This window comes from Neoarius graeffei, chromosome 3, assembly GCF_027579695.1.
Source record: "Neoarius graeffei isolate fNeoGra1 chromosome 3, fNeoGra1.pri, whole genome shotgun sequence".
Taxonomy (NCBI): Eukaryota; Metazoa; Chordata; class Actinopteri; order Siluriformes; family Ariidae; genus Neoarius; species Neoarius graeffei.
In genome coordinates this window covers 75,943,579-76,015,667 of record NC_083571.1, presented here as the reverse complement: position 1 = coordinate 76,015,667, position 72,089 = coordinate 75,943,579, and the positions used below count along the sequence as shown (strand labels likewise).

Below are 72,089 nucleotides of genomic sequence, written 5' to 3'. Positions count from 1 at the left end.
AACCGCTGCAATGCCCTTCTAAAACGCTGGCTATCCAGGCGAGACCAGAGGAACGCGTGTGTGTGTGTGTGTGTGTCAGTGTAAGTGTGGGTTCGCGTTACTCACAATCCACGGTCAAACCAGACGGATCAGGTTACAGATGTCGGTACAGTCACGCAGCAGATGCTCCTGAGCAGAGGGCTAGCTATTGCTGTGGGTTAGCTCGCTCGAATAAGATGCTGCTCACCCCAAACCCCTCGGTAGCGGGCTGGGTCCCAGACCCGACACAGTGAGTCCCCGGGACTGACGAAAGCGCTCCGGTGGGCACAGCACGGAGGGCAGATGTGTCCGCAGAAAAAAAAACAGCAAGATCACTCACTGGAGTGACACCGGAGTTTATGGCCACAAGCAGACCAAACTATAAAAAAAAAACTGTCTGCAAAATAAGTGCTGAAATAGAGCTCACAAACAACGCGATCTCTCTCTGCTCGGCAGCAGGCGGGAACTCTGTGAGCTTCTCCCTCGCGAAGTGATGAAACATCTCAAAAAGCCCGCGAACTCGCAGGCATTAAACATATACCAATTACCATTGGCTGACATCAAAATTCAAATAAAACTACAACGAGCAAATAAGTCTGATTGGTCCGAATGCACAGAACGTCACAACACATCAGAACAGTGAAAATATTCCAAACCACAAGGCATTATGGTAAATGGAGTTAATTACACAGAAAATAGGGCAATCCAATATAGAGTATAAAATACAGTGTTATTTTAGAGGACCTTACACTCTCCCCCCACCAACAAACAGCATGCCCCCATGCTGGGTTACATATATTATAAGGTGAACAGGAAAAATAGGTAAGAAAACAAATAAGCAAAACAAAACAAAGACCCAAAACAAACATGGCCTATTGCTTAAAAACTAGCTATGGGTGTAAAGGCAGGTGAAGTGCATGGCATAAGGAATGGCCGGTCTGTGCATGTACTGCAAAGAGCCTGCGGATTACACCACCAGGCATGAGAAACTTTATATCGTGCAGGGAATGGCTCGGCAAGTGCAAAGTGTGATGCTACAACATTCCTGCTCTGCACTCCTAGCTTGCCATAAGTCAAGCGGTCAGTAGGCTTCCTATCCCTATGTGACCTACGTACTAAGGGAAGAACGGAGTCTGTGGGAGCTGCAGAATAAACTACAGAGTGAACATCAGGACAACTAACATCCTGGTCTGTGGCTACTAAATCCTTCACTACCTCAGGAGACCTATGTGGAGAGGTAAGGAGTGCAGGGTTGAGTGGAGTTATCACATCTCTAGGTGTGGGCACTAACCTAGGGCTTCTAACTGTGGTGGAGACACACGGCGCAGTAGAATCTGGTACAGGCTGGGCATTATGCGTGCCAGCAGTCAGAGGAGCATGTTGCACTGCATCCTCAGCATAACAACCATATTCCGAATCAGAATCAGAAGTGCTAGACTGTGCATGTACCACAGGAGGCAACACCTCAGAGACACCAGTCCTACGATTTTCCCTAGCCCTTCTGTGTTTCACAGCTCTTGGGCCCACGGCTGGAGTGGTGGCGACCCCTGGACCTAGTCTTACCTCCTGTCCTAAAGGCAAGATATGGTTACGGTGCATCACCTTGACTGGTCCATTACCATCAACAGGCGTCAACCTGTACACAGGGAGGTCAGAAAGCTGACCATCAACACTGTAAAGACATGAGCTCCATCTATCCGCTAGCTTCTGCTTCCCTTTCAGACCCAAGTTTCTAATCAAAACCCGATCCCCAGGACTCAGGCTATGATAGCGAACTTTCTGGTCATACCTCTCCTTGTTGCTCTGATTCATCCTATCCGCAGAGGCACATGCCAGCTGGTAAGCAGCTTGCAACTCCTCTTTCATCTTTGCCACATACTTTAAATGTGATGCAAATGACGTGTCATCAGATGAAACACCAAAGCAAACATCAACAGGGAGGCGAGCCTCCCGACCAAACATCAAGAAATAGGGTGAGTACCCGGTAGCCTCATTAGGAGTGCAATTATACGCATGCACCAAATGTGCTATATGCTGACTCCACTTTGACTTTTGATGTGACTCTAGGGTGCCCAACATGTCTAACAAAGTCCTATTGAACCTCTCAGGTTGTGGGTCACCCTGGGGGTGGTAAGGAGACGTCCTCGACTTTTTCACACCCAACATTGTCAACATCTCAGTCACCAGTCTACTCTCGAAGTCCCTACCCTGGTCGGAGTGGATACGGGTGGGCAAGCCATAATGAATAAAATATCTCTCCCAGAGAGTCCTTGCCACTGTGACAGCTGTCTGGTCCTTAGTAGGAAAGGCTTGTGCATAACGCGTGAAATGGTCAGTGACGACCAACACATTGCAAACATTTCGAGAGTCAGGCTCAATCGAAAGAAAATCTATGCACACCAAATCCATGGGTCCAGAACTCTGTATGTGGGAAAGAGGAGCAGCCCTCTGAGGCAACGTTTTCCGCTTGATGCAGCGCTCACATGTCTTACAGTATTTCTCTGCATCAAGCTTCATACGAGGCCAGTAAAACCTGTCCCGAACCAGACTATATGACTTGTCAAACCCCAAGTGGCCACTATCGTCGTGCAGCAGCTTAAAAACCAGACCATGGAATTGCTTAGGGAGCACCAGTTGTCTCACACACTGACCACCCTGCTTAACAGTCCTGTATAGCAGTCCCTTGTCAATAGACAGCTTTGCCCACTCCTTTTTCAGGATCTTAAAGTCAGGATGCCGCGTCAGGATACTACTAGCAGGCTTCTTCAGACTTATAGCTTGCCAGACATCTCCTATAACAGGGTCGCTTTTCTGAGCTTCTTGAAGCTCACTAGAACTAAAAGTAGGCAACTGATCAGGTGCTACAGCAGCAACATGACAGAATGCTGTTGGAACAGCTGACTCATGGCTGCAAATCTGATCAGCAACCCGGGGGAATGGAGAACAACCAGCTCTCTGTGTGGCCACCACCTGACAAATAGCTCGCACTCCAGGGGCGGGAATCTCTTGCCACTCATCGTCAAGGGACAGACTGACGTGAGGGCGTCGCGACAGTGCGTCAGCATCCATGTTCTTCCGCCCAGGCCTGTACTTCAGGCTGAAGTCGTAAGTGGACAATGCCGACAACCAGCGATGACCAGTGGCATCCAATGTGGCAGACTTGGTTATATAAGTCAGGGGGTTGTTGTCCGTCCTGACTTCAAAACTGGCTCCATAAAGGTAGTCATGCAGCCGATCCACAATAGCCCACTTCAAAGCTAAAAACTCCAGTTTGTGAGCTGGATAATTCCTCTCTGAAGGGGAAAGACTACGACTGATGAACGCCACAGGACGCAATCCTTCAACGTACTCTTGATAAAGGATACCACCTAGACCATCCAGGCTTGCATCCACATGCAAAACATATGGCTTTTGGGGGTCTGCAAAAGCTAGCACCGGGGCCTGAGTTAACCTTGACTTCAACTCCTGAAAAGCGGATTCGCACTGATCGCTCCATCTAGGGCCAAAAGGTTCAGAGGGCCGGAAAGAAGGTTTCGAGTCAGCAGCCTGTGAACTCGAGCTCTTCTTCCGAGGCAGACAGCCCTGAAGCAACTCGTTCAGCGGTCGGCATAATGTGGAAAAACCCTTCACAAAACGACGGTAATATCCACAAAAACCCAAAAATGACCGTAGCTCAGTGACAGTCTGTGGTCGAGGCCATGAAACAACAGCCTCTATTTTGGAGGGGTCAGTGGCTATGCCATCCTGTGAAACTATGTGCCCCACATAGTTCACAGACGTCCTGCCAAACTGACACTTATCCAACGAAAGTTTGAGACCTTCATCTCTCAACCTGTCCAGAACCTTTAAGAGTCTCTCCTCATGCTCCTCCAAGGTGCTACCAAAGACAATCAGGTCATCTAAATACACCAGAACCTCCAGAAAATTCATGTCTCCGACTGTCCGCTCCATGACTCTCTGGAATGTGGCAGGGGCACCACAGATTCCCTGAGGCATACGCTCAAACTGATAGAAACCTAAAGGACAGATGAACGCTGTCTTTTCTTTATCAGCCTCGCTCATGGGAATCTGGTAGTAGCCACTTCTCAAGTCCAACACCGAGAACCACTTACTACCAGAGAGACAATGGAGGGCGTCTTCGATCCTGGGAACTGTGTACTGGTCAGGGATGGTCCGCTGGTTAAGCGTTCTATAATCAATACACATCCTGACTTTACCTGACTTCTTGCGCACTACAACAATGGGCGAAGCATACGGACTCCGAGACTCCGAAATGATGCCATGATTCTGGAGTTCCAGCAAATGCTGACGCACATCCTCTAGATCAGCAGGAGCTAAACGTCGAGATCGCTCCCGAAAAGGCCGCGAGTCATTTAACCTGATTTCATGCTGAGTGCTTTTTGAGCAGCCTACATCCCACTCGCTACAAGAAAACACTTCCTTCCTCTGCAACATCTTCTCGCAGAGGCGATGTTTTGCCTCCTCTGGCATAGAAGAAGTGCCAAAATCAAAAGAAGCAGAAGTAAGCTCACCAGCAGCTATGGGACTGCAAGTGGACGGAAACTGTGGCACCATCTCTACAGGGTATATGTGAGCGAGGGGACTACCTCTCTTCACAAGAACATCCCTGGAAGAAACATTCCTCACATTTACCGTAATACGACGGCAGGACACCGCAGAGACTGGATGGACTTCAGGCCGAACCTCAAGCTCAGGGACAGATGTATCATCAGCACTAAAAGGCTGGTCTACCAGGACTAAAGAGTCATTGAGTTCACCAGGAAACTTGGGCAGTCCTGAAAGCTGCAGCTCCTGCCCAGGCTTTAAAACAACAGGCTTAGGTTTCGTGAACCACACAGTACCGTGTTTATTCACATCCTCTGGTGATACACCTGTGTGCTTAATGGACTCAAAAACCTCTTTTATCACCGGGTGTATGGTCAGCGTGTTAAGAAACCCGTCACCTGCCTGTTCACGACAAGAGTGGAACAACTTCTTCACTAAGTGAGTGTTTGTGCCTACCAAAATGGCTATACCCTCTTTTGTCTGAGGGTCAGGACACACAAGAGCTAAAGTGTCCACCACCTGAGGCACACCAGTGACCGCTTCAGTGAACTCAAGCCTAAGAGGTAAATATCCATCATATGGGTATTTGTGAGAGCTCAAACCCCATATTTCCAGATTTTCCACTGGCTGCAGTGGCAAATGCTTCAAATATGCATTATAAAAGCTATGATACAAGATGGTCACCTGAGAACCACTATCAAGCAGAGCTTTAGCATAAATACCTTCTATCTGCACGGGCACCTCAGCCGAGGGCCCCACTAACCCAGACGGCAGTTGTGATTGGCTGACTTTGATTGGAGGTGAACAATGAGCGGAACGTGTTTTGTGTGATGGAGCTCTGTGCCGTTCCTTCACTGAGCTCCGGGGAAGTTTCCCTGCTGCGTGACCCTCTTAAGCAGCTTCTGATTCACTACCCTCAAGTTCTCAGGGCGTGTGCACTCTCGCTTGGTGTGGCCGTCTTCTCCACACTTGTAACAAAAAATGGCAGGAACAGAAGAGGATGTCGTAGACTTCGGCAGGTTCGAAGAAACAGCCCTTGTGGGAACAGCTGGGGCTGTGGTTTCTGTGCTGTGGCTTACACCAAACTGTGAGACTTGAGGATTTTCAGGAGCCACGGTAGTAGCAGTCAAAAGTTTAGTTACTAAAGACGTCAGCTCCTTGACCTCTTTCCTCAGACTGTCAACCTCAGACGCCAGGGGAGTAACAGGCACATGAGGAAGAGCGACAGCAGCAGTCACAGGAACCTGGCAAAATGTAGATGAGGCCACAGAAACCTTTGCACTCTCCCTTGCACTTACCCAGTGCTCTTCCTCTCTCACATTTCGCATTAACTGGGAAAAAGAAGGCGGAGCTTGCAAAGTGTGCAGAAGTCGCACACGTAAAGCCACAATGTCAGTGGTGAGAGCACCCTTGAACAACTGCTCCAGACGTGCACGATTCAGGCCTGCAGCTTCAATCCCTCCTCTCAAAAGAGCACGGTGGAGAAGCTTGTCCAAGCGATACAAGAAAGCAGAAAGTTTCTCACCATCTTCTTGAAAAGTATGGCGAAACGATGCCATAAGGTCTGCCCCACTCTCAGTTGATCCATAAGTAGTGTCAAGAGCGGTTAAGTAATCAGTAGCAGTAGCAGATGGGCTACTGACTTTCAAAAACCTTACTATATCCGCAGCAGGCCCACGCAAACTCTCAACAATGCGCTGTCGCTTAGCAGCATCACTGCACTGCCACTCAGTAATCATCTGAGTAGCCTGCTCCATCCAGGCCTCATATTCTTCCTCGCCTGGGGGAACGGGCCGTAAACCGGAAAACAGCCTCAGTTTTCTATAGCCAGGCACATCAACAGATGCCTGGTTACAGCGATCAACGAGCTGGCCTATGGCATTCACAAGATCCATGCTGACATCAGGTTTAGGAGGCTGCGTGCCCAAAACAGCCTTCACATCACCCATAGACTTGCCTTCCTGCTGTAATAATGAAAATAGCTTGGCTTCGAATCCATCACTTTCAAGAACAGGACTAGCAGGCAGCAAACTACTCACTACATGAACAGCCCATGGACCTGCCTCACCTACAATTCCCACTTCAGGAGGGACAGAGCTCTGATCCAACTCAGCAGAAGTCTCGACTAAAATGTACAGGTGCCTACCAGTCTTGTCACCACGGCGACCGCGTATCCGGGTCCTACCCAGAACCTTAACTGTGCTGAGCACACGGCTAACCACATCATCAGTGGCCTCCAATGGCACTCTGCTAAGTAAAATGGCATGACACAACTCCACATTCTCCTCACGGCTCCACTCAACAGCCTGACTAAGGTCCATGTTTAAAAAAAAAAAACTGCCCAGCAAACAGCAATAACTAACACAACACAAACACTAAGCAAAACACAGCGATCTACTTGTTCTGGTAAACAGGAAAATCCCAGCGGTGCCTCCAAAATGTAACCCCCTTTTTTTTTTTTTTTTGGACAGGTGCTGATTACCCAGCACAGTAGGCTATAGGCTACTAAAGAGTTACCCTAAATCCCAATAAATAATGGCGCAACAGGGTCCTAAGTTCTCAGCGGTGGAGTGGTGAGCTGGCTGAGATTCCTGATACCATAAGGGTACAAGTATGAGTAGAGAGAGAGAATAATAAGCATAAATCTAATAAATGATAAATTTAACAGCGCGGTGCCTCCACTGCGAAAATACTACACTTACCTTTGAAGCTAGTGTATGGTGTATTTCCTCAGACTTTAAAATAACAGTAGCATGAGTGAAAGAACTAATAGCTAGTCTGCAGTGTGCATGTCAGAATGTTCAAATATAAACAACCAAATGAGCAGCCAATACACCCAAGATATAATTAAATAATAATGATTATATTTATTAATAAGCAATAATAATAATAATAATAATAATAATAATAGTATTTGACAATAAATGCTCCCAAAGAAGCATGCAATGTAATCACCAAGAAAATAGTAACACCGGCACAAGAAGAGCGGAAACAATTAGCCTACATAATAGAGATGTTACAGATAGCACATCAACAGTGTGTATACCAGCAGTACATAGTAAGAAAATAAAACTGGGTAAAGTATCAAAAGAAAAGAAGTGGACAAGAAAGAAAAACGCGCGCGCAGTTGGGGCCCGTTGGTGCACAGGTGGCAGCTCTCTGAACTGCAGACAGAACAGCAACCGCTGCAATGCCCTTCTAAAACGCTGGCTATCCAGGCGAGACCAGAGGAACGCGTGTGTGTGTGTGTGTGTCAGTGTAAGTGTGGGTTCGCGTTACTCACAATCCACGGTCAAACCAGACGGATCAGGTTACAGATGTCGGTACAGTCACGCAGCAGATGCTCCTGAGCAGAGGGCTAGCTATTGCTGTGGGTTAGCTCGCTCGAATAAGATGCTGCTCACCCCAAACCCCTCGGTAGCGGGCTGGGTCCCAGACCCGACACAGTGAGTCCCCGGGACTGACGAAAGCGCTCCGGTGGGCACAGCACGGAGGGCAGATGTGTCCGCAGAAAAAAAAACAGCAAGATCACTCACTGGAGTGACACCGGAGTTTATGGCCACAAGCAGACCAAACTATAAAAAAAAAACTGTCTGCAAAATAAGTGCTGAAATAGAGCTCACAAACAACGCGATCTCTCTCTGCTCGGCAGCAGGCGGGAACTCTGTGAGCTTCTCCCTCGCGAAGTGATGAAACATCTCAAAAAGCCCGCGAACTCGCAGGCATTAAACATATACCAATTACCATTGGCTGACATCAAAATTCAAATAAAACTACAACGAGCAAATAAGTCTGATTGGTCCGAATGCACAGAACGTCACAACACATCAGAACAGTGAAAATATTCCAAACCACAAGGCATTATGGTAAATGGAGTTAATTACACAGAAAATAGGGCAATCCAATATAGAGTATAAAATACAGTGTTATTTTAGAGGACCTTACAATTATATCACTGAAAAGTGTAGATAAAATAAAAAGCTCACCTTGAATTACAATGCCTGTCTCCAGTTCCTCATTGCCACGCTTCTAAAATTGTTACAACCACATTTAGCTATGATGATTTAGTGTCTTCTTTTAAGCACTTACATCTACACGCCAAAGGGTTTTCAATTGTTTGACAAAATGGTTTATTCCAATGTTCCAATAAACTAAAGATTCTTCCAGGTTCCAAATTCCATAATTAAACATAAAGTCCAAAGTTTCCAAAAGCAAACCCGTCAAGTAAACAACATAAATAAATATGCGATATTGAAAATCATTTGCCTGCTGGCGTGTCTTTGTTCCTTTCCAAAAGCCCCAAAGCTGAATGCTCAAGGAGAGCTCTTTGTTTTAAAAATGCTGTAGCCTGATTATTCACCTGAGCCAATTAAGCCAGGTGAACCACCAGACAGGTTAACCAATTCCAAGGTACAGGTACAAATTTCCGCCAGCAGGTGTCACAATTCCAAAAAAACAAATCTCAACCCAAAATGCCAAGACAAAATAAAAATGGCTCCTACACATCACCCCCCCCTTATTGCTACTGGCTAAGGACAGGTACAATAACAAACCAAATAAAATATGGAGCCATATACAATTCAATTCAATCATTCACAATAAACATCAAAGTTGTACAAAGTTGTTGTTTTTTTTTTTACAATCATTGATTTCAAGATTCAGTCTGTAAAGTTCATTTGCCATTGCAGGTATTGCTCATGTAAGAGTCCATAAAGCCCATTTGCCATTACAGGCATTGCTCATGCAAGAGTCCATTTTGTTTGTGTGTGCGTAGTATGTTGTGTGTGCGCTTGTGTGTGCATGTTGTAGATTGCCAGGTCCTTATTTGTGTACGCTTGTGTGTGCACGTTGCAGGATCTGTGTTTGTGTAAGCATGTGCGCACGCAAGCTCCTTGTTTGAGGCATAGTCCATTATGAGGTAATGTACCTGTGAACTCACACACACGACACAAGCATATCCATTAAAGTATGTACAAATCACCATTCCCCATCACACATCTATTTACATCATGGGTGTCCAAACTGATCCATAAAGGGCCGTGTGGCTGCAGGTTTTCATTCCAGCCATGCAGCAGCACACCTGATTTGGCTTATTCAATCAACTGACACACCCACCCTTTAATCAAGGGTGTGTGGCGCTGCAAGTATTTGACTGTGTGAAGACAGTTCAGTTGATTGAATGAGCCATGTCAGGTGTGCTGCTGCATGGCTGGAATGAAAACCTGCAGCCACACGGCCTTTTATGGATCAGTTTGGACACCCCTGATTTACATATTTACATGTCACTCTCCAACAATAAACAAATCTTTGAGATGGGACGATCAATGACACTTGTTCTAGTTTTTAAGGTTACACTACGAACAATACCTTTTGAATCCTTATGAGCATCAATGACCTTACCCAACATCCAGGATCCCCTTGGTGCATTGGGATCTGCAATCAAAACAATATCTCCACATACATAATTTCTCTTTGTTGTAAACCATTTTTGTTATTCTTGTAAAGTGGGGAGGTACTCTCTAACCCATCTTTTCCAAAATAAATCTGCCAAATATTGCACTTGTTTCCGTCTTTTCTTACTGTACACATCTGTCTTGTCAAATAAACCTGGGGGTAGCAAAGGTTGACCTTTAAGCAGCAAAAGGTGGTTAGGTGTAAGAGGTTCGAGATCAGTGGGGCTATCAGACACTGTGGTAAGTGGGCGGCTATTGAGAATGGCTTCTACCTCACAGATGAAAGTATGTAATAATTCATCATCTAATGTTTGTTTGGTTATGGCCAAGAGTATGAGTTTGATCTGTTTTATGAGGCGTTCCCACACACCCCCAAAGTGTGAAGCAGCAGGAGGGTTGTAAGTCCACTCTATTCCCTTTTGTTGCAAGGCAACTTGCAGTTTGTTGCTTTGGTTCCATTCTTTAATGGCATTCTTTAGTTCTTTGTCAGCTGATGTCAAGTTTGTGCCATTGTCGGATCCAATTTGTTTCACTTGTCCACGTTGGCTTATGAATCGTCGTATTGCATTAATGCATGAATCTGTGTCCAGGGAATTGGAAATTTCTAGATGTACTGCTCTAGTAGTCAGACGTGTAAAGATTACGCCATATCTTTTAACATCACTGCGACCCTTCTTTACAATTATTGGGCCAAAGAAGTCTGCTCCAACAAAGGTGAATGGGGGCAAGTTTAGCGTGACTCTTTCTTTGGGAAGATCTGCCATTTTTTGCTGTCACAAGTTGGAATGATTGCGCTGGCACAGGAAACATTCTGAGCATATTTTTCACACATGAGCATTTGCTGCTGGAATCCAGTATTTTTGTCGCAGTTTGGACAACATGTGGTTTCTTCCACTGTGGCCTAGCTGTTCATGTATATGGCTAAGCACAAGTTTAGACACATGGTGGTGTTTGGGAAGAATCACAGGGTGTTTTTGATCTTCAGGAATAGCCATTCTGTTCAGTCTTCCTCCAGTATGGAGAAGTCCATCCTGTATGAAAGGGTCCAGCTTGCGAATTGTGCTATGATGGCTAACATGCGTGATGCCCTTCTTCAAGGTTTCCATTTCCTCTGGGTAACTTTCACTCTGAGCAAATTGAATGATGGCATGTTCTGCAGCCTTTAGCTCATCCAAGGTAAGTTGTGTGTTTGTACATTTTGTTTCAAGTGTCATTTTTTCCTTCATTTTTCATGGTTTCTTGTCATCAGAATCAACATTCAGCATCTCTCTTCTTTTTCGACTTAGGTTCAAGAGCACTGTTTTCAGTCTGAGCATCCACGCCACTGCTCTAATGAGCTTACTCCAGTTTGAATGGTACTGTATGAAGTTGTGGGTTGGGTTCTGGTCTGTTGTGGTTGCCATGACAACAACATCTCTCTTCACTTCAGCATCACCATCATCACATGTTTGTGGGTCAATGTCAGACTTTGGCCATTCAGACTCTTGTTGTCTGAGAAAGTGTGGGCCACTTAGCCATGTGGTGGACTGGGTAAATGCACTGGCTTTACACCCACGAGATGCACAGTCTGCTGGGTTAAGTTTTGTCTCAATGTATCTCCACTGTTTGACTTCTGTCATTTCTCTTATTGTGTGCACCCTATTGGCCACAAATGTTTTGAATCGTTTGTTTTCATTTCTTATGCATTTTAGCACTGCTGTGCTATCGGTCCAAAAGACTGAACTTTCTAGTGTGAGCTGTAACTCTGTTCTGATGAGCTTGTCTATTCGAACTGCGAGCACTGCTGCAGTAAGCTCCAGTCTTGGCATGGTCATTTGCTTCAGGGGTGCTACACGTGACTTGCCCATTACAAAGGAGATGTGCACTTCCTGTTTTGCATTCTCAAGACGCAGGTAGGAAACACAACCATATCCACTCTCTGAAGCATCACTGAAGTGGTGTAATTGTGCAGATGTTACCTGACCGAAGTGCTCGGGCTTCATACACCTGGCAACCGCAAGCTCTCCAATGTGCCTCAGTCCAGTCAGCCATTCCTGCCACATCTGCACATGGTGCGCTGGTAGGTCTTTATCCCAGGCATGGTTTTGTTTGCATAGGTCCTGCAGGATGTTTTTAGCTGTAAGGACAAATGGGCAGATGAAACCAAGAGGATCATAGACAGATGCTATCACAGACAGTATACCTCTTCTTGTGCGTGGCTGATTCTTTAGGCTCACATCAAAGGTAAGTTTATCCTTTTCCACATGCCACTGAATTCCAAGAGTTCTCTCCACAGGCAATTCACTACTTTCCAAGTCAAGATCTTTCACTTGTTTTGCTCTGTCGGCCTGTGGGATGGACATAAGAACATTTCTGTTATTGCATAGCCATTTGTGTAAGCGAAAGCCTCCCATTGCACATGCAGTTTCAAGTTCCTTGTACAATGACATTGCCTCATTCTCAGTTGCCAATGATTTTAAGCAGTCATTGACATAAAAATTAGACTTTATCGTTTCCATTGCTTCAACAGAGAAGAGATCTTTGAAGTCCTCTGCTGTTTGTCTAAGTGCGAAACTGGCACAGCTTGATGAAGATGTTGCACCAAATATGTGCACGGTCATTCTGTACTGTCTGAGTGGCTGACTTGTGTCACCATTTGGCCACCAGAGAAAGCGCAAGAGGTTGACATGTTTCTCAGCTACCCTCACCTGGTGGAACATGTTCTCTATGTCCGCCATTAATGCTACTGGCTCTTGGCGGAAACGCAGGAGAACACCCACCAGATTGCTGGTGAGGTTTGGGCCTTGAATGAGTGCACTATTCAAAGATGTTCCTTGAAAGGATGCTGAGCAGTCGAAAACTACTCGCAGAGTGCCCTTTTTAGGATGGTGTACAGCATGGTGTGGAATAAACCAGACCGTTCCATTTTCCATGTTTAACTCATCATCTGGTACCATTTCTGCATAGCCACTTTCAATCACTCCCTGTAGGAAGGCTGTGTATTCGGAATGATATTCTGCATTTCTTTCTAATTTTCTTTTTAGGGAAAGAACGCGTTGCTGTGCCTGCTGGTAATTATTTGGCATGTTTACATTCTCCTCCTTCAAGGGTAAAGGTAAGTAGTAGTGACCATTTTTCCATTCTTTTGAATTTTCCATAACTGACATGAATTGTTTGTCCGCTATTGACATTTTTGTTTTCTCTTCAGATTGTTTCTCTGGGAAATCGTGATGGTATTGTTTTATCAACAACTCGTTCAGATTGGCCACTGAAATGCGATTTACTACCGCTGTGCATGCATGGCTGCCTTTGAGGTCACATGTGCTTTCTTGCATGAGTCCATTGAGGACCCAGCCTAGGGGGGTCTTAACAGCGTACGGCCCACTACCTCTACTGTTAATGACTTTCCAGGGTTCCATAAGTTTGGCAGCATTTGTTCCAATTAACAATTCTATTTGCGCATCCAGTTGTGGCAGTTTGACCTCCTTTAGGTATTTCCATTTCTGTATTGACTCCTGTTTGGGTATGTGTTGTTTTAATACTGGCAATTTTGGTTGTGTGTAAACATCTGGGAGTCTGTGAAACTTGTTGCCCTCCATGCTACTGACCTCCAGGCCAGTGACTACACTACTGCTGACAGGCTTCTCCTGTCCCATTGTTCGCAGTAAAATTGTGCAGTTTTTTCCACTAGTGTTTAACTTTTCTTTCAGGGACTTGGTACAGAACGTGGAGGAGCTACCGGGATCTAAAAAGGCGTAAGTATGTACGAATTGGTCTGAATTGACAACTTTCACCTTTACAGGGACAACAGCTAGGGTGCATTGTGACTCACTGTCCTGCAGGTGGTCTTCTCTCACAGACACCAGAGCACTTGTTGCAGGTAAGGCATGATCAGCTTGTCCGTCATCCTTTGGCTTTCCTGTGTGAATATGCAAGACAGTTGGGTGAGATAATGAACATTTGTCACAAGTCATTCTGTTGGTGCACATCTTGCTCATGTGTCCCTTTTCCAGGCATCCGAAGCACATTCCATTCGTTTTTAAGAATTGAATTCTTTCATTGTTTTGTTTTCTTGTAAACAGCTGACAGTTTTCAAATGTATGGTTCCTTCCACAGAATAAACATGGTTTATCAAATGCACTCGTTTGTTTTTTGTTTATGTCCAGATGTGTCATTGTCAGGTACCAGTGGCGGCTGCTGGTTTTTAAAACAGGGGAAGCCCATTTTACGTATTCATCGTAAAACCTGTAGGCCGGATATCAAAGCATAGAAAGGTTTGCCCCATTAGCATAGTGAACTAGACAACCCTACCTAGTGGCAGAAAGTATTTTTGCTTGTACATTTCATGTTATAGTCTGGCTTGCCAGGCTAGTGCCTCATATCCTTAATCAAAAATATCAAACATCCAAAAATCACTGGCTATTCAACGAAGAGCCTTGAACATCATACCCTGATATGCAACACAGAGTCTTTAACACAACACCCAGCTGTGCAACACCTCCTTGAACATCTTCTGCAACACAGTCTGGAAATTCATAACCAGGTAGGCTATGCAACACACAGAACCTTGAATATTATACCCAGCTATAACCTATAACACAGAGCCCACCATTCTCTTAACATTACTGAACAATATACACACTTCAGATTCATGAACATTATATGATGCACACTATTTATACACAAATTCTGCCCTCCGCTCCTTTTCCAGAAAATGGTCTGTGACCCTGACATACTAGCTGGTTGTGCTTTCCAGAGACTTCACCAATTTCTGTTAGCAGCTAGCACTGCAGATCCCAATAAGGCTCAAGCTAGCCTACAACCAGATTGAACTACAAATGAAATAAACGAGTGAATTCGTGAATGATCAAACTGATAGAATGGATGAAAGTTAATGGAGCACAATGAGTAATATTTACATTTATTTACAGAGTAATGTACAGAGACATCAATGAGAAGAAACGTTTATATGAAAAGAAATTCGGACAGCACTTTGGCACATGACTACACTTTCTCGACATCCGCTAGGGACTGACTGATCATACTTCCGTGTTTCTCGCTGACAGAGCCCGCCCTCCTCATGTCTTTCAAACACTACCTCCAATAATCCTTCATCAGCCCGGCTTCTTGCCCCTCCCACTGTCTCGTTTAGTCCCAGAGAAGCCCGGCTTCCCTGGAAGTGACGATTTTGTCGATTTTAACCAATAACAACTAGCTGAAATCGGCTGTTCAGAGCCAGTGTTGTCAGATTGGGCGGGTTTAGGTGCTTTTTGGCTGGTTTTGAACATATTTTGGGGTGGAAAACGTTAGCAATATCTGGCAACACTGTTCAGAGCCCTCTCATAGACTGCAACGGATACCCGGCTGCCAGCCATAGAGCCCATTGAAATAAGAAAGGTTACAGCGTGTTGCCAGGAGGTTTTAAGTGCATTTTGGTGGGTTTTGAACATATTTTGGCTGGAAAACGTCAGCAGTATCTGGCAATCCTGGTTACAGCCTGGCAGCAAAGGTGATTCTCATAGCGAACTGCAAGTTTGTCAGACATCACTCAAATAAGTTACAGGATAGTTATGAACGTAAATACAATCTTGGGCATATATTATGTTATGCAAGTTATTGTTTTAATGAGAATTCAACGTCATAGATGCCGCAGTTTGGGGAGAGAATTTTAGGGGAAGCTCGGCTTCCCTTGTTGTCTCTGAGAAATCGCCCCTGGCAGGTACATGATCGACTGTGGTTGCAAAGCTGGATCTGGCATTGGATTTACTGGCCAGAGTTTGTTTTGTTTTAAGGGCCCTTTTAGCATCCACGGTGCTACTGATGTCTCCAAAAACCGGGTCATGCATTGCCCTGCACTGTTTGTCAATGAAGTCCACCAAGTCTTTGTATGCTACTTGTTGATCTTTGTCATGCAATGCACATACATGCCCACGCCACTTGTCTCTCAGTCTGTAGGGAAGTTTAGACACTAATTGTCTGAGGTTGGTGGAGTTCTGCAGTTCCTTTAGGCTGTCAATGTCCTTCATGGTGTGGTAGCAGCTATTTAAAAACAGAGCATACGACCTCAGCCCATTGCCATCTTCAGGTTTTATGACTGGCCAATTTAATGCTTTAGAGATGAAAGCAGATGCTATTTTGTAGCAGTTTCCAAACTGTATCTCAAGTTGCCTTTTTGCTTCTCTGAAGCCTACATTTGGGTCCATGTGCAAAAAACTGCTCACAAGGTCTTTTGGTTGGCCCTTGGTATATTGCTGGAGGTAATAAAGACAATCAGACAAACTAGTTGTGCGCCTTTCTACACACTGTTCAAATGCCTTGATGAACGTCTTATATTCAAGTGGATCACCATCAAAAATTGGCACATCCCTATCTGGCAACATAGACAGTGTTTGTTGTTTGACTAGTAATTCAGTTATTTCCGTTTGTTTTTTCAAAACGTCAGTAATTTGTTTGTTGCCCTCAGCAGCAGGAACAGGCTGTTGTACTTGAGGTGTTTGTCTTTGCGGAGACATTGGAGTCTGCACTGGTGGTTTCACCAGCCTCTGCACTGTCATGGGGATTTTATATTCGGTCGGTGTGTTGTATTGATAGGCACCAATCAGTGAGCGTCTTTCCTCCGCCTCACGCAACACCTTTGCTTTTGCTTGTGCAGCAGCTAGCTCGGAGTCCATGGCAAGTCTTTCTTTACATGCCTTTAACCTGGCCTCCTCAATATCCAGTTCCAATTTTTCATTCAACGTTTTGCGTTTTGCTTCCAATGCTGCGCAGTCTGCTTCAGCCATCACATGCGCGTTAGACTGTCTGAATGCAGCGCTATGCATACTACTTGAGCCATGCTTGCTAGGGGCTTTGCTCTTTGCATTTTGGCCAGTTTGAGATGTGCTGTCTCCTGGGTCTACCAGATCTTCTTCCTCCTGCACTTCATCACTGCTCATTACCCATTTAGTAACATCATCCAGAAATGTACTGAAATTAGTTAACTTCGGGTTAAACCAATCAGCTTGATCAGCGGCTCTTTCATATTCTTCCTTCATCAAACTCTGTACATTGGCTTGCAATTCTTTAAACTCATTAAAGGATCTTTCAAAAAAATCAATTTGCTTTAGAACAGTTGCCTTGTTTTCTCCGGCCGTAATTAAAGTGTCAATCTTGTTTCTTTTCCTTGTCAAGTATCCAAGTTTTCCCCTACGGCTGGCAATTAACTGTAAAAGTTTCTTTTCATCTTCCATGTTCTGTTGCTCTTGTAAGTTCTGTTCTTCCTCTATGTTTTGTTCCTCTTCTACATTCTCTTCCATTTTCAATACAAACTCAAAAAAGGTATCCACGTTATGATCAACTCCAAAGAGGTTCTAAATCAGTTCATTGTTTCTGTAAAGTAGGCTATGTAAATCCTGAAACAAAAATGGCAAAGTTCCAAACTTAAAGCGCAAATTGTCTTTGCGAGTGCGGCGGCCTGCTGTAATGTGCAGTGCCTTTTTTATTTTATACTCACTCCACCAGTGCAAGCGATGATTGCAGTCTTATTCTTTGTGGGGAATATCCAAACGATAGTGAAATGTTTGCAGTCCAATTCTGCTGAGGTCAATTAATAAATCCAAACAAGGTCTTCCACGAGTTCCAAATGCAAATGAATCCAAGTTCCAGTCCAAACGCAAGCTGATTTTCAAACTATTTAGTGTCTTCTTTTAAGCACTTACACCTACATGCCAAAGGGTTTTCAATTGTTTGACAAAACGGTTTATTCCAATGTTCCAATAAACTAAAGATTCTTCCAGGTTCCAAATTCCATAATTAAACATAAAGTCCAAAGTTTCCAAAAGCAAACCCGTCAAGTAAACAACATAAATAAATATGTGATATTGAAAATCATTTGCCTGCTGGCGTGTCTTTGTTCCTTTCCAAAAGCCCCAAAGCTGAATGCTCAAGGAGAGCTCTTTGTTTTAAAAATGCTGTAGCCTGATTATTCACCTGAGCCAATTAAGCCAGGTGAACTACCAGACAGGTTAACCAATTCCAAGGTACAGGTACAAATTTCCGCCAGCAGGTGTCACAATTCCAAAAAACCAAATCTCAACCCAAAATGCCAAGATAAAATAAAAATGGCTCCTACACCTGTGTCTAATTACTGGCTGTCTATTAACATGTGTCTCCTGTGAGTCTTTCAGATAGCCTGTACTGAGAGAGAGAGAGAGAGAGAGAGCTGTATCTTCCCACGTGCGTATCTGTGTGTGAACATTATATCACTGAAAAGTGTAGATAAAATAAAAAGCTCACCTTGAATTACAGTGCCTGTCTTCAGTTCCTCATTGCCATGCTCCTAAAACTGTTACAACCACATTTAGCTACGATGATCAGGTGTATGCACATTTGGCCATATAGTGTATTTGTATAATTTTTACATCACAAATGTAATTTGCAATTTTAATAGGGGTATGTGGACTTTTTATATCTACGTGGTATAGTATTAGACTTTGCAGCCTTAACCATTACTTTGCATGCCTGTTCCTTTTCTAACTGTTTCGTGAATGGGAAAAGACAGATGAGCACCAATATTATGATAACTCTCACTGACTGTTCATAAAACAGGTGTGCATACTTTCCACAAGGGATTATCTTCTTTCCTTAGACTTTCAGTTGTTTAATTTGACATTGGTTACAAATGAATATTATTTTATTTGTTTATTTTTATCTGTTGTTATTATCTGTTTAAATACAGACAAAGTGTATTGCAAATGCAAGTATATAATGTAGTGGCAAGAAGCATGTCATGTAAGGCAGCAAGTGCAGGTGAAACAGGTTTATTTACAAAATATACTTCCTCAAACACCTCCAGCACATCATGGTATTTAGGCAGAGTTCACATAATCAACAAACATCTGGAACAGGGCAAAAATCCAAGATGGTACTAGACTCAAAAGACAAAACAAGGAACATCAGCCTGAACAGCAATCTGGAAAGCTCAGCACTTAGAACAAAGGAGAATTCATGATCGCCCCATAGATCTTTGGTCTAGACTTTGGTATGGGCATGGGCTCAGGCATGGGTTCGGGTACAGGCATGGGCATGGACATGGACCCGGGCTCAGGCATGGGCAGAGATTCAGGCATGTCCTTTCAGCTGTCCTGTTGACCACTGGGGGGAACTCTGGAGTGGAGAGTTCAGGGATGGAGACTACTCTTCCAGCTTCTTGAAGAAGCTCTGGAGTGGAAACCTTCCTGTCGGTCATCTTACTTGACCAATGGAAGGGGCTATGGAGCACGAACTGCCCTGTCAGCCTCTGCAGGGAGCTCTGAAGTAAAAGCCATTTCTGTCAGCTGTTGTGCCAGCCACTGGAGGGGGCTCTGGAGTGGAGAGTTCAGGGATGGAGGCTGCTCTGTCAGCTTCTGGAGGGAACTCGGGAGCAGAAGCCTCCCAGTCATTTGCTTTTTTGACCACTAGAGGGGGCTATGGAGCAAAGGTCACTCTGTTGGCCTCTGGTAAACATTGAAATTGCTCCTCTCATGACTACTACAAGCAGACAGGTTATTGGCAAGCTCAAACACGTTTGTGAGATGGGGAATTCCATTAGAATTGGTCAGTGACAACGCCACACAGTTCACCTCGGCTGAGTTCCAGGACTTTAAACAGAAGTATGGTTTCACCCACATAACCTCCAGTCTCTATTACCCACAGGGTAATGGGGCTGCAGAGAGAGCTGTCCAAACAGCTAAACACATCCTAAAACAGCTTGACCCCTGCCTAGCCTTAAGGTGTTATTGCTCTACACTGATTGCCGCAACTGGAGCGACTCCCGCTCAGCTGATGACAGGATGACAAATCTGCACCACTGTCCCAGCACTAGAGAAGTGTGGGTGCAATTGGTCTTAAGTGATCAATCTCATTAAATCAGTCTCATTAAATCAGTCTCATTAATAATACCATTAATTTTGGTGCTTAATAATAAATTACCAAACAGCTAAACTATGGTATATTCCAAATTATTATGATCACTTCCAATGCAGCAATAATGTATCACTTACCAAGCTACAGCCAATAGCACTCATACACCTTGCAATTCTTTGAGATTGTGTGACTTCCAAGATATATCAGCAAAACAGACAATCACAGGTTCAGAATAATTGAATTTATTATAACAATGATAAAAATGAGTAATAGCAGTTGAAATATTCAAATATGATCAGCAATCTATATGTGTGTGTGTGTGTGTGTGTGTGTGTGTGCGTGTGTCTCTGTGTGTGTGTGCGAGGGGAGAGAGAGAGCAAAGGGGTGTGTGTGTGTCTGTGTGTGTGTGTGAGGGGAGAGAGAGAGAGCAAAGGGGGTGTGTCCTGTGCGCGACTGCGCAGTATGGGAAGGAGGAGACAAAGAGGGTTTGAATATGAGCGCGGGAGAATGTGCTGTAAGTTTGAAATGAATCAGGCCTTGGAATGTTATCTAAGGTGTGTTTGTGTTGGGGGAGGTGATCACCTAGTGGTCGAGACAAAGGAATCCCACCTCGTGGTATTCTAACCCACTACTTATAACATTACCAAATTCACTGAAATCTTGATGAGGTCAAAATATGTGTAATAATGAAATTAAAGGTGTTAGGAAGGATAGAGAAAAGAGTATGCAACACTTATCTTTTAAACAACTGAGATAGCAAAAATAGAACAATGATCAATTCAACACCCTGAGTGTCTACAGTGTGCACAATTAAACCGTTCCTGAGTTTAAATTCACATTACTTCATAAAGCTAATTCCTAAGACTAATTTGCCCAAAATGCCAGTCTTACTTCCAGTATTTTGCCTCTGTGTAGGATGCAAGGATGTCCTGGAGAGTTTGGAGTTCACAGAAACTCGTGGAGGTTTCTGTAAAAAGCGCAGAGAATTTCTTGGTCCGAACTTCAGCGTTCGTGAGGAAAAGTCTCTGATCAAACAATGTGCACAGCGATTAAGTCAGAAAGAATCCGGTCGCTTCTAACTTTTAATTAACTGCTTGGGCGGCAGTCGTAACATTACTTATAATGAACAAATAAAAAAAAGGCTATAACTCAATCTGAGTGAGATAGCACGATTTAAGTACTTTTACCGTGGCCAGTGGTAAACAAAAACGCACTGAGTTTCTTTCCTGCCAGGCAGAAGGCGTGATTTCGGACGGTCCGGAGAGAGTGCCTCTTTATGTCTGTAGACAAAGTTCACAGAACCAAAGAGATAGAACGGAAGTTTACTGAGTCACTTATAGGGTCATGGAGGATGTGACGTAGGTGATCCCGCCCAGGCGTGACGTAGGTCATCGCGGAAGTTGGTTGATGGGATCTGTAGTTCTTAGACGGGACGTGACTGTCCCTACATTCCCCCTTTTGGTCTCAGGGGTATGACGGAGACGTAGCACTGACAGCACAGTACCATACAGTCCACATGTCTGTAGTCCTTAAGGTAACATCCTCTGTACAGTCTATGGTGTCCTGTGAAAACTGTGTAAACTCATGAGTCCCAGTAAAACAGTTGGAGGCAGAGGCATTTGGGCATATAATCAGGCTATAGGCATTTGGGCATATAATCACTCTATCTAACTAGGTCAAAATCACATCTATAAAGAAACATTAAACATTAAACATGAAGTAACTATGTAGTGTTTAATTTCCTATGCATAAAAACAAGAGAAGAGAAGGAATGAAGGAAAGAAAAGAAGTATTAATGTTTGGGTTGGTAAATATGACTGGGAATGTTGGTGTATGCTTATGGGTGAGTGAGGCATACAAGCTAGGTGGACAGGATGGGCCTAACTATCGTCCACCCCCCTTTTTGGAGTGAGGACTGTTCAAAAGGCTTGATTTGATGGCTATGGACCCATCGATATGAGGGTGTTTGATTAGGCCTGGATGTCCTAATGCGATACGCGACGGGGGACAGTTTTCCCACGATCGAAAGGTCCCGACCAGTGTGGTAGGAACTTTTTTTTTTTGAGACTCCTACCGGCTTGGTAAAGTTGAATTATAGGGCTTTGTCGCCTATTTGATATTCGTGATGGGAGGCTTTTTGGTCGTAGTAGGCCTTTTGTCCTTTTATGCTCGCTTCGATTTATCTGTTGAAGGGTCTGACCTCTTCTGTAACAGTTCTTTAATCTCAGCCAACTGGGCTTTCAAAAAATCCAGCTCTGAGCGGAACTTACCAGGTTGGTCTGGGTCACTGTGTCGGTCATCTCTACCCCTACGTTTAGAGCTACGGTCAGAGCGCTCCTGCCGTCTCTGGCCAGAGCGGGGATGACGACCTTGCTGCCAACCGCCTTGTTCCTTATGACCCTTCTCATATGGTGAGTGGTTGCCATGGTCACTGTGACCTTGCCCTCAGTCCCTCCTAGCCTTACCTTGCGGATTCTTCCACTCACCCTGGTGATGGCTCGGCAAGGGGCGGTTCGGACCGGGATTTCTCCAGGGGGGTCCCCATTTTGGAGCTTCACCTCCTTCTAAGGCTAGCGGGGGCCTGTCTGCATCCTGGAGCCTAAGGACTCTGGGTTCATCATCGTTTCTGCCTGTGGTTTTGACAATGGTCTCCCAGGTCATTTGGGCTAGTTGTCTAATTTCCCTCATCGAGTAGAAACCTTGTCAACACGCCAGTGTGACTTGAGTCTGCACACTTGGGTGGAGGTTATGTAAAAAGAGGGATTTGAAGCCTCTATCTTCTTCCAAGCCTGGTGCGCTACTACCCTGGAAATAGGCAGTACGTAGCCGTCTATAATATTCATGAGGTGCTTCAGACCATTTCTGTTTAATTTGTAATGCACACAATGTCGCGGAGGTTTCATCCGTGTACGGCGCATATTCTTCCCTCATGTAATTGTGAAGTTTCAAGCAGCTATCGCGAACGTTTGGGGATAGCGTCTCTAAAAAGGCAAGAACGCTGCTACTGGAGGTCTTCCAGATCAGTTTAAGTTTCTCTCGCGTTGTGGCTTTTGGCAGGTCCATCAGGCATCGGTTAATTTCTTGCAAATAATCATTTACATTTGTTCTTTTATTGTCAGGATCGAATTGCTCAACATCTTTAGCAAGTAGGTCAATTTGCTGTAAGCGAAGGGCTTGGTGCACGTCCTTGTGCGGCCTCCTTGGCTCTCCTGAGTACTCACTATCTGAGCTACTCTGGTATCACTCCTGTTTCGCACTAGATTCATAGCCTGATTCATCCGAAGATGGATCAGGGATACTGTAGCACACTGACCTGGGTGTGCTATGGTTCTGGGCTTGGGATGAGCGCAGTATGGCTCCACCCTGGCGAAACAACAAAGGAGTCGTGTAGCGAGTTGATGGAGTTTGGCGGGGTGTCTGGTCCTCGACCAGGTAATCCACGGTGTCTGGTTCGGACGCCTCTTCCCACTCTGAGCTTCAGCACATTGCTGGGGGTCTTTCATGCCCCTTGCGCCCTTCTTGGGGGGTCTGCTCCTTGGCAGCCCTTTTGGCAGCCTTTTCGGCTTTCTCTAGCCTTTCGGCGCAATCATCAAGGGAGTTTTTCAAGAGCTCATGCTCCCTATATAAATCATTGTTATCGGCTGCCAGCTCAGCATTGCTGGTGGTCAGCCTTTTAACCTCTCCACGGAGGTATCTGATTTCTAGATCAGTATCTCGGAAGTGTAACAGGAATAGCCTACCTAGTGCCTCTTGGACACTAATAGTTGTTCCTTTTGGATCTCTCATATGTTTATTTGAGTTATCTATGTTAATTTGGCATTCAACCTTACTCGTGCTCCTAATGTTTGCTTTTTCAGCGGCAGAGCGGTGAATGAGGTCTGCAATGACATCAAAGAGAGACACGTCCTGAGCGTTGTCTTCAACTTCTGAGACACGAGGGGATGCCATTTTGCTTAGGTTGGATATTAGGTAATTAATTAATCAATCAATTAGTTAACTAATTAATTAATCAATTAATTAATATTATTAATTAATATTAACTACATAATTAATTAAGTTTGTTTTGTTTGGAAATGCTATCTCTTATCCTAAGTTATCAATAGGTTATTAGTATTTTGTGATATGGTTATCACGCTACTGTTAACCGTTTAACACACCTGGGGATATACCTTGGCAGCTGCTCAAACTGATAATTTATCTGTTGTTGCAACAATATTCAAGAAGTCAACAAACCAATCTCCTCACATGGGGCACCAATAAATATGTGGGTGCAATTGGTCTTAAGTGATCAATCTCATTAAATCAGTATCATTAAATCAGTCTCAAATCAGTCTCATTAAATCAGTCTCATTAATAATACTATTAATTTTGGTGCTTAATAATAAATTACCAAACAGCTAAATTATGGTATATTCCAAATTATTATGATCACTTCCAATGCAGCAATAATGTATCACTTACCAAGCTACAGCCAATAGCACTCATACACCTTGGAATTCTTTGAGATTGTGTGACTTCCAGGATATATCAGCAAAACAGACAATCACAAGTTCAGAATAATTGAATTTATTATAACAATGATAAAAATGAGTAATAGCAGTTAGAATATTCAAATATGATCAGCAATCTATATATGTGTGTGTGTGTGTGTGTGTGTGTGTGTGTGTGTGTGTGTGTGTGTGTGTGCGTGTCTCTGTGTGTGTGTGCGAGGGGAGAGAGAGAGCAAAGGGGTGTGTGTGTGTGTGTGTGAGGGGAGAGAGAGAGAGCAAAGGGGGTGTGTCCTGTGCGCGACTGCGCAGTATGGGAAGGAGGAGACAAAGAGGGTTTGAATAGAGATCTTGCAGTCACGTGACCGGAAAGTACACAACCCCCATCTTGTCGGTCAAAAACACCGCTGAATACTGCTGCACTCGTGTACAGAATGGATCAATTTCAACCGACAGACTACACGGCTCATTTTTCTAATGAACAGATAACTAGATATATGTCTAAAATAAACGATCTACAGATTTGTGACCCTTATGGCTTACCGGACGGAGTTTTCACGACCGGATTTTGAACTGCCAGCGGAATACCCAGACGTGTATGATTACCTCATCAACTTTCCCTCGCTGTTCAGTGGTGAAGCACTGCGTGCTTATAAATCTCTGGACAGTTTTCTTTACAGAAATTCAGGATTTGTCAGCGACTCAGATGTGGCATCTTGTAAACAAGAAAATAACAATCCTCATTGGACGGGTAAGTCACTTAAGTATTGAGTATAGCACTGACCAGCCGATTATAGAATAGAATAAGGTAATTCCAAATCGTCCATCTTGTTTACATGGATCTGGCATTGGAGAGGTAGGAGAGGTAGAGGCTTGGCAGTGGAGGTTTGAGTAGCTGTTTTCTGAGCTTAGTCAACAGGCCGGCTCTGCCTGTAGCCTCGCTTTTGCTTCTGCTCCCAGCGCCGCCTCCTTCGCTTTGCTTCCGATAACAATCCATGGAGACCCCGCTGGTCTCGCCCGGAATGTTATTATTATTATTTTTTTCTCGTCCGGAATGTTGTGCATGCAATGGAAATCGCTACAAACCATCATTTTCTGCTGGAAACCAATGTCCAGTAAGTCCATACGGTTGTAGTAGATATTGAAGTCCAGTACAGACGAACAACACGCAAAAATACACACAAAAAACATAAAAAACGTGCACAGGTAGGGAGAGCTTGTAGCCGCAGCCGTTGTAGTAGAATTGTATATAGTAGGGTTTTCCAGAAGAAAAGGTAGAAGTAAAAGCAGAAGTAGAAGGCGGAATATGGCGTTTGACCGACACGATGGCATCTGTCACAATCTGGATCAGCTGTGACGTCACATGCAAGTGCTCCATATGAGCGCGGGAGAATGTGCTGTAAGTTCTGTAGTTCTTAGACGGGACGGGACTGTCCCAACAGAAGTCATTACTGCCACAGCCAGCCAACTGGGACCTCGTCTACTGGAAAGACGCTGGGGCTAAGGAAGCTTAAAGGTTCTTCTGTGACTGCAGATATTCAGCTCGTCCTCTCCCTGAGCTGCACCCAGGTCAAAATGTCAGGGTGAAGCTCAATGGGGACAAAGGTTGAAAGACACCTGCTACAGTCATCAGCAAGTCTAAGGAGCCGAGATCCTATGTGGTGGAAATGGACAAAAGTACAGTGACTCATTGTAACAGGTGACATCTTCAGGCTGTCCCTGAGACGGCCAATCCAGTGGAGCAACAGCAGTGTGATGCTCCTGTCCCACCACAGCAGGACTGTAGTTCCCCAGCTACGATGGTGGCGACTCTACAAGAGCCATCACAGGGCCAACCATCGTCAGGTCCCACCCCGCGGTCTCCTCTCCAGGGTACCACTCCCCAGAGACTGACCTCCAGGGGCCGTGAGGTTAAACTGCCTCTCAGATTTAGAGACTGATAGAGACATTGACTTTAAAGTTCTCTTTACTAGATCTGTGTTGGTGTTTGTTCTTACAGGAACCACAGGTGTGAAGAGGACTGAATTTGTGGGGGGGGGGGGTTCATCCTCCTCTCTCTCATAAGGGCAGAATAATTCCTTCTCAGGACTGAGGGTACTCTACCCCGATGATGTCCAGTGTTCAGTTAAGGAGAAAGAATGGGAGGGTATTATTATGGAAAAAAAAGTTATGTTTTATACTGCCAAATGGAAACTGATACTGTTTATGCACGTTACGGTTTATTTATGGTATTTACAGTGGAATAGTTACAAATGTTGTCTGCCTTGCAGGTATTAGGTTCAGATGTGTGAGAACATTGGTTGCTGTTCAGTGGCAAGTAGTAATTTCACCGATTACTTATAATGTTTATTTTTCTTCTAAAAAGGGGAGATGTTGTGAGATAACCTATTGTTCATATGAGGCTACAGTAGCCAGCGGGGGGGCTGGGTGTGACGACGTGACCGGAAGCCGGAAGTTAGGAGGGAAATAGGTGACTGTTAGCCGTGTGTTGTGTGCTAGTGAAATAAACTGAGTTATGAGGAACCTATGCCTCCCTCTTTTCATGACATTAACCATTCTTTGGTAGAATGACTTGTGTGCTTAGGGTCATTGTCTTGCTGCATGACCCACCTTCTCTTGAGATTCAGTTCATGGACAGATGTCCTGACATTTCCCTTTAGAATTCGCTGGCATAATTCAGAATTCATTGTTCCATCCATGATGGCAAGCCATCCTGGCCCAGATGCAGCAAAACAGGCCCAAACCATGATACTACCACCACCATGTTTCACAGATGGGATAAGGTTCTTATGCTGGAATGCAGTGTTTTCCTTTCTCCAAACATAACACTTCTCATTCAAACCAAAAAGTTCTATTTTGGTCTCATCTGTCCACAAAACATTTTTTCAATATCCTTCTGGCTTGTCCACATTATCTTTAGCAAACTGCAGATGAGCAGCAATGTTCTTTTTGGAGAGCAGTGGCTTTCTCCTTGCAACCCTGCCATGCACACCATTGTTGTTCAGTGTTCTCCTGATGGGGGACTCATGAACATTAACATTAGCCAATGGGAGAGAGGCCTTCAATTAATTAGACATTACCCTGGGGTCCTTTGTGACCTTGCTGACTATTACGTGCCTTGCTCTTGGAGTGATCTTTGTTGGTTGACCACTCCTGGGAAGGGTAACAATGGTCTTGAATTTCCACCATTTGTACACATCTGTCTGACTGTGGATTGGTGAAGTCCAAACTCTTTAGAGATGGTTTTGTAACCTTTTCCAGCCTGATGAGCATCAACAACACTTTCTCTGAGGTCCTCAGAAATCTCCTTTGTTCGTGCCATGATACACTTCCACAAAGATGTGTTGTGAAGATTAGACTTTGATAGATCCCTGTTCTTTAAATAAAACAGGGTACCCACTCACACCTGATTGTCACCCCACTGATTGAAAACACCTGACTCTAATTTCACCTTCAAATTAACTGCTAATCCTAGAGGTTCACATACTTTTGCCACTCACAGATATATAATATTGGATCATTTTCCTCAATAAATAAACAACTAAATATAATATTTTGTCTCATTTGTTTAACTGGGTTCTCTTTATCTACTTTTAAGACTTGTGTGAAAATCTGATGATGTTTTAGGTCATATTTATGCAGAAATATAGAAAATTCTAAAGGGTTCACAGACTTTCAAGCAACACTGTTTTCCTCATTTAAAGATGTAGGAATTTGTCTGTATGGTATGGTTCTATTAAATAGAACTACACTTCATTCACACATGCAACACATTTTTTTTCATTGCAGTCATTAGAATGAAACCCTAAGGCAATTTTCTCATCCAAAGTAATCAAATGCTACACAAAACAGAAATAATGTTCATTCCTTGTTAGGGCCAGACACCGGTGTTTGGAGACTTTAAAACATGTAGTTGTAGCGAGACTCTGATGTGGGTGGAGCACAGAAATACGGCAGGCGGTTGTTAGAGACTTAATTATTTGCTTTATTGCTGCTTTTCAGCACACAACTCAGACTCTCTTCTTACAAACACACACATACACACACAGGCTACTAGCAAGCCCTCGGCGCCAACCTCCCCTTCTCACTCTCCTTTTATAGGGCGCAGTCACTGGAGGATACACACAAACACACGCTAATTGACAACAGGTGTAGTGACATGACCACTCACCTTCCCTGACTCTGCCCTCCATTCACAGACCGACGCTTGGCCACGCCCCTGGTGCCACATACCCCCACCGCCCGACTCAGCCCGGGGAGCTGTCTGAACTGAAGCCAACTCCCCCCCCCCCTTGATGGGAGAGGAAGTCCGCCACCACCATCTGTGCCCCCAGACTGTGGACCACCTCGAATTTAAATGGCTGGAGTGCAAGATACTAACGGGTAATCCGCATGTTGGCATCCTTCATGCAGTGGAGCCACTGGAGGGGCGCGTGGTCTGAACAGAGGGTGAAAGGGTGCCCCAGCAGGTAGTTCCAGAGGGTGAGGACTGCCCACTTGATGGCTATGCACTCTTTTTCAATCGTGCTGTACCTGCCTTCCCGCATCAACAGCTTCTGGCCAATGTACAGCACGGGATGCTCCTCCACCTCCTGGGACAGAACAGCCCCCAGCCCTCTGTCCAATGCATCTGTCTGCAAAATAAAGGGGAGAGAAAAGTCAGGGGAGTGTAACAGTGGCCCCCCCACACAGTGCAGCCTTTACCTTAGAGAAAGCCTGTTGGCATTGCTCCGTCCCCTGGACTGGATCTGGTGCTCCCTTTTTATTGAGATCAGTCAGCAGGCTGGTGACATCCGAATAATTAGGTATGAACCTCCGATAGTAGCCAGCCATCTCCAGGAACTTTCTCACCCCCTTTTTGGTCTTGGGCCTCGGGCAGGCCGCAATCGCTGCTGTCTTATTAATTTGGGGACGCACCTGCCCATGGGCCAAGTGGAAACCCAGATACCGTACTTCCATCTGCCCAATTGCACATTTCTTTGGGTTGGCTGTGAGACCCGCCCGCCTCAGCGACTTAAGGATGGCCCTAAGGTGTTCAAGGTGTCGCGGCCAATCATTACTGTAGATGATGATGTCATCCAGATACGTGGCTGCATAGGTGGCGTGGGGGCAGAGGACCCTGTCCATAAGCTGCTGGAATGTAGCGGGCGCCCCAAACAGCCCAGAAGGAAGTGTGATGAATTGGTGTAAGCCAAACGGTGTGGAAAAGGCCATTTTCTCTTGGGACAGAGGAGTCAAGGGGATCTGCCAATATCCCTTCGTTAAATCCAGCGTTGAATAAAAACGAGCAGCACCTAATTGATTGAGCAACTTGTCAATGCAAGGAATTGGGTACGTGTCAAATTTAGACACCGCATTGACTTTCCTATAGTCCACACAGAACCGGACTGACCCATCCGTCTTGGGGACCAGGACCACTGGGCTGCTCCAGTCGCTGTGGGACTCCTCGATTATGCCCATTTCGAGCATGGCTTCAAGTTCATCCTGGACCACCTTTTTTTTTGTGCTTGGGCAGACGGTAAGGGTGGTTGCACACTACCACCCCCGGGGGCGTCTCAATGTGGTGTTCTATGAGGTGGGTGCGGCTGGGCAGGGGCGAAAACATGTTGGAAAATTCTTTCTGCAACTGGGCCACCTCCGTGAGCTGGGTCGGGGAGAGGTGGTCTCCACAGGGGACCGGAGTGGTGGGCGATGTCAATTTTTCTTTTTTGAACCTCCGGCCCCAGCTCTGCCTTCTCTGGAATTACTGACACCCTTTGTCAAATCCAGTGTGGAATAAAAACGAGCCGTGCCTAGTCGATCAAGCAACTCATCAATACGAGGCATTGGGTACGCATCGAATTTAGACACCGCATTGACTTTTCTATGTAGTCCACACAGAACCGGACCGACCCGTTGGCCTTGGGAACCAAGACCACCGGGCTGCTCCAGTCACTGTGGGACTCCTCGATGATGCCCATGTCGAGCATGGCCTCGAGTTCTTCCCGAACCACCTTTCTCTTGTGTTCGGGCAGCCTGTAAGGGCGGCTGCACACTACCACCCCCGGGGGCGTCTCAATATGGTGTTCTATGAGTCGGGTGCAGCTGGGCAGGGGTGAGAACACGTCAGAAAATTCTGTCTGCAACTGTGCAACCTCCGTGAGTTGGATCGGGGAGAGGTGGTCTCCACATGGGACCGGGGTGGTAGTCAATGTTCCCTTTTGAACCTCCAGCCCCAGCTCCGCCTTCTCTGGAACCAACGACACCAATGCCATGGGGACCTCCTCGTTCCAAAGTTTTAGCAGATTGAGGTGGTAAATCTGTAACGCCCCACCCCTGTCCATTTGCCTCACCTCATAGTCGACGTCCCCGACTCGCCATGTGACCTCAAAGGGCCCTTGCCACTTGGCGATCAATTTGGAGCTCGACATGGGCAACAGCACGAGTACTTTATCTCCCGGTGCGAACTCCCTAAGGCGCATGCCCCTGTCGTACAGGCGGATTTGCCGTTCTTGGGCCTGCCGCAAATTCTCCTGGGTTAGGTATGTGAGTGTGTGGAGTTTTGCGCGCAGGTCGATAACGTATTGAATTTCGTTTTTGCTCATTGAAGGTCCCTCCTCCCAATTTTCCCGCAGTACATCTACAACCCCGATTCCAAAAAAGTTGGGACAAAGTACAAATTGTAAATAAAAATGGAATGCAATGATGTGGAAGTTTCAAAAATCCATATTTTATTCAGAATAGAACATAGATGACATATCAAATGTTTAAACTGAGAAAATGCATCATTTAAGAGAAAAATTAGGTGATTTTAAATTTCATGACAACAACACATCTCAAAAAAGTTGGGACAAGGCCATGTTTACCACTGTGAGACATCCCCTTTTCTCTTTACAACAGTCTGTAAATGTCTGGGGACTGAGGAGACAAGTTGCTCAAGTTTAGGGATAGGAATGTTAACCCATTCTTGTCTAATGTAGGATTCTAGTTGCTCAACTGTCTTAGGTCTTTTTTGTCGTATCTTCCGTTTTATGATGCGCCAAATGTCTTCTATGGGTGAAAGATCTGGACTGCAGGCTGGCCAGTTCAGTAACCGGACCCTTCTTCTACGCAGCCATGATGCTGTAATTGATGCAGTATGTGGTTTGGCATTGTCATGTTGGAAAATGCAAGGTCTTCCCTGAAAGAGACGTCGTCTGAATGGGAGCATATGTTGCTCTAGAACCTGGATATACCTTTCAGCATTGATGGTGTCTTTCCAGATGTGTAAGCTGCCCATGCCACACGCACTAATGCAACCCCATACCATCAGAGATGCAGGCTTCTGAACTGAGCGCTGATAACAACTTGGGTCGTCCTTCTCCTCTTTAGTCCGAATGACACGGCGTCCCTGATTTCCATAAAGAACTTCAAATTTTGATTCGTCTGACCACAGAACAGTTTTACACTTTGCCACAGTCCATTTTAAATGAGCCTTGGCCCAGAGAAGATGTCTGTGCTTCTGGATCATTTTTAGATACGGCTTCTTCTTTGAACTATAGAGTTTTAGCTGGCAACAGCGGATGGCACGGTGAATTGTGTTCACAGATAATGTTCTCTGGAAATATTCCTGAGCGCATTTTGTGATTTCCAATACAGAAGCATGCCTGTATGTGATGCAGTGCCGTCTAAGGGCCCGAAGATCACAGGCACCCAGTATGGTTTTCCGGCCTTGACCCTTATGCACAGAGATTCTTCCAGATTCTCTGAATCTTTTGATGATATTATGCACTGTAGATGATGATATGTTCAAACTCTTTGCAATTTTACACTGTCGAACTCCTTTCAGATATTGCTCCACTATTTGTCGGTGCAGAATTAGGGGGATTGGTGATCCTCTTCCCATCTTTACTTCTGAGAGCCGCTGCCACTCCAAGATGCTCTTTTTATACCCAGTCATGTTAATGACCTATTGCCAATTGACCTAATGAGTTGCAATTTGGTCCTCCAGCTGTTCCTTTTTTGTACCTTTAACTTTTCCAGCCTCTTATTGCCCCTGTCCCAACTTTTTTGAGATGTGTTACTGTCATGAAATTTCAAATGAGCCAATATTTGGCATGAAATTTCAAAATGTCTCACTTTTGACATTTGATATGTTGTCTATGTTCTATTGTGAATACAATATCAGTTTTTGAGATTTGTAAATTATTGCATTCCGTTTTTATTTACAATTTGTACTTTGTCCCAACTTTTTTGGAATCAGGGTTGTAGAATGCCCCGCGGCTTACACCCATATAATAATTCGAACGGGGAGAACCCCATGGAGGCTTGTGGGACCTCTCGCACTGCGAATAACAGGGGCTTGAGCCATTTATCCCAGTTGTGTGCGTCCTCGCTTCCATATTTAATTATGTTTTTGAGGGTGTGATTAAACCGTTCGACTAAGCCATCCGTTTGTGGGTGATAAACGCTGGTGTGGATCGGCTTAATTCCCAGTAACCCATACAGTTCACGCAGTGTGCATGACATAAACTTAGTGCCTTGATCAGTCAGAATCTCTTTGGGGATTCCAACTCGGGAGATGACGCAGAAGAGTGCTTCCGCAATACTATGTGCTGAGATATTGCGAAGAGGCACTGCTTCCGGATATCGCATTGCATAGTCCACCAGAACTAAAATAAAGCGATATCCTCATGTTGACCGATCTAATGGCCCGACGAGATCCATCCCAATTCTTTCGAATGGGGTCTCGATTAATGGCAGAGGCTGGATTTACTAACTGGCATTTACGGCATGCTGTACACCACCTATGGACATCAGCGTGAATCCCTGGCCAATAGAACCGGGCCATTATTTGGGCTAGTGTCTTATCCTGCCCCAAGTGTCCAGCCATGGGATTAAAGTGAGCCGCCTGGAATATAAATTCCCGGTGGCTCTTTGGGATCAAAAGCTGTGTGATTGGCTCCTTAGTCTGAGTGTCCTGTGTCACTCAGTATAATCTATCCTTAATAATGGAAAAATAGGGGAAGGACAGGGCGGCATTTGGCTGGAGTGTTTGACCATTGATTTCTCTCACTTGGTCAAACGCATGCCGCAGAGTCTTGTCTCGCGACTGTTCTAATGGGAAATCCACAAGGGATTTCCCAAGAGAGGGAGGAGGAGCCTGCTGCTCCTCACTCTGACATTGTGATGATGTAGACGGCTCTGTGACAGCTGCTCCCGCCAATGCCACACCGGGACCTCCCCCTGCTGAACTATGGCAGGCCCCACTCTTCACTAAATGAGTCATTAATTCCCGAAATCCCAGCCAATCAGTCCCCAAAATTATCGAGTGGGTAAGGCAAGGATTAACCACCGCCTTTACTCCAAATTTCTCCCCTCGAAATAGAATGTGGACCGACACTAAAGGGTAGTTGTGAACATCCCCATGCACCAGTGAACCTTCACCAATTGTGCTCTCCCTAATGCCTCATCTTGCACCAGGCTTTGGTGGATTGAGGTCTGATTACAGCTGGAGTCCACCAAAGCCTGATATGTATCCCCTTGGATACTCACCGATATGCTATACGCTCCGGCCCAATCGAGGGTGGTCTCTAGCGCATCAGGGATCCAGACCACCGCACCCACCTCCATCGCCGAGCACTGATGCTGGAGGTGCCCCGGCTCCCTGCAGCGCCAGCAAACCGGCCCAGGCTCTCTCTCTCTGCACCGGTGTTCCGGAGCTCACTCACCTGAGGGGGGGGGAGAGATAGACACGGAAGTGGGAAACGGTAGAGCACCGCGGGTGCGGTGGGCCGGCTGGGGTGGAGCCAGCCCCTGCCTGCATGGTGGGGGAACGGGGCGAGGATGAGGAACAGAAGGGGAGGGGGAGAGAGAGAGAGAGAGAGAGAGAGAGGGGGGGAGAAGAGGAGACATGCTGTACTGCCGTCAGAACAGCCGCCAAATGGTCCTCCGCCAGCTCGATGGCCTGATCCAGCGACGCTGGGCGATGGCACTGGACCCACTCCGCTGTTCTTTTGGAAAGTCGGGCGATGAATTGTTCCAGTGCCACCAGATCGACGATTCCCTCGGCGTCACAGTTGTCGGCCCTCAGCCACCACCAACAGGCATCCCGGAGTTGCTGGCCAAATGTGAACAGCCGGCCGACCTCCTCCAGGCGCAGAGCGTGGAAGCACTGCCATTGTTGTTCCGGGATGTGCCCCATACGCTGGAGGACAGCATAGATCAGCCAGCTGTCAGCGGAGAGCTGTAGCGCAGCCAGCTGTGCCTCGCCCATTAGCAGGGGGAGGAGGCGCGCCACGCGCTGTTCCACCGGCCAGCCCCAGGCCTCTACTATCTGCTCAAAGAGCGCGAGGAAGGCCTCGGGGTCGTCGTGTGGGCCCATCTTCTTTAGAGTGAGGTGGGGAGGGCCCGCAGCAGTGGAGGTGGTGGACCCCACCGACGCGAGTAGGTGCCGGAACGCCTGACGATCTTCCTGCTGGGCCAGCACCAGGGCCTCGAACCTTTGCTCCTGCTCCTTCTGGAGGGCGACCAGTGCCTGGTGCTGGCTCTTTTGGGCCGTGGCGAGGGCATGGATCAGGTCGTTGAAGGGGGAGGACTCCATGGGGCTGTTCTCCTCTGTGCTCCGGTCCCAGGTTTCGGCACCACTGTAAGAATCAGAGCGGGTGGGTGGAGCACAGAAGCACGGCATGCCAGGACTGAGTTCTCAAATCTCTTTTTATTTGTAGCTTTTCAGCTTTTCTTCTTCTTTTGGTTGTTCCCATTAGGGGTCACCACAGCAGATAATATCCCTCCATCTCCTCTTGTCCTCTGTATCTTTTTCTTTCACACCAACCATCCTCATTTCCTCCTTCACCACTTCCATAAATCTCACCTTTGGTCCTCCTCTTTTCCTACCACCTGGCAACCCCATCTCCAGCATTCTTTTCCCAATATACCTTGGATCTCTCCTCTGTACATGTCCAAACCATCTCAAGCTTGCCTCTTTCACTTTGTTTCCAAGCCATCCTATGTGTGCTGTCCCTCTAATATTCTCATTTCTTATCCTGTTCAACTTTATCAAACCAAAGGGGAGTCCCATATACGATTCGTACATTGGGGGAGTGCCTGTTAGAGAGCGCACTTGTCCTGGGCCATCGGCATAGTGAGGTAGGGTGGCCAGTTCCTTTCCTCGCCGCCTTTAACTTCCCCAGTGTTTCCACCAGGTCCCCATTCACTGCTGGGTGGACAGGGAGCGAGCCCCAGATCCCCGTCGAGCTGAGGCTAGAACCAGGGACCATTCGCTTAGCGGTCAAGCGCTCTAACCACTTGGCCACCTGCACTCCTCAACTTTATCACTCCCAATGAGAATCTCAACATTTTCAACTCTGCTACCTCCAGTTCAGCTTCGTGTCTTTTTGTCAGTGCTGCTGTCTCCAAACCATACAACTTAGCTGGTCTTACTACTGTCTTGTACATGTTCCCTTTTACACTTAACCTTCTATCACAAATCACGCCTGACACTATCCTCCATCCATTCCAATCCGCTTCTTCATTTCTCTTCCGCACTCATCATTACTTTGTACCGTACAGTTGATCCCAGATATTTGAACTCCTCTGCTTTGACCACCTCTATTCCTTGCAGCTGTACCATTCCACTGTCCTCACCCTGGTTCATGCACATGTGCTCCATCTTGTTCCTACTAACTTTTATCCCCCTTCTCTCTAGTGCATACCTCCATGTCTCTAAGTTTTCTTCCACTTGCTCCATGTTCTCATGACAGATCACAATATCACCTGCAAGCATCATTGTCCATGGGGCCTCTTGCCTGATGTCATCTGTCAACCTGTCCATTATCACTGCAAACAAGAAAGGGCTTAGGACCAAGCCCTGGTGCAATCCAACATCCACCTTAAATGCATCCTTCATTCCCACTGCACATCTCACTGCTGTCACACTGTCTTCATACATATCCTGCACCAATCTCACATACTTCTCTGACACTTCTGATTTCCTCAGGCACTACCACAACTCCTCCCTCAGCACCCTGTCATATGCCTTCTCTAAATCCACAAACACACAATGCAGCTCCTTCTGGCCTTCTCTATACTTTTCTATCAACATTCTCAAAGCAAATATTGGATCTGTAGTACTTTTTTCTGACATGAAACCACATTGCTGCTCACATATCTCTACCTCTCCTCTTAGCCTAGCTTCCACTACTTTTTCTCATAACTTCATGCTGTAGTTGGTCAACTTTATGTCTCTGTAGCTACTGCAGCACTGGACATTGCCCTTGTTCTTGAATATTGGTACAAGTATACTTCTCTACTCCTCAGCCATCCTCTCACTTTCCAAGATCTTGGTAAACAATCTAGTCAACTAGTCAATTGCCATCTCTCCTAAGCATCTCCATGCCTCCACTGGTATATCATCTGGGCCAATTGCCTTACCACTTTTCATTCTCTTCATAGTTCTCCTTACTTCCTCCTTGCTAACTTCTTGTACTTCCTGATTCACCATCTCCACCTCAGCCAACCTTCTCTCTCTTTCATTTTCTTCATTCATCAGCGTCTCAATGTACTCCATCCACCTTCTCAACACACACTCTTCATTTGTCAGCATATTTCCATCTGCATCCTTTATCAGCCTAACCTGCTGCACATCCTTAACCAGCTTGATCTCTTTGTCTTGATAATTGTCTCCTTTTCTCCAACCTTAGTGTCTGACTTTTCATATAGTTCATCATATGCCTTTCCTTTGCTTTTGCCACTGCTCTCTTTGCTTTCTTACATCTCCTTGTATTCTTGTCTGCTCTCTTGATCTCTCTTTTTATCCCAGTTTTGCTTTGCCAACTTCTTCCTCCTTATACTCTCCTGGACTTCCTCACTCCACCACCAAGTTTCCTTGTCTTCCTTCCTTTGTCCTGGTGTCAGTTCCAGAACCTTTCTAGCTGTCTCTGTCACCACTTCTGCCATAGTTGTCCAATCATCTAATACCTCTTCACTCAATGTCCATCTCACCATATCCCTTAAAATTCTGACTTACAATCTTCCTCCTTCAACTTCCATAATCTGATTTCTGGTTTAGCTTTCTCTCTTTTTTTTTTTACCTCTCAAGTCATCCTCCCAACTACCATCCAATGCTGCTTAGCTACACTCTCCTCTACTATCACTTTGCAGTCTGCAGTCTCCTTCAGATTACATCTCATCTCATCTCATTATCTCTAGCCGCTTTATCCTTCTACAGGGTCGCAGGCAAGCTGGAGCCTATCCCAGCTGACTACGGGCGAAAGGCGGGGTACACCCTGGACAAGTCGCCAGGTCATCACAGGGCTGACACATAGACACAGACAACCATTCACACTCACATTCACACCTACGGTCAATTTAGAGTCACCAGTTAACCTAACCTGCATGTCTTTGGACTGTGGGGGAAACTGGAGCACCCAGAGGAAACCCACGCGGACACGGGGAGAACATGCAAACTCCGCACAGAAAGGCCCTCGCCGGCCCCGGGGCTCGAACCCAGGACCTTCTTGCTGTGAGGCGACAGCGCTAACCACTACACCACTGTGCCGCCCCCCTTCAGATTACATCTCTGACATAAAATAAAGTCCACCTGAGAACATTTTCCTCCTCTCTTATATGTTACTATATGCTCTTCTTTCTTCTTAAAGTATGTATTCACCATACTCAGCCATTTCCATCATCTTTGCGAAATTCACCATTTTATATACAACTACAAATCAGGAAAAGTTGTGACGGTATGCTGAAATTGGAATTAAAACTGAAAACAATAACTTGTAAATAATCTTTGACCTGTGTATTGTATTCAAAATAACACAGCAGCACATTATTTGATGTTTTACTTCATAAATTTTGTTTGTTCAAAATAAACGCATTTTAATTTTGACTCTTGCAACACATTTTTAAAAATGTTGGGACAGTAAAGCATTTTTCCAGTTTATAATGTTGCTATTCCTTCTTACAACACTTAAAAGATATTTAGGGATGGAAGAAATTAAGTAATGAAGCCTTTCAAGTGTTATTTTGCCCCATTCTTCCTGCAAACAGATTGTAAGGTGTGCAACAGTACAGGGTTGTCGTTGTCATATTTTTCATTTCAAAATTCACCACACATTCTTGATTGGGCACAGAGGAGACAGGCACCCTCTTCTTCTACAGCCATGGCTTTGTAATGTGTACAGAATGTGGTTTTGCATTATCTTATTGAAATATCCCTGGAAAAGAAGTCATATTGAAGGCAGCATACATTGCTCCAAAATCTCAGTGTACTTTTCTGCATTAATACTGCAATAACAGAAGTGAAAGTTACCTTTGCCAAGGTCACTGACACAACCCCATACCATGACTGTTCTGTTGGGGTGTTATCTTACTACAGTATATACAAGACAAATCATGAGCCATAGTCAGCATTGAGGTTCGTGTGGCTTTTTTTTTTTACTGGAACACTTAATGTTGATTTTTACATACAATGTTGTGCACACAGAATCTGCAAATACAATGTGGCAACCAACTATGGGTGTCAGTAATGAACAAAATACTAAACTACAATACACAACAATGACCAACCCTGGCTTTTGCACTTGTTGCTGGTAACAGTCCGGATCGTCCTTTTCGTCTTTGGTCTGGAGCACATGGCATCCATTTCTTCCAAAAAAAGACCTGGAATACTGATTTTTCTGACTACAATCCACATTTCCACTGTGTGATGGTCCATCTCAGATGCCTTGGAGCCCAGAAAAGATGACAGCACTTCTGGACACAGTTAACATAAGGCTTACCTCTGCTGCAGATGATATGTTAAAGGATATGGGACATGGATTTTTACCTGGGCATAATTATGTATAAAGGACATAAGAAATGCCATCTAAATCACTGCAGGGCATCAAAAATGTGAAAATCATCACATTATTCAAGTTTTTTTATACATCAGCGTAAAACAAGGATTCGTTAATGAGCTAGGTGGTCACGTGACCCGTGACGTCACAAAAACTTTCCAAGGAGCCAGCGCTTGGGAATCTAATGTAAACAGGTTACCGAAATGGACACCATCGACAGTGACATTCCCGATGTTTCACAGAGATGTGAAGTTAGACCCTATCAATTCGAACCGATAGCTGGAAATTCACATGAACATGGATCTTGTCTTTACTCTGACGGGTCAGATGATTCTGAGAGTGAGAGTTCATTCAGCCCTCATGAAACTGAAAGTGGTCGGCTCGATAACACTTCCTGGTAAGTTAAAAACAATTCTGCTCAAAGGCTAATGATCTGTTGAAAGAAGTATTATTTTTGTATCGTACATTGAAAGTTCGTCATAGAGCTAGCTAAAGTCCGTTGCAAGCTAGTTTTTTTTTTGCTGATATTTTTCGAGATTGATTGAGATACAATGCTTCCAGAGTCCGAGATGAAAACATTCAAAATGGCGAAACGAGTCAGAATTATGATAATCAATAATTGATACACCCAAAATTATAATACTAATCCTTACCTCGGCTTTCAGTCGCTTAGCGCAGAGGTCTTCAACAGGGGGGTCGCGAAATTGCACCGGATCACTCATATCAACAAAAATATTCCTGCCCTGTCCCCTGGCCTCCGTGCAGGGATGCAAACAGCGCGCCTTTCGGCGGATGCCGCCTTTTTCACGGCTGAATCGCGCAGATCCAATTTAAAAATAAAAATAAAAAATAGCGATATTAATTCATGAAACATGAAACATGAAGTATAAGGATGAGAAAAAAACAGTTTAAATTGGGAAGCTGCGCACATTTGTGCAGCCTGGCGCAAATGTGCGCAGCTTCCTGATTTAAACTGTTTTTTTTTTCTCATCCTTATACTTCCTGTTTCATGAATTAATATCGCTCAGTACCTGAGTATTAATGTTGAAAGAATCCTCAGTGAAATGGTCCGAACACAGTTTGTGGGAAACAGTAGGTGCAAAGTTTTTTCAACAGGTGTTCTGTAAAGTTATCCTACCAAGCCTACTGCGTATGCGCGAAGCCTACTGCGCATGCGCAGGTGAGCCCACACTTTCCTCAGCTTCGGGTCCTTGGGGAATGCAAAAAAACTTACTCCAGGGCATTTCCCATTGGAATTATTGCAACCATAAGCAGCACAATACCCCATGATGTCCAATGTACTTTAAAGACTATAAAAACAATTTTCTTGTCATCCACTTCTCCATTCATCTACCCGCTTGTGCTGTGCCTGAAAGTTTTTGTGACGTATGATCACGTGACAGCGGCTCTTCCGGTTGCAAAAAATGCATATCAGAAGTCGAGCAGAAATGCCATATAATCATCACGAATATAACGATTTTGCTGAATTTAATAGATGATTTTGTATTTGTTGATGCAATTAATTCATATTTTTAATGGAAAGAAACTGATATAGCGTGCTTTTATGTTTCATGTCCCATATCCTTTAAAGTTACCAGCCTCAGAAATAGCCAGTGAACAGCATCTCAGATTACAGCCTACATGAATGCTTCACAGAGTTCAAATAGCAGACACATCAACATCAACTGTTCAGAGGAGACTGCATGAATCAGGCCTTCACAGTGGAATTACTGTCAAGAAATACAGTGGTGCTTGAAAGTTTGTGAACCCTTTAGAATTTTCTATATTTCTGCATAAATATGACCTAAAACATCATCAGATTTTCACACAAGTCCTAAAAGTAGATGAAGAGAACCCAGTTAAACAAATGAGACAAAAATATTATACTTGGTCATTTATTTATTGAGGAAAATGATCCAATATTACATATCTGTGAGTGGCAAAAGTATGTGAACCTTTGCTTTCAATATCTGGTGTGACCCCCTTGTACAGCAATAATTGCAACTACACATTTCTGGTAACTGTTGATCAGTCCTGCACACCGGCTTGGAGGAATTTTAGCCCATTCCTCCGTACAGAACAGCTTCAACTCTGGGATGTTGGTGGGTTTCCTCACATGAACTGCTCGCTTCAGGTCCTTCCGCAACATTTCCATTGGATTAAGGTCAGGACTTTGACTTGGCCATTCCAGAACATTACCTTTATTCTTCTTTAACCATTTTTGGTAGAATGACTTGTGTGCTTAGGGTCGTTGTCTTGCTGCATGACCCACCTTCTCTTGAGATTCAGTTCATGGACAGGTGTCCTGACAGTTTCCTTTAGAATTTGCTGGTATAATTCAGAATTCATTGTTCCATCAATGATGGCAAGCCGTCCTGGCCCAGATGCAGCAAAACAGGCCCAAACCATGATACTGCCACCACCATGTTTCACAGATGGGATAAGGTTCTTATGCTGGAATGCAGTGTTTTGCTGTCTCCAAACATAACACTCCTCATTTAAACCAAAAAGTTCTAGTTTGGTCTCATCCATCCACAAAACATTTTTCCAATAGCCTTCTGGCTTGTCCATGTAATCTTTAGCAAACCAGATGAGCAGCAATGTTCTTTTTGGAGAGCACTGGATTTCTCCTTGCAACCCTGCCATGCACACCATTGTTGTTCAGTGTTTTCCTGATGGTGGACTCATGAACATTAACATTAGCCAATGTGAGAGAGGCCTTCAGTTGCTTAGAAGTTACCGTGCGGTCCTTTGTGACCTTGCCAACTATTACACGCCTTGCTCTTGGAGTGATCTTTGTTGGTCAACCACTCCTGGGGAGGGTAACAATGGTCTTGAATTTCCTCCATTTGTACACAATCTGTCTGATTGTGGATTGGTGGAGTCCAAACTCTTTAGAGATGGTTTTGTAACCTTTTCCAGCCTGATGAGCATCAGCAACGCTTTTTCTGAGGTCCTCAGAAATCTCTTTTGTTCATGCCATGATACACTTCCCCTAACATGTGTTGTGAAGATCAGACTTTGATAGATCTCTGTTCTTTAAATAAAACAAGGATGCCCACTCACACCTGATTGTCATCCCATTGATTGAAAACACCTGACTCGAATTTCACCTTCAAATTAACTGCTAATCCTAGACGTTCACATACTTTTGCCACTCACAGATATGTAATATTGGATCATTTTTCTCAATAAATAAATGACCAAGTATAATATTTTTATCTCATTTGTTTAACTGGGTTCTCTTTATCTACTTTTAGGACTTGTGTGAAAATCTGATGATGTTTTAGGTCATATTTATGCAGAAATATAGAAAATTCTAAAGGGTTCACAAACTTTCAAGCGCCACTGTAACTACTGAGGATGGCCAATAAGAAGAAGAGAATTGCTTGGGCCAATTCCAATGGGAAATAAGGAATAGACATTAGACCAGAGGAAATCTGTACTTTGGTCTGATTAGTCCAAATACTGTATGAGATTTTTGGTTCCAACCACTGTGTTTTTGTGAGATGCAGAAAAGGGGAACAGATGTTATCTGCATGTGTGGTTCCTACCATGAAGCATGGAGGAGGAGGTGTGATGGTGTGGGGGTGCTTTGTTGGTGACACATTCGGCAATTTATTCAAAACTGGAGGCACACTTAACCAGCATCACTACTACAGAATTCTGCAGCAACATGCCATCCCATCTGGTTTGTGCTCAGTTGGATCATCATTTGTCTTTCAACAGGACAATGGTACAAAACACCCCTCAAGGTTAGTGGGGCAAAAAAAAGTATTTAGTCAGTCACCAATTGTGCAAGTTCTCCCACTTAAAAAGATAAGAGAGGCCTGTAATTTTCATCATAGGTATACCTCAACTATGAGAGACAAAATGAGAAAAAAAATCCAGAAAATCACATTGTGTGATTTTTAAAGAATTTATTTGCAAATTATGGTGGAAAATAAGTATTTGGTCAATAAAAAAAGTTCATCTCAATACTTTGTTATATACCCTTTGTTGGCAATGACAGAGGTCAAACGTTTTCTGTAAGTCTTCACAAGGTTTTCACACACTGTTGCTGGTATTTTGGCCCATTCCTCCATGCAGATCTCCTCTAGAGCAGTGATGTTTTGGGGCTGTCGCTGGGCAACACGGACTTTCAACTCCCTCCAAAGATTTTCTATGGGGTTGAGATCTGGAGACTGGCTAGGCCACTCCAGGACCTTGAAATGCTTCTTACAAAGCCACTCCTTTGTTGCCCGGGCGGTGTGTTTGGGATCATTGTCATGCTGAAAGACCCAGCCAAGTTTCATCTTCAATGCCCTTGCTGATGGAAGGAGGTTTTCACTCAAAATCTCACAATACATGGCCCCATTCATTCTTTCCTTTACACGGATCAGTCGTCCTGGTCCCTTTGCAGAAAAACAGCCCCAAAGCATGATGTTTCCACCCCCATGCTTCACAGTAGGTATGGTGTTCTTTGGATGCAACTCAGCATTCTTTCTCCTCCAAACACGACAAGTTGAGTTTTTACCAAAAAGTTCTATTTTGGTTTCATCTGACCATATGACATTCTCCCAGTCCTCTTCTGGATCATCCAAATGCTCTCTAGCAAACTTCAGACGGGCTTAGACATGTACTGGCTTAAGCAGGGGGACACGTCTGGCACTGCAGGATTTGAGTCCCTGGCGGCATAGTGTGTTACTGATGGTAGCCTTTGTTACTTTGGTCCCAGCTCTCTGCAGGTCATTCACTAGGTCCCCTCGTGTGGTTCTGGGATTTTTGCTCACCGTTCTTGTGATCATTTTGACCCCACGGGGTGAGCTCTTGCGTGGAGCCCCAGATCGAGGGAGATTATCAGTGGTCTTGTATGTCTTCCATTTTCTAATAATTGCTCCCACAGTTGATTTCTTCACATCAAGCTGCTTACCTATTGCAGATTCAGTCTTCCCAGCCTGGTGCAGGTCTATAATTTTGTTTCTGATGTCCTTTGACAGCTCTTTGGTCTTGGCCATAGTGGAGTTTGGAGTGTGACTGTTTGAGGTTGTGGACAGGTGTCTTTTATACTGATAATGAGTTCAAACAGGTGCCATTAATACAGGTAATGAGTGGAGGACAGAGGAGCCTCTTAAAGAAGTTGTTACAGGTCTGTGAGAGCCAGAAATCTTGCTTGTTTGTAGGTGACCAAATACTTATTTTACCGAGGAATTTACCAATTAATTCATTAAAAATCCTACAATGTGATTTCCTGGATCCTCCCCCCCCCCCCCCCCCATTCCGTCTCTCATAGTTGAAGTGTACCTATGATGAAAATTACAGGCCTCTCTCATCTTTTTAAGTGGGAGAACTTGCACAATTGGTGGCTGACTAAATACTTTTTTGCCTCACTGTATGTGAGAGGTATTTAACCAATTAGGAGAGTGAAGAAGAACTGCTTCAGATGACCTGGGTTCCATAATCACCCACCCTAATCCCAACTGAGATTGTTTAAGATGAATTGGACTGCAGAGTGAAAGAAAAGCAGCCACCAAGTACTCACCATACAGTGGTGCTTGAAAGTTTGTGAACCCTTTAGAATTTTCTACAACCCCAATTCCAAAATAGTTGGGACAAAGTACAAATTGTAAATAAAAACGGAATGCAATAATTTACAAATCTCAAAAAGTGGTATTTTATTCACAATAGAACATAGACAACATATCAAATGTCGAAAGTGAGACATTTTGAAATTTCATGCCAAATATTGGCTCATTTGAAATTTCATGACAGCAACACATCTCAAAAAAGTTGGGACAGGGGCAATAAGAGGATTGAAAAAATTGTCTTCAATCAATTAACTGCCTTCTTGATATCAAACAGCTGTTTTGATAACTTTCAGTCAGGATTTCATGCCAATCACAGCACTGAAACAGCACTGATTAAAGTTATAAATGACATACGTCTTAATACTGATGCAGGCAAAACATCGGTCCTGGTGTTACTGGACCTCAGTGCAGCTTTTGATACTGTTGATCACAACATACTGCTATATCGACTTGAACACTGGGTTGGGTTGACTGGTAAAGTTATCAATTGGTTAAAATCATACTTAAAAGATAGAAGCTTCTTTGTTACCATGGGAAATTGTACCTCAACATCAATGTCCTTGACCTGTGGTGTCCCCCAGGGGTCGATCCTTGGACCATTACTATTCAACCTTTATATGCTCCCACTTGGACAAATTATCAAGAACAACTCAATTTTGTATCACTGCTATGCAGATGACACCCAAATTTATTTTGCTGTATCACCTAATGATTATGCCCCCCTTGAATGTCTCTACCAGTGTATCGACCAAATCAACAACTGGATGTCACAAAATTTTCTTCAGCTGAACACAGATAAAACAGAAGTAATTCTATTTGGGAAAAAAGATTAAAGACTCAGGATTACCACTATTCTTGACACAAAGGGGATTAAAACAAAAGATATAAAAATCTTGGTGTTTTCATTGACAGTGAGCTAAACTTTGACAGTCATATGAAAGCAATCACTAAATCGGCATTTTATCACCTAAAAAACATTTCCAAACTAAGAGGACTTATGTCAAAAAATGATCTGGAAAAACTTATACATGCCTTCATCTCTAGTAGGGTTGACTACTGCAATGGCCTTTTCACAGGCCTGCCAAAAAAGACCATCAAACGACTTCAGCTGATTCAAAATGCAGCAGCTAGGGTTCTCACATGAACAAAAAGAACAGAGCACATTACTCCAATTCTAAGTAATATGCTTCCAGTAAGCTACAGAATTGACTTTAAAGCATTGCTGCTGGTGTACAAATCTCTAAATGGTACAGGGCCCAATTACCTCTCTGATTTGTTGCAGCGGCTTAACCCAATCAGATCTACCAGATCGCAGCAGCAAAATTTACTGGTAAAACCTGTTGTTAAAACAAAGTGTGGTGAAGCAGCTTTTAGCTACTATGCAGTACAGCTATGAAACCAACTCCCAGAGGACATCAAAAATGCTCCTGCTGTTGGCAGCTTCAAATCTAGACTAAAGACCAAGCTGTTTTCAGATGCTTTCTGCTAACTGATAAATATCATCATCTTTACGTTTTAAATTTTACTTAACTTTTACAGTCTTTGCATGTTTTAAACTTTACTTAACTTTTATTCCATTTTATTCTGCTGTTTTTTACTGAACTTTTATTCCATTTTATTCTGCTGTTTTTTACTGAACTTTTACTTCATTTTATTACTTTATTTCTAGAATTGTTTAATTCTTATATTATTTTTATTTTTCTCTCTTCTTCCCCTTTTATTTTATGTAATTTTATTTTCTATTGCTTACTGTTTTGCCTTTACCTCTGGAAAGCACATTGAACTGTCACTGTGTATGAAATGTGCTATATAAATAAACTTGCCTTGCCTTGGAAAAGTTAAAGGTACAAAAAAGGAACAGCTGGAGGACCAAATTGCAACTCATTAGGTCAATTGGCAATAGGTCATTAACATGACGGGGTATAAAAAGAGAATCTTGGAGTGGCAGCGGCTCTCAGAAGTAAAGATGGGAAGAGGCTCACCAATCCCCCTAATTCTGCGCTGACAAATAGTAGAGCAATATCAGAAAGAAGTTCGACAGTGTAAAATTGCAAAGAGTTTGAGCATATCATCATCTACAGTACATAATATCATCAAAAGATTCAGAGAATCTGGAAGAATCTCTGTGCATAAGGGTCAAGGCCGGAAAACCATACTGGGTGCCTGTGATCTTCGGGCCCTTAGACGGCACTGCATCACATACAGGCATGCTTCTGTATTGGAAATCACAAAATGGGCTCAGGAATATTTCCAGAGAACATTATCTGTGAACACAATTCACCGTGCCATCCGCTGTTGCCAGCTAAAACTATAGTTCAAAGAAGAAGCCGTATCTAAACATGATCCAGAAGCACAGACGTCTTCTCTGGGCCAAGGCTCATTTAAAATGGACTGTGGCAAAGTGGAAAACTGTTCTGTGGTCAGACGAATCAAAATTTGAAGTTCTTTATGGAAATCAGGGATGCCGTGTCATTCGGACTAAAGAGGAGAAGGACGACCCAAGTTGTTATCAGCGCTCAGTTCAGAAGCCTGCTTCTCTGATGGGATGGAGTTGCATTAGTGCATGTGGCATGGGCAGCTTACACATCTGGAAAGACACCATCAATGCTGAAAGGTATATCCAGGTTCTAGAGCAACATGTGCTCCCATCCAGACGACGTCTCTTTCAGGGAAGACCTTGAATTTTCCAACATGACAATGCCAAACCACATACTGCATCAATTACAGCATCATGGCTGCGTAGAAGAAGGGTCCGGGTACTGAACTGGCCAGCCTGCAGTCCAGATCTTTCACCCATAGAAAACATTTGGCGCATCATAAAACGGAAGATACGACAAAAAAGACCTAAGACAGTTGAACAACTAGAATCCTACATTAGACAAGAATGGGTTAACATTCCTATCCCTAAACTTGAGCAACTTGTCTCCTCAGTCCCCAGACGTTTACAGACTGTTGTAAAGAGAAAAGGGGATGTCTCACAGTGGTAAACATGGCCTTGTCCCAACTTTTTTGAGATGTGGTGTTGTCATGAAATTTAAAATCACCTAATTTTTCTCTTTAAATGATACATTTTCTCAGTTTAAACATTTGATATGTCATCTATGTTCTATTCTGAATAAAATATGGAATTTTGAAACTTCCACATCATTGCGTTCCGTTTTTAATTTACAATTTGTACTTTGTCCCAACTTTTTTGGAATCGGGGTTGTATATTTCTGCATAAATCTGACCTAAAACATCAGATTTTCACACAAGTCCTAAAAATAGATAAAGAGAACCCAGATAAACAAATGAGACAAAAATATTATGCTTGGTCATTTATTTATTGAGGAAAAGGATCCAATATTACATATCGGTGAGTGGCAAAAGTATGCGAACCTTTGTTTTCAGTATCTGGTGTAACCCCCTTGTGCAGCAATAACTGCAATTAAACGTTTCTGGTAACTGTTGATCAGTCCTGCACACTGGCTTGGAGGAATTTTAGCCCATTCCTCTGTACAGAACAGCTGCAGCTCTGGGATGTTGGTGGGTTTCCTCACATGAACTGTTCGCTTCAGGTCCTTCCACGACATTTCAATTGGATTAAGGTCAGGACTTTGACTTGGCCATTCCAAAACATTAACTTTATTCTTCTTTAACCATTCTTTTGTAGAACAACTTGTGTGCTTAGGGTCGTTGTCTTGCTGCATGACCCACCTTCTCTTGAGATTCACTTCATGGACAAACATCCTGACATCTTCCTTGAGAATTCACTGGCATAATTCAGAATTCATTGTTCCATCCATGATGGCAAGCCGTCCTGGCCCAGATGCAGCAAAACAGGCCCAAACCATGATACTACCACCACCATGTTTCACAGATGGGATAAGGTTCTTATGCTGGAATGCAGTGTTTTCCTTTCTCCAAACATAATGCTTCTCATTTAAACTAAAAAGTTCTATTTTGGTCTCATCCATCCACAAAACATTTTTCCAATAGCCTTCTGGCTTGTCCACGTGATCTTTAGCAAACTGCAGATGAGCAGCAATGTTCTTTTTGGAAAGCAGTGGCTTTCTCCTTGCAACCCTGCCATGCACACCATTGTAGTTCATTGTTCTCCTGATGGTGGACTCATGAACATTAACATTAGCCAATGTGAGAGAGGCCTTCACTTCCTTAGAAGTTACCCTGGGGTCCTTTGTGACCTCACCGACTTACATGCCTTGATCTTGGAGTGATCTTTGTTGGTCGACCACTCCTGGGGAAGGTAACAATGGTCTTGAATTTCCTCCATTTGTACACAATCTGTCTGACTGTGGATTGGTGGACTCCAAACTCTTTAGAGATGGTTTTGTAACCTTTTCCAGCCTGATGAGCATCAACAACGCTTTCTCTGAGGTCCTCAGAAATCTCCTTTGTTCATGCCATGATACACTTCCACAAAAATGTGTTGTGAAGATCAGACTTTGATAGATCCCTGTTCTTTAAATAAAAAACAGGGTGCCCACTCACACCTGATTGTCATCCCATTGATTGAAAAGACCTGACTCTAATTTCACCTTCAAATTAACTGCTAATCCTAGAGGTTCACATACGTTTGCCACTCACAGATCAGAATCAGAATCAGAATTACTTTATTCATCCCCAGAGGGAAATTCAAATTTGCTACCAAGCTCCTGAATCAAAGAAGAAGTAAACATGTCTAAAAATAGAAGATAAAATTGTCTGAAAAAAGAATAAATAAAAATAAAATAAATTTAAATACGTTCAGTAACTTAAGTAAAAGCAAAATGAAGTGATTTTATAAATAATGATTCCTATATACATATATTGCACCTGAGTTAAGGATACAGTATACATGGTAAGACAGTGTACCACAGCTATACAGTGGCATTGTACAGCTTGACTGCAACAGGTAGGAATGATTTCTTGTGTCTCTCAGTTGTGCAGCGTGGAAGAATCAGCTGTTTACTGAATGTGCTCCTGTAGCTTATCAGCTCCTCATGTAGAGGGTGGGAAGGACAGTCTAAGATTGTTTTTATTTTGGACAGTGTCCTCTTCTCCAACACCACTGTCAGAGAGTCCAGTTCCACGCCTACAACATGGCCGGCCTTCCTGATGATCTTATTGAGTCTGTTAGTGTCCTTCACCTTTAAGCCGCTGCTCCAGCAGACGACAGCGTACAGAACGGCACTGGCCACCACAGACTCATAGACCATCTGCAGCATCATTCGGCAGATGCTGAAGGACCTCAGCCATCTCAGAAAATAGAGACGGCTCTGGCTCTTTTTGTATGCAGTGTCCACATTTTTGGACCAGTCCAATTTATTATCCAAGTACACCCCCAGGTACTTATATTCCTCCACCACATCCCCACTGACCCCTTGGATGTTAACAGGGTTCACCGGAGCCCTGATTCTCTTCAGATCGACCACCAGTTCTTTTGTCTTCATCACGTTGAGCTGTAGGTGGTTCTTCCTGCTCCACGTGACAAAGTTGTCAACCACCATCCTGGACTCACTCTCATCACCACTGGTAATACGTCCAACCACTGCAGAGTCATCAGAAAATTTCTGGAGGTGGCAGGTCTCCGTGAAGTAGTTGAAATCAGTGGTGTACAGAGTGAAAAGGAAAGGAGAAAGGACAGTCCCTTGTGGAGCCCCGGTGTTGCTGATCACTCTGTCCAACACACAGCACTGCAAGTGCACGCATTGTGGTCTGCCAGTCAAATAATCCACAATCCAGGACATCAGTGGGGCATCCACCTGCATCGCTGTCAACTTCTCACCCAGCAGAGCCAGCCGGATGGTGTCAAAAGCACTGGAGAAATTAAAAAACATGATCCTCACAGTGCTGGCTGGCTTGTCCAGGTGGCCGTAGACTTTGTTGAGCAGGTAGATGATTGCGTCCTCTACTCCAAGATGGGGCTGGTAGGCAAACTGAAGGGGGTCAAGAAGTGGTTGGACCATAGGCCAGATCTGTTCCAGGATGAGTCTCTCAAGGGTCTTCATGATGTGTGACGTCAATGCCAGGGGCCTGTCATCTTTGAGGTCACTGGGATGCGGCTTCTTCAGTACAGGGTGGAGGCATGACATCTTCCACAGCACAGGGACCCTCTGAAGACCCAGGTTCATGTTGAAGACATGCTGAAGTACTCCACTTAGCTGGAGGGCACAGGTCTTCAGGGCCCTGGGGCTAACACCATCCGGGCCTGCTGATTTTCCTGCATGGAGTCTCTTCAGCTGACTTCTCACTTGCTCCTCACTGATGATCGGTGTGGAGGTGACGGGTGGGGGAGGGATGAAGGTGTTTCTTGGGGGGGGGGGTGCTCAGCCAGGGGGTCTGTTGAGGAGGTCCTGAAATGGGGATGAGGTTGGGCAAGAAGAGGCGGGGGAGGGGAGAGAATGTGAAGTGTGTGGTTGTAGCCATCCCGTAGAAGAGTGGTGGTGATGGGTTTGGGTCACCCCATCGAATCTGTTGAAGTAGAGATTCAGCTCATTCGCCCTTTCCACATTGCCATCCACTCCTTCACTGTTGGTTGGCTTGTAACCAGTGATGGTCTTCATTCCACTCCACACCTCTCTCATGTTGTTCTGTTGGAGTTTCCACTCCAACTTCCTCCTGTACTTTTCCTTGGCCTCCCTAATCGTTGCTCTCAGTTCATGCTGTACTCCTCGCACCTCCTCCTTGTTGCCGACTCTGAAAGCCCTCTTCTTCTCATTTAAGAGGGCTTTGATGTCCTTCATTACCCACAACTTGTTGTTGGGGTAACAGCTGACAGTCCTAGCTAGGACAATGGTGTCCACACAGAAGTTGATGTATCCCGTGATGCACTCTGTGAGCCCATCAATGTCATCTCCATGGGGCTCACACAGTGTCTGCCAGTCTGTCACCTCGAAGCATCCCTGCAGTGTCTCGTTGGCCTCGTCTGTCCATCTCCTAACTATCTTTGATGTGGTGGGCAGTCTCTTCACCAGAGGCACATAGCAGGGGGAGAGGTAAATCAGGTTGTGGTCTGGCCTGCCCAGTGGGGTGAGGGGGGAAGAGCTGTAAGCCTCTTTAACATTAGCATACAGCAGGTCGTTCTTCCCTCTCTGGTAGGACAGTTCACAAATTGGGTGAAAGTGGAAAATTGTTTAGATATGTAATATTGGATCATTTTCCTCAATAAATAAATTACCAAGTATAATATTTTTGTCTCATTTGTTTAAATGGGTTCTCTTTATCTACTTTTAGGACTTGTGTGAAAATCTAATGATGTTTTAGGTCATATTTATGCAAAAATATGGAAAATTCTAAAGGGTTCACAAACTTTCAAGCACCACTGTATATGGGAACTCCTTCAACACTGTCAAGACTGTTGGAAAACCATTCCACGTGACTATCTCATGAAGCTGGTTTATAGAATGCCAAGAGTGCGCAAAGCTGTCATCAAAGCAAAAGGTGGCTACTTTGAAGAATCTAAAATATAAAACATTTTGCTTTGTTTACACTTTTTTCCTATATAATTCCATGTGTGTTATTTCACAGTATTGCTGCTTTCAGCATTGTTCTAAAATGTAGAAAATAATTAAAAAAATTAAAAATAAAGAAAACCTATTGAATTTGAACAGCTGTACAAACATTTGACTGGTACTGTATATATCTAGCATGATTCTAGATGGAGGAAGCATGCCTCAATTTTATTTTTCAGTCTCTTTTAAGACTAATTGTTAATGGCATAAATCCACAATTCACAGCATTCTTTCTACAAATTGCACCTTGAAAAACGCACATCTAAAGGCATTATTATCCTTCAGGAAATTTGTTAGTTTTATGCTGGAATTATGAAAAGGACAGGACAATATTATAATATTTTCAGAAAACACATCTCATTCTTAGCAAAGGTGATATTTTATTGTTTTCAACACCAGATCCGTGAAACTGCAGCCACTGATGACATCACATCTCTGCCAGAAAAATTCCTTTCACACACCTACTCAGACACATTGTCTAAAACCCACCCCTAGATGTTTATTCTGTTTTCTTGTGACATGGTTCTTGCATGACAGGTGAACACTCAGTTGTCTTTGAAACCATATACAAGCAATTAAAAGGTACAAGCTGATGTCCTATGAGCTTTAAGAATAGATGTCATCAGTGATTTCAGCTTTGCTGTGTCCTGATTGTAGTGACATCTATAAGTATATAAAGAAGCGAACCCTGCCGAGATTATCATGTCACTTCATCTAGCACAGGTAATTAAAGTTATTTATTTATTTGGGATAAGTCATTAAAAAAAACTAGGATAAGAATCATTATTCTCTTGTGTTTTTAAGGGGTCAGTTTCACTTTTAAGTCATATTTTCTGGAGTTGTTAGTATGTTTTTTTTCTCCTAGTGTATATTCCCAAACATCAGAAATAATCTAAAGTCACTCATTTTGCTGAATTTCTTCAGAAATTTCTTCTTCTGCCATTACTCAGTTCCTTAGAGTCTATTTCCAGCATTTAAATCCTCTTAGGAACCTTGAGCTATTTCAGTGAATAGCACAGTGTTGTCCAATGAATCTCATTATAATAAAGCCCTCCTGAAGCAGCCTAAAACACATCAAAGCAGAGGCTGACAACATAACAGTCTAGCTAATATAAAGCGAAGGGACACTTGTTCACACACAGCAAAACGGTAAGAGGACACTTATTTGTTCTATGCAACTCTAAGATGTATTCTCTTAATCTTTACCTCTCCCAACTTCGTTGAAGGAAGTTATGTTTTTGCCTCTGTTTGTTAGTTTGTTTATTTGTTTGTTTGTCTGTTCCCAATGTAACTCAAAAATAGTGAACAGATTTTTTTGAAATTTTGAGGAAAGGAAGGCCATGAGTCAAGAAACAGTTGACTAGATTTTTATGCAAATCAGATGTGGCTTGGTGGAGGTATGCACTTTACCAAGTGCCCTTCTAGTTTTTAGTCTGTTTTTTAGGACCGTGGTTGTCAAAGATGGACCTGTGAACCACAGCAAGGGAGTTTGTTTGTTTGTTTGTGGTAGTGGTGGAAAAATTCTTACAAAAATATCATTAGCTCGTAAATAACATTTATATGTTTAACTCATTTTATACACAACCTTGTAGTTCCAAAGGCTTCATTTGATTTTATTCTAATCAACAAGGTTTATTGTAACTTACACAGGTCCATGGCTGGTATACCTATGAAATGCTATAAGACTAGGGTTTGTGCTCAATCCCAGTGAACCTCAGGAACAGGTAGTTACTGCATCTAGTGCTCTGCTTAATCTGAGTAAACATGGTTAACCAGCAGTCTAAGGATATTGGTTGAAATATGCCCCAGACTGGCGGCTTGAATAATATGTACTGTATTTTTATCATTTAAGACATATTTATAAGTAAGACAGTATAACTTCACTTTATCTGATGACACCTAAAGCCACCATGATGGATTCAGAGTTGTTGCTTTATTTTCAAATAAGAGTAAACTGCTAAGGGAATTGGTGCAATCTTAAAGAAGTCGACATATGTTTTGTATCATTCTAGAAGGGCTGAATAACTGAATTCACTAAATCCTTACAAAAATAAACACACAACAGGTATCTAATTAGAGTGTGGATTGAAATGTGAGATTCAGAAACTAACAAAGCTCTAATTTGGTGATATCAGGTCTGGATTTGGGCATGTGGTGGAAGGTCCTATGTGACATAAGTGTAGATATTACACTGGTGCCATGCAGGCAAAACTGTAGAGATCAGCTGAAGGTCACCATCTGTGCACAGCTGTCATCATTAATGTAACAGAATGAAAATGGTGATACAAATATATATTGCTTGAAATTATAATAATGTGAATAACAATGTATAATAAATGCTCTGAAGAAGTAATAGACAGAATTGGCAGTCATTTTGCAGACAACTAAAAAAAAAGTAAATAAAATTAATATGTGCTAAGAGCCAACAAGCCTGATAAATTGGATCAAGGAATAATCCTCTAAACTCATCAACTCAATTTCCCCTGAGAGAACCAGTCACTTTGTAGAGATGCTAAACTCCACTTTAGTTAATCACAAAAAGGTAATAATTCTTTCGCAAACCCCTACTTCTGTAACCCATGTCTTTGTTTGTTTTTTCTATTGGTTTACCAAGGTCAGAATTCTTGTGCATTTTTTTCCCTGCTCAGTAACATCTTACAAAATATTAAATTTTGTTTCTGTGTCCATATAGACAACAACATGTCTGACACAGGATTAGTTGAGGAGGAGGAGGTGGCTGTAACTCACACAGGTAAATGAGATAAATTAATCAAATGAGATAAATGTGGGCGGCACGGTGGTGTAGTGGTTAGCGCTGTCGCCTCACAGCAAGAAGGTCCGGGTTCGATCCCCGTGGCCGGCGAGGGCCTTTCTGTGCGGAGTTTGCATGTTCTCCCCGTGTCCGCGTGGGTTTCCTCCGGGTGCTCCGGTTTCCCCCACAGTCCAAAGACATGCAGTTAGGTTAACTGGTGACTCTAATGCCGCTTTTCCACTACAAACGCGGCTGAGCCGTGCCGTGCCGAGTCGAGCTGAGTCGAGCTGAGCGGGGCTATTGAAGTTGCATTTCGACTACAACCGCGCTGAACCGTGCTGGCTGGAAGTGGGTGGACACATTGGGTGGAGTTAGCGAAAGTGGGTGGACGTCATGTGATGTCGTTAAGCAGCGCAAACAGTGACATCAGTGACAGTGGCGGAACAAGTCAGAGCCGGGCCGGGGGCGGGGCAAATGACCGGGCCCTTTATTAAAGCTTATCATAACATCATTTTAGGCTACAAAATGTCCGCAACTGCGGTGTTTACCAATTTCAACACTACCGGGTGCAACTATGTTATTTAGTACATCAAGTCCTTCAAACGAACATGTAACTCAGAAACAAAAAACATTAGGATACTGTACATGGCTCATAATAAAACATCAATAGCCTATACTGCGCACATTATTTGAAGGGCATACGAATGAGCGCTCAGAGTGGTGACAGGAAGAGTCAGAAATAAAAGGAGGGCGGGGCAAACCTCACTGAATGCACTGTGTTTACCAATTTCAACACTACGGGGTGCAACTATGTTATTTTGTACATTAAGTCCTTCAAACGAACATGTAACTCAGAAACAAAAAAACATTAGGCGACATACTGTACATGGCTCATAATAAAACATCAATAGCCTACTGCGCGCATTATTTGAAGGGCATACGGCGAGCCTTGCGCTCCGTGAACTCGTCCACGATGCTCTGTATGTCACTGATTCAGTGAGCTTTTAAGCGGTAGTCTCACGACCCGAATAGTAAACAATAAACATGGAGGACATGGAGTCGTTAGTGTTGCTGGTCTTGGTGCTGTGGCTTGTTGTCACCGACAACGCCAACAGATACTGGCAAGAGCGTATAGATGAGGCGAGGCGCATAAGGCTTCAGAAATTCTCGTAATTCGTAATTATTCTTCTTCCGGGTTTGCGGTGTTTACAGATCCCAGCGTGCTCGCGGGGCGTGTGTGGGCATGTGAGGACACGCCTCCTCACCAATCAGTGCACAGGGGAGTGTCTGCTCACGCCTCCAGCCTCAGTCGGCTCGCTTTGGCTCGCTTCAGCCCCACTCCAAAACGGTGCGAGTTTTAGGGGCTAAGCAGGGCTGAAACGAGCTGAGCCGTGCTGGTTTTTGGTAGTCGAAACGCGAGCCGTGTCGGGCTGAAGTGAGCTGAAGCGAGCTGAAGTGAGCTGAAAAAGGGTAGTGGAAAAGGGCCATAAATTGACCGTAGGTGTGAATGTGAGTGTGAATGGTTGTCTGTGTCTATGTGTCAGCCCTGTGATGACCTGGCGACTTGTCCAGGGTGTACCCCGCCTTTCGCCCGTAGTCAGCTGGGATAGGCTCCAGCTTGCCTGCGACCCTGTAGAAGGATAAAGCGGCTAGAGATAATGAGATGAGATGAGATGAGATGAGATGAGATAAATGTAAAAATGTAACTTTCACTTCTGGAAGTCACTCTGCACAAAGGCATCTGCCAAATGCTGTAAGTGTAAATGTAAATAAGCATGTTCTGGGAACTTGTCATGAGTTGCTTCAACATACTATACAGAAAGAAGAATAAGCAGTTCCTTCAGAAGAGAGCAGAACCACCATCAGGGGTGCATGGTTGTTTATTTTAACCTATAATTTGGTGCCCAACAAACCATCATTGCACAGGAGACCCCACACCCATTGTCATTAGCCATACAAACCTTTTTAATCTTGTCATGTAATTGATTTTTATCTGTTTAGTGCTCCAAATATCTGTATTTGTATTTGAATTTAAAGGCAAAGTGGGTGTGGCCTAAACCTGAAGGACTTCTTTTTTTAAATTATTTTTTATTTGTTAATTTTTTTTTTAAACATGACAACAGTGCCCCCAGAAACACTGAAACAGTTTAAAAAACACAAAGGGAGAAATGCCATCACTGTCGAATTCTGTCTGTGAATTTTTGTGGGTATGTGTTCTTAACCCTACTTACAGTTCATTTACCTGCTTGCAATATTTTTTATGGTCTGGAATTATTCTTGATCTATTTGCCAAAATATAAACACTAGTAACTTAAACTAAACCACCATGATCCTGACCAGGCAGTTATGAAAGATATTATCAATGTATCTTTCTTTCTCCTGCGAGCTTCATGTTCGCAAGAAGGTAAAAAATAAATCTCATTTGCACTTTTTTTTTTTTGTGTCCTGCAGGATTTTAATTCCCATGGACCACGGGCGATTGCTCTTAGACAACGAGGGAGGCTCAGCCTCCTCTAAAAATGACGAACATCGTGTAGGATGAATTGCGCTAGGCTTATGTTATAGCCGACCTTATAACATTGCTATTTCAGATCCAGAATCATAGAAATATATGTGCTCAACCCAACTACAGTGCGAAATCATTCCCTTATAACTTTCCCCAGTTCGCCTAATGTGTGCGTGAGTTTTTCCCCCTCGACAGCGCAATGCAGCCCAGCCTCAGTGGACTTCAATGGCATTTGGGAGCTATGCGCTTTCAATCTCAAAATGCAAGACGATTATTGGACAAATACTGCGAAAACGCCCGCCCACGGAGTCTCACAGACTCCCAGCCTCAGTGGACTTCAATGGCATTTGGGAGCTATGCGCTTTTCAATCTCAAAATGCAAGACGGTTATTGGACAAATACTGTGAAAATGCCCGCCCACGGACTCCCAGCCTCACAGTGGGAGGGACATTGCAATTTCCGCGAGGAGACTGGTGATTGGTGAAAGCGGCCGGATATTTTCTTTGATTGACAGCTTGTTTCAACTATAGACAGGCAGCGGTGAATTTCAGTTCAGTCCCATGCGGATTCGCAAGTGCTGTGGTGTATTGTAAGAGATCAGCTTACATTTCGATTTCATTCATTACATACGGTTTCTACCAGCTTTTTTAGTTTGTATATATTTTAATTGTAAATAAAGTGTAAATATAGTGTTGTCAAGTTTGCTATCTTAGTTCCAGAAATTTCGTTTATTTGAGTGACTGAACTTGAACTTGAGGGGGCTAGTCAGCTAGCAAGAAAGCTGCGCACGGATGCCAAGCATTGCTGATTTAATTTTGGCGAAGCCATTTGCCAGTCTTCCTTTCGAGGAAAAAATTAAAATTAAAGAGCAGGGTAGACCAATGCCTCAAATTGACTTGGTGAAAAAGGTAGGGAATAATACTCGTTCCTTTCAGCTCTCCTGGTATGAGAAAGTGAATTGGCTAACAGCAAGTGACCCACATCAACAACAGTAAATAGGCTACTTTAGTAATATGTCATGGATGGACCAAAAATATAGAATCTATTTAAAATGTTTATGCTGAGTATATTATATTGGAATATATATTTTTCTGGATATGAATTAAACACAGCTACAATTTGGAAAACATTTTTAAACAAAAACACAGCTGAGAACATTTCACACTACAGACCTGGATTAAAAGTGAAGGGTTATCAAAATTGTCAATAAAACATTTCTCAGTCAAAATAAGTAAAATATAGGGAAAGTGTGTTTGAATGAAATGTGTGGCACCCAGCTCTATGTTTGGCTCCCCAAGGTCAGTGCTTGTGCCTATTCCGGAACACTCTGCTGTTATTGCTGAGGTTCCTGACAAAGAGCTGCTTTCAATAATGATCAATTTTTAAACAACATGCCACAATTTTAAAATATAAAATATTAAAATATACACCCCCCCAACACCACCATCATGTATATTGGACAGTAGGCTAATGGACCAAAAGAACCTGTTATTTCACAGTTTGTGACCCTGCCAACAATCAGCCAGATCAGAGGCAAGAGTATGGGCAAAATTGATGTGTTTTTTCTTTTTTCTTTTAAAATCTGGAAATATCATAACCGACCAGCCTCCCCTGTTTGAAAGACTACCAGCCGCCACTGCCATGGACACCTCTACTCTGCCCCAGTTGCATTGTGAACATTTCTGTCAAGCTTTCAAAAAAGAAAAATACCCCCCAAACTAACAGCATGCCTTGTATTTGTATCTGTATTTTACAGTATCTTACAAAAGTATTTATCCCCCTTGGTGTTTGTACTGTTTTGTCGCACTACAAGCTGGGGGGGGGGGGGGGTAGCACTAATTGATTTACACAACATGCCTAATCCCTTGAAGGTGCAAGTTGTTGTTGTTGTTGTTGTTGTTGTTTTTTGGCTGTGACACAAATAATAATTAAGATAAAAAAACAGAAGTCTGGAGTGTGCATAGGTCACATACTTTGTAGATCCACCTTTTGCTGCAGTTACATCTACAGGTCTCTTGGGCGTATGTCTGTATTAGCTTAGCACATCTAGCCATTGGGATTTTTGCCCATTCCTTAAGGCAAAACTGCTCCAAATCCTTCAAGTTAGATGCGTTGTGTTGGTGTACAGCAATCTTCAAGTTATGCCATAGATTTTCAGTTGGATTGAAGTCTGGGCTTTGATGAGGCCATTCCAAGACATTTAAATGTTTCCCTTTAAACTACTCCAGTGTAACTTTAGTACTATGTTTAGGGTCACTGTCCTGCTGGAATGTGAACTTTCATCCCGGTCTCAAACCTCTGGCCGATTCAAACAGGTTTATCTCCAAAATTGCCCTGTATTTAATGCCATCCATCTTTCCTTCAGTCCTGACCAGCTTTCCTGTCCCTGCAAATGAAAAACATCCCCACAGCATGATGCTGCCACCACCATGCTTCACTTTAGGAATGGTATTCTCAGAGTGATGGGAAGTGTTGGGTTTGCACCACACATGGTGTTTCCTTTTTTTTTCATCCTGATGCCCTATAGGCCAATTAGCCTGTCAGTTACTAGCCTCTTAGGAGGCTGTCTGCATCTATCATGAGCACACACACACACTTATGGCCCTTTTCCACTACCCTTTTTCAGCTCACTTCAGCTCGCTTCAGCTCACTTCAGCCCGACACGGCTCGCGTTTCGACTACCAAAAACCAGCACGACTCAGCTCGCTTCAGCCCTGCTTAGCCCCTAAAACTCGCACCGTTTTGGAGTGGGGCTGAAGCGAGCCAAACCGTGCCGAGTGAGGCTGGGGGCGTGAGCAGACACTCCCCTGTGCACTGATTGGTGAGGAGGAGTGTCCTCACATGCCCACACATGCCCCGCGAGCACGCTGGGATCTGTAAACACCGCAAACCCGGAAGGAGAAGAATTACGAATTACGAGAATTTCTGAAGCCTTATGCGCCTCGCCTCATCTATACGCTCTTGCCAGTATCTGTCCGCATTGTCGGTGACAACAAGCCACAGCACCAAGACCAGCAACACTAACGACTCCATGTCCTCCATGTTTATTGTTTACTATTCGGGTCGTGAGACTACCGCTTAAAAGCTCACTGATGTCACTGTTTGCGCTGCTTAACGACATCACCTGACGTCCACCCACTTTCGCTAACTCCACCCAATGTGTCCACCCACTTCCAGCCAGCACGGTTCAGCGCAGTTGTAGTCGAAATGCAACTCCAACAGCCCCACTCAGCCCAAATCAGCACGGCACGGCTCAGCCCGACTCAGCCGCGTTTGTAGTGGAAAAGCGGCAATAATCTACTGCCGGCTTGCTAGGCCTGTCACAGCTTCACAACCATTCACACCCATGGTCAATTTAGAGCCACCAATTAGCCTAACCTGCATGTCTTTGGACTGTGGGGGAAACCGGAGCACCCAGAGGAAACCCACATAGACATGGGAGAACATGCAAACTCCACACAGAAAGGCTCCCTTCAGCCACTGGGCTTGAACCCAGAACATTCTTGCTGTGAGGCAGGAGGCAGCAGTGCTAACCACTACACTGCCATGCCACCGGCAGCATTTCCCATGATGGCCAAAAAGATCAAGTTTAGTCTCATCTGACCAGAGAATCTTCTTCCATATGTTTGAGGAGTCTGCTACATGCTGTTGGGCAAACTCCAAGCATGTTTTCTTTTCTTTTGTTTTAAAGCAATGGCTTTTTTCTGGCCACTCTTCCATCAAGCCCCTCTCTGTGGAGTGTATGGCTTAAAGTGGTCCTATGGACAGCTAGTCCCATCTCCGCTGTGGATCTTTTCAGCTGCTTCAGTGTTATCTTTGGTGTCTTTGTTGCATCTCTGATTAATGCCCTCTTTGCCTGGTCTGTGAGTTTTGGTAGGTGGCCTTCTCTTGTCAGGTTTATCGTGGTGCCATATTCTTTCCATTTTGCTATAATGGATTTAATGGTGTTCCATGGGATATTCAAAGTTTGGGATATTTTTTATAACCCAACCCTGATCTATACTTCTCCACAACTTTGTGGAGAAGTACAGATCTCTGACCTGTTAGAGATTTCTGTCTCTGACCTGTTTGGAGTGCTCCTTGTTTTTTCATGTAGCTTGCTTAGTGGTGTTGCAGAGTCAGGGTCCTTCCAGAACAGGTTGATTTACCGTATACAGACATCATGTGAAGGGCGGCACAGTGGTGTAGTGGTTAGCGCTGTCGCCTCACAGCAAGAAGGTCCTGGGTTCGTGCCCCGGGGCCGGCGAGGGCCTTTCTGTGCGGAGTTTGCATGTTCTCCCCGTGTCCGCGTGGGTTTCCTCCGGGTGCTCCGGTTTCCCCCACAGTCCAAAGACATGCAGGTTAGGTTAACTGGTGACTCTAAATTGACCGTAGGTGTGAATGTGAGTGTGAATGGTTGTCTGTGTCTATGTGTCAGCCCTGTGATGACCTGGCGACTTGTCCAGGGTGTACCCCGCCTTTCGCCCGTAGTCAGCTGGGATAGGCTCCAGCTTGCCTGCGACCCTGTAGAAGGATAAAGCGGCTAGAGATAATGAGATGAATGAGACATCATGTGACAGATCATGTGACACTTTGATTGCACACAGGTGAATCTTAATCAATTAATTATATGACTTGTGAAGTTAATTGGTTGGACCAGCTCAGGGGTTTCATATGAAAGGGGGTGAATACCTATGCACACTCCAGATTTCTGTTTTTTCATCTTAATTATTATTTGTGTCACAATAAAAAAGTGGTAGGGATGTTGTGTAAATCAAATGGTGCTCACCCCTAAAAATCCATTTTAATTCCAGCTTGTAATGCAACAAAACAGAACAAACACCATGGGGGATGAATACTTTTCAAGACACTATATCTTTTTGGAACACATTATTGGTTAAATCAGAGTAATGTATTCATATTCGGCTACATTCCTATATCTTCCATGTAGGTTGGATGACATTGTCTTCTTTAATAATACTGTTGGTAGAACATGATGCTGGTCTATTCATTTTAAGATATCTCAACAGTCAATTTCCACAACCCCTTTTCCACAAGTTGGCATAGTTTCCTGAGGTCTTGATAAATGTCTGTGACATGCTTTAGTCAAACTACAACAAGAATAAAGCACCACAGCACCTTTTCAACCTGTCTAAACAGCCCTGTTCAAAATGGACGATTTGAATGTCTCGTTTTAAATGATAATGAGCCACTGCTCACGCCACCTCCTCTTCCACCAGCCAATCAGGTAGCACTTTCCTCATGAATATTCATTTGCAAAGGCAGTTCTCAAGCCATCAGTGGAGATACTCAGATAAGGCAGCCCAAAAGAAATGGACTGAGTTGTCATATTTCAGAGTTTCTGGGTTGAAAAGCACTCCAGATACCCAAATGCATGTGCACAAGCACTGAAAAAGTGAGGTTTTTAAAAAAAATAAAACTCTCCTTTAACAGTTAATGTACTTAATAATAATCTCACTTATACTAAATATCAAAGTAAACAAGTGATATATGACCATGTGATTTTCACTGAAGTAATCTGACACGTAGTTGGCTAACACTTGACTAATGCTTATTTATTACTAAATTTCCCAACTGCCACTAGGACCAAAGGGAGTCATTAATGACTGGCTTAAGTTTAAGCTGGAGAGTATGGATCAGGAATCTTTGCCTCCCAACAAGAGGGAGCTGCTGAAACAGATGTCATCCCCACACAAATTTAAGGATGAGTCCCTGGGTAACTCAAGTCACAAGGTAGGTCTTTCTTTCTCTGGCACTCTATACAACATTCTCTTATAGTAACAAAATATGTTTTTTTAAAAAATGGCTATAGTAGGAGTACTGAGATATGAGTTGGTATAAGAGGCAGCTATTTTTTCTAGCCATTCAAAATGATCACTTAACAAACGTGCAGAACATTTGTTGATGGCCTATAAAATGAGATTTAAAAAAATAATAATTTTCATGTCTCTACTTGCATAAATGTGAAAGTTTGCAACAAAAAACAACCAAGTGCACTAAGTGTGGCCAAAAGTAAATGGACACCTGATCATCACAAACATATGTGCATGCTGAACATCCCATTCCAGATTTATTCCTACTTTGCTGTTATAATAAGCTCCACTCTTCTAGGAAGGCTTTCCACTAGATTTTGGGGTGTGGCTGTGTGATTTGTGTTCAGTATACAAAGGCATTCTATACAAATGTGTGCTTCTAACTTTGTGGCAACCATTTGGGGAAGAAGCACATATGGGTGTGATGATCAAGTGTCCACAAACCTTTGGCCATGTAGTGTATTTCAGCCTTGTTCTGATCTCATATCCTTCTGAGCATCACAACCTGGCCATCTCCCAAACCCTTATTCTTTAAGATGAACATCCAGGAGTATGAGCTGCTTAAGGAGGATGATGAGCAATGTCTACGCAAGTACCGCAAGCAATGCATGCAGGAGATGCATGAGCGCCTCAGCTTTGGTCCCAGGTTCAATGGTGTGAATGAATTGGACAGCGGTGAGGCATTTCTTGAGGTAATTGAGAAGGAGCACCATCTCACTGTAGTAGTGGTGCACATCTACAAAGTTGGTGTCAAGGGCTGTGAGGTGCTGGACAGGTGCCTGGACTGCCTGGCTGTTGAGTATCCCTGCGTCAAGTTCTGCCGCATCAATACAACTGTCTCTGGTGCAGGCGAACACTTCTCTGACAACCTTCTACCAGCCGTACTGGTTTACAAAGCTGGAGAGATGCTGGGAAACTTCTTAGCTATCACACAGCACTTCGATGATGAGTTCTGTGCCACAGATGTGGAGGCCTTCCTCAATGAATATGGACTGCTGCCAGAAAGAGAATTCAGGCCAGGTGGGGATGAGGCAGATGTAGAGTGAGTGAGGATGTGTTGAAAGATAGTTTCATTTCATTATTGAATGAATTAGATATAAATCACATTTCAGTAAAGCAGAGTCTAGTCTTATTACCTCATATTAGCCAGCTAGTACACTGAGGATTTATTAATATAACTTACAAATAATCAAAAAATCCTATCAGGTTATTTTATATTAACCACCTGGTTAACACAGGGGATGCACTGTGAACATCATTCCATACGTAATGCTCTTAGAAAACCTCAGCTCATGTTAGTTCTTAATCTTCATAAATATTTAAGATTTATCAGCTAGCTAAATATGTACTAACATGACAGGAGTTTAACTTTTTTAAAAAAATAATATATTCATATGTGTGTGTAATCTTTATTGATATTGCTTAGACTATCTTACAACCAATCTGATCTCAAAATTCACTGGAGTTCTAATAAATATAAGAGATTTCTTTGGATTTAATATGAATGAAATCATAGGAAGATGATTGTACCTACATCATGAAACTTTACTGTTTATGTGAGTTGACACATGCAAGTGTGACTAATTTGAAATTTTGTATTAAAATAAAAAGTGTATAAATGTTTTTAGTTTTTTTGGTTCTTCATTGTTAAAGGTTTGGAGGCAGTACTTCATTTATAAGCTTAATTATTTTTGATTCAACAACAATTATATATTTATTAACATAGAACAAAAGAGTTTGCCGAAACGTGCAGCAATGTTTTTACTTAAATTTTACATTTCTATGTGTGGTACATGTTGATGTCAATAAACATGTTAAATGGGTTGCTGGAGTTACAGTATTTTTATTTCATATCTATTTACAGCATGTCTATGTCTAATGCACTTTAAAATAAAAAGTAGATGTTTCCATATGTTTTAGGATTTATTTATTTAAGTCAAGTAAAGTCAAGTTTATTTGTATAGCACTTTTAACAACAGACATTGTACATTTCTTTGTCTAGTACATGTTAATGCCAATAAACGTGTTATGTGGGTTGCTGGAGTTACAGTATGTTATTTCATATCAATTCATAGCATGTCTATGTCTAATATACTTTAAAAGAAAAAGTAGATGTCTTGCTATGTTTAAATATCTATCTATCTATTTGCATCAAGTCAGGTTTATTTATATAGCACTTTTAACAACAGACATTGTCGCAAAGCAGCTTTACAGAAAATTAAAGACTTTAAACATGAGCTAATTTTATCCCTAATTTATCCCTGATGAGCAAGCCTGTGGTGACAGTGGCAAGGAAAAACTCCCTCAGACGACATGAGGAAGAAACCTTGAGAGGAACCAGATTCAAAACAGAACCCATCCTCATTTGGGTCATAACAGTGATTATAAATAACTTGCTTCTGTAACTGTGTCCTATATAGTCACAATGTGCAACTGCATAACCAGGAAATTCATAATAGTTTTCTCATGAAATCTATTTTGTTGAAGTTATCAACTGTTCATTGATGGAAACTTAAGTGCAAAACTGTTCATGACAACTGCAGTCCTGAAGTTATCATGTCAACTGTAGTCCTCAGCCATCATAGCAAAACTGTAAATGTCCAGAGCTATCTTCCAAATGGGGTGGCACGGTGGTGTAGCGGTTAGCGCTATTGCCTCACAGCAAGAAGGTCCGGGTTCAAGCCCCGTGGCCGACGAGGGCCTTTCTGTGCGGAGTTTGCATGTTCTCCCCATGTCTGCGTGGGTTTCCTCCGGGTGCTCCAGTTTCCCCCACAGTCCAAAGACATGCAGGTTAGGTTAACTGGTGACTCTAAATTGACCGTAGGTGTGAATGTGAGTGCGAATGGTTGTCTATGTGTCAGCCCTGTGATGACCTGGCAACTTGTCCAGGGTGTACCCCGCCTTTCGCCCAGTCAGCTGGGATAGGCTCCAGCTTGCCTGCAACCCTGTAGAACAGGATAAAACGGCTAGAGATAATGAGATGAGATCTTCCAAGTGCAACTTTTGACTGTCCATATGGGGCCATCCTCCACAGGAGCAATGTGGTGAGACTCCAGTCAGACATAGGGCATCAGGATGGATCAGGCGGGTCTGAGGAGCAGAAGAGGTCAGCATCACTGGACTGTCTCAGGATCAACATGAAACTCAACAGACAGAAACAGACAGAGGGAAGAGATGGGGGGGGGGCACAGGTTGTTAGGTATGCCCAGTGTCACCTCATGGATAAGAACAGTATACATTTTGTGCTGAGTGCAAGCAGGGACTCTGCCAAAACTAACTATGACAGCATAAATAAAAGGAAAAGCCAGAAGGTAACACAGACATAAGGGAGCTCTGGGACATAAAGCAGCCAGCCACTCCACTGTCAACAAACTCGAGTGAATGTGTGAGAGTGTGTGTGGGGGTGATAGCATCCATACATCCCAGTTTACCAAAACACTCTGTGCCTGATGACCCTCCAGATCTACTCCTTTACCTAATTAAAAAAAACTGTTAACAAAAGTCTTGACTAAAAAGATATATTTTAAGCCTAAGGGACATTCCACCAAATGGGTGCCATTTGCTTGTTGTACCACTCCCAAATTAAACTTAATTTGTTATATCTTTTCAACACCGATTATAATAACACACATATTTAACTATTCAAAATGTGTATTGGTCAACCTCAGGCTACGTTATTTATTTTTTTACAAGGTTTGGAAGTCAAAGATGGCTGCATACTCTTTATATGAGTAACAGGACTGAAAGTAACAGGACTGAGTTTTTAGCCTAGGATTAGCTAATACATGGAATTAAGCCATATGGCGTCATCGCTAATAGCATGACCACACTTAGCACATTCTAGTGATTTACCAAAAATCTGTATTTTTAAAATAAACAAATATCTCGTCTCTCATCTCATTATCTCTAGCCGCTTTATCCTTCTACAGGGTCGCAGGCAAGCTGGAGCCTATCCCAGCTGACTACAGGCGAAAGGCGGGGTACACCCTGGACAAGTCGCCAGGTCATCACAGGACTTAAACAAATATCATCTAAGAAATAATTTAAGTAACAGGACAGTATGTTGACATTGACCTTATCAGTCAAAGTTAAAAAATCATACAGAAAAGTAAATGAGAGAACTAACTTTTGGTCTTCCCATGGCCTTCAGAAGACACAACTGATGTAACTTCCTGTTGAGCATGTGATTTATGGAATGTTCCAAATTTGTCAGATGGGGCAATATGTTTGGGTAACAGGACTGAGTGAAAACCCAGGGACATGACTAAAATGTGTATTTTAACCCTTTGATGCAAAACATGGGTCAAAAGTGACCCGGCTGAGTTTTTATCTTCTATATCTTTGCAATAAATTAATTCCATCATTCACTATTCAAGGTATTCCTCAATTAACTTGTTTTTGATCATCATACATCCTTATTTTATTTTTTTCCTTTCGTACTTTTTGAATAAAAACCCTTTTTGTATCACTACCCTTCTAATGCACAACATGGGTCAAAAACGACCTGCATTCATTTTCCAGGTTATTTCATGTATGGCTGAGTGTTTCTATGGTATACTTTTGAAATAAATTCATTTTGTCATTTACTTTTCCAAATATGCAGTAAATATCTTGTTTTTGTTTAGCACAAATCATCATTTTTATTTTTCCTTTCTTAAGTTCTGAACAAGCACAGCTTTTGTAATTCTACATCAAGTTTACACACATGGGTCAGAAACAACCCGCATGCATTTACTACAGCGTTTGGTGGGAACTGTGAATTGTGCTTGTGTCAGACATTTCACAGCTCAGCACAGCGCCCTTTGCCCATCTCATACATGTAAGTAATGTTTTTCAATTGTTCTAACATTACCTTAGAAAAAAATTGATTATGTTTAGGTTACCTTGAGAGTGAGTAGATTACTTGTCAGAAAGTTACAAGTAATTACTATTAGCTACCTAGCTGTTGACATATTCTACTTTAGTTAGCTAATTTTATTGTAGTTGGCTTAGCTAACTATATAGTTAATAAATAAATAACTGGCCCCATTCACTGCTAAAGTAATTACTTGAAACAAATTATTGTTATAGTATTAAGACATTTAATTTTAAATCACACTTGGATGACCCATCTGTAGTAATATAAAAAGTATTTTTGTTCATAAAGTAGGAAAGAAAAAGTTTAATTAATGATTTAATCTCATCTCATCTCATTATCTCTAGCCGCTTTGTCCTTCTACAGGGTCGCAGGCAAGCTGGAGCCTATCCCAGCTGACTACGGGCGAAAGGCGGGGTACACCCTGGACAAGTCGCCAGGTCATCACAGGTAATTAATGATTTGTGGTCATTAAAAACAAGATATTTAAAGAATACTTGGAATATTCAATCATAAAATAAATTGATTTCAAAAGATAGAGCAAAGAAAAACTCAGTCAGCATGAAATAACCTGGAAAATGAATGCGGGTCATTTTTGACCCATGCTGTGCATTAGAAGGGGTGTGCATATGTTTTGCATCAAAGGGTTAACTAAGATATTGTGGATTTTTTAGGAAAAAAATATATTTAAGCCATGGATAGGATATGGAGTCACACAACAGTGCAAAAGAAATACTTGTATCAAGTATAAAGTTAGAGTGCAGGGACAGGTAACACATGCTATTTTTCAGTGTTTTAGGTAGTTTTTATTAATCCTTACAATTATATATCTTAAATTTGAAGTCAGATCAATGTGCAGGACATTCTGCATAATAAGGAAATTTATTTTAAAGTACATTTTGATGTGCATTTATACATATAATTTTCTAGGGATGGAAATGGCACTGATTCGGTGGAATGGCTCCTAAACTTAAACATTGAGACTGTGTCTGAGTCCCGAACACTACTTGGAAGGCTGTTTCATAACTGTGGGCCTTTATAAGAAAAGGCTCTGCATCCTGATGTAGCCTTCACTATATGAGGTACCAACAGATAGCCTGCACCTTTTGATCTAAGTAGGCGTGGCGGGTCATAGAGGACCAGAAGTTCACTCAGGTACTGTGGCACGAGACCATTCAGTGCTTTAAAGGTCAATAGTAGTATTTTATAATCAATATGAAATTTGATTGGGAGCCAATGCATGTGGATAAGACAGAGGTGATGTGGTCATATTTTCTAGTTCTAGTACGGACTCTTGCTGCTGCATTTTGAACTAACTGGAGCTTATTTATGCACTTATTGGAACATCCAGACAGTAAGGCATTACAATAATCCAACCTGGAGGTAACAAAAGCATGAACTATTTTTTTCACGTCATGTAGTGACATTAAATTTCTTTTGATCTATGTAGGCATGGTGGGTCATAAAGGACCAGAAGTTTGCTCAGGTACTGTGGTGCAAGACCATTCAGTGCTTTAAGTGTCAACAAGAAGACAGTCATCTATATACTCTGCCCTATATATCAACTATATACCAAGTTTCAAGATATTATTTGTCACATTTTTCAAGTTCTGCTGCAGGAAACCAACCCTACCTCTTTACACTGACCTCAGCAGCCCATGGCATAAGCCCACCGGACCTTTGGTCCAGGTGAGCTAAAAATTAAAATTTCTCACATTTCTTAGTATCAAAAGGCAAATATAGATTACTTAATCAACACATATACCAACTTTCAAGACTATACCACTCATAGTTTTCAAGTTCTGTTCCGGAAACAAAACCTACCCCTAAGACTAACCTGAGAGACTAAGTCTGAAATTGTTTCCATGGAAACATGAAAAATTAAAATTTCTCAAATTTCTTAGTATGAGAAGGCACATCTACATCATCTTGTTAACATGTAGACCAAGTTTCAAATCCATATCATGAATAGTTTTGGATATATGCTCCAGAAACGAACATTGCTCTTAGAAACTAAGTCAAAATCGATTTTTTATGTAAAAATTTGAAAAATACTTTTTTTCAAAAATCCAAAATAGCAAAAGGCACCAGTTCACATGTTGCTGAATATGTATACAAAGTTTCATGAAGATATCTTCAGTAGTTTTAAAGATATGGCCCGGAAACAAAAATGTGACCGGACAGATGGACAGCCGGACGGACAGAACCCATTTCTATATCCTCCACCAAACTTCGTTTGGGTGGGGGATAATAGTAGTATTTTATAATGAACGTGAAATTTGATTGGGAGCCAATGCAATGTGGATAAGATGGGGTGATATGGTCATATCTTCTAGTTCTAGTTCTCTTGCTGCTGCATTTTGAAATAACTGGAGCTTGTTTATGCACTTATTGGAACATCCAGACAGTAAGGCATTACATTAATCCAACCTAGAGGTAACAAAACCATAAACTAGTTTTTCTGCATCATGTAGTGACATTATATTTCTTATCTTAGCAATATTTCTGAGATGAAAGAAAGCTATCCAAGATCTTTTACTGCTATACGTGAAGAAACAGAAAGCATCCAGAGTTCCTATGTAATCAGTAAACCTACATCTAGCTGCATGTGGTCTTAGTACAATTACTTGTCAGAGTTAAGTAGAAGGAAGTTAATAAGCATCCAGTGTTTAATGTCCTTTACACATTCCTCAATTGTATTAAGCTGCTGTCTCTCATCTGGCTTTGCAGAAACATACAACTGTGTGTCATCAGCATAACAGTGGAAGCTAACACCATGCTTACGAATAATATCACCCAGAGGTAATATTTATAAAGAAAAAAGCAGGGGGCCTAAGATAGAACCTTGTGGAACACCAAACTTTACCCCAGTATGCATAGAAAAATCACCATTTACATCAACAAATGGATAGCAATCAGTTAAATAAGACCTGAACCAAGCGAGGTCTGTTCCCTTAACTCCCACATTTTCTCATCTACCCAGGAGAATGAAATGATCAATGGTGTCAAAGGCTACACTAAGGTCAAGCAATACAAGCAGGGAGACACAGCCCTGAGCAGATGCCAACAGTAGGTCATTGACTACTTTAACCAATGCTGTCTCTGTGCTATGATGAGGTCTAAATCCTGATTAATACATTTAATGGATGTTATACCTATGTAGATATGAGCATAACTGCTGTACCACAGCTTTTTCTAGGATCTTGGAAATAAAGGGGAAGTTTGATATTGGCCTACAATTGGACAGTTGACAGGGTCAAGGTCTGTTTTTTTTTTTTAATCAGGGGTTTGATCACTGCTAGTTTAAAGGATTTGGGTACATAGTCAATTCTGAGGGATGAACTGATTATTTTTAGAAGAGGTTCAATTGCTTCTGGCATTATCTGTTTGAAGAGTCATGAAGGTGGGGGATCTAATACACAAGTTGAAGATTTTGATGTGGAAATTAATGAAGTAATTCAGTTTCTCCAATGGGAGTAAAACATTCTAGTTGCTGGCCTGATAGTTATATTGTTAACTACAGGGTTACTTAAACTGTCTGGCCTTAAATTAGTAATTCTAATTTTTCATCAGATATTTTCAATTTTGTCATTGAAAAAATTCATGAAGTCGTTGCTACTACATATTGCAGGTGTGCATGTGTCTATGGTGACCTTTTTCCAAGTCAATTTTGTGACAGTATTAAATTAGAATCTAGGATTATTTTAGTTATCATCTATTAGGGTGGAGAGGTACATTGATCTAGCAGCACTATAAGAGCTTTACTATACTTCAGGAGGCTCTCCTTCCATGCTAATTTGAATGCTACCAATTTTGTTTGATGCCATTTATGTTCTAAATTTTGAGTGATCTATTTTAAGGTGCAAGTGTCATCAATATACCAGGGTGCTAACTTTTTCTCTCTAATAATTTTTCCT

At 43.2% G+C, this 72,089-nt stretch overlaps 2 protein-coding genes across 2 annotated transcripts; one reads left to right on the top strand and one right to left on the bottom strand.

Annotated features, from left to right (window-relative positions):
• Positions 1-5,435: 5,435 nt before the first annotated feature.
• Positions 5,436-6,905, bottom strand: LOC132882612 (paraneoplastic antigen Ma1 homolog). Its single transcript, XM_060915701.1, has one exon. The coding sequence runs from the start codon at positions 6,903-6,905 to the stop codon at positions 5,436-5,438; it is 1,470 nt and encodes a 489-aa protein (XP_060771684.1).
• A 47,865-nt stretch (positions 6,906-54,770) lies between these two features.
• pdcb (phosducin b) lies at positions 54,771-64,363 on the top strand. The gene is made up of 4 exons (XM_060917356.1): positions 54,771-54,794; positions 54,947-54,998; positions 63,089-63,237; positions 63,854-64,363. Exons 2-4 carry the CDS (start codon positions 54,947-54,949, stop codon positions 64,361-64,363), a joined length of 711 nt encoding a protein of 236 aa, XP_060773339.1. The 5' UTR covers positions 54,771-54,794.
• The last annotated feature ends 7,726 nt before the right edge of the window (positions 64,364-72,089 follow it).

Excerpts from the sequence above, each read along its gene's own strand:
- pdcb (XM_060917356.1), top strand. The coding sequence starts at position 54,947 with ATGTCTGACACAGGATTAGTTGAGGAGGAGGAGGTGGCTGTAACTCAC. Across the intron at positions 54,999-63,088 it reads GGTGGCTGTAACTCACACAG|GACCAAAGGGAGTCATTAAT; the intron begins GTAAATGAGATA and ends AACTGCCACTAG. Across the intron at positions 63,238-63,853 it reads TGGGTAACTCAAGTCACAAG|ATGAACATCCAGGAGTATGA; the intron begins GTAGGTCTTTCT and ends TTATTCTTTAAG.
- LOC132882612 (XM_060915701.1), bottom strand. The coding sequence starts at position 6,905 with ATGGACCTTAGTCAGGCTGTTGAGTGGAGCCGTGAGGAGAATGTGGAG.